Raw genomic sequence first — 72,089 nt, forward strand, 5'->3', positions numbered from 1 at the left:
TCCTCTGTGCCCTTACACACCAAAAATAAGTTATCAATATACTGATTCCAGTGCATAATATGCTCTTCCCAGTCTGCCTGATACTGAGTTCGGATCACCTGCTCCTCCCACGAGCCCATATGCAAATTAGCATAGCTGGGGGCAAAGCAGGTGCCCATTGCAGTACCACATACCTGGTGGTAAAGATCTTCATTGAATAGGAAGAAATTGCTTATTAAGCATACTTCCACCATCCTCAAGATAATTTCTGTGTGCGCCCACAATCTTATTGGTCTGGCCCCCAAGAAGTGTTTAATGGCTTTAAGACCATCTATGTGCATGATGCTGTTATATAATATGAACACATCAATTGGCATACAAAAATAGTCATCCTCCCAAGGAAGATCATAAATTCTCCTCAGAAAGTCACCTGATTCTTGTATGTATAAGGGGAGTGACTGCACAAAGATGCAGTAATCCCCCAGGGCACCCAATTATTTTGGCTATAGGCAGCGCATATGAGAATACATTAAAATATGTGGATTCGTTTTTGTGTAATTCGGTGCAGTCACTCCCCTAATACATACAAGATTCAGGTGACTTTCTGAGGAGAATTTATGATCTTCCTTGGGAGGATGACTATTTCTTGATATCCTGGTATCCTGTGATTACCTTCACATCCGTTCCACCAGGATTGTTGAAGGACACAGAAAGGCAGCACTCAAAACAGCGAACTCATGACAGGTTGTAGCTTGCAGAAGTCTGTTTTATTTTCTCATTTTCTTTTCATTGTTTTCATTTATATAAAGTGCAAAGTGCAGTCAGTGCAAATTGGAGACAAAAAACGACCTACACGTTTCGGCCAAAGGCCTTCATCGGGGTCCCGGGTGTATATATATATATATATAATTTTAAATCAAAATATGGTAGAGGTTGAATCTCGGCCATATCTTTCAGAGGCAACAATTTGCTTTGTAAAAAGGTGAACAGACACAAATAGCTAGGATTTCCACATCAATTTTAGGATCATGTCTAATTTGTCAATTGGTACCAAAGATAACATAATAAGCTGGAGCACCAATGATATGGTTTCACTGCTTTACAGCTTGAGAAGCAAAGGAAGTACCATTAATTAGGTCAAATTCAGACCTATTTCATTGCTGCCCATTCTATCAAAGATTCTGGAAAGGCACATCAACACACAATTAACCAATTTTGTGGAGAGCTCGGGATTTTTACATCCATCTCAGTCAGGTTTTAGAGCGCATCATTCGACCGAAACCACACTTCTAGGAGTTACCAAGAGTCTCCGACACAGTGTCGACCGCGGGGAAACATCCACACTTATTCTTCTTGACCTGAGCGTGGCGTTCGACACTGTGTCCCACTCCATCCTTCTTGCGACTCTCCGGTCCCTGGGTGTGGAGGGCGCTGCCCTAGCCTGGATAGCTTCCTTTTTAAGTGACCGTACTTTCCAGGTTTTTTCTACATCTGCCTCCTCTACAATCTGTTCATCTGCTCACGGTGTTCCTCAGGGGTCTATACTCAGTCCCTTACTATTTAATATCTATATAAGACCTCTGGCTACTATTGTGGAGGAGGCCGGTCTTACCTTGTACTCCTACGCCGATGATACACAAATCATCTTCTCCCTTTCCAATGAAAAATGCAAAAACACCTCTGCTTTGAAGGAAGGTTTGATTTGTGTCTCTAAGTGGATGGAGAGCAATTTCCTAAAACTTAACGGCGATAAGACCGAGGTTGTGATACTAGGTAGGGGTAAGGACCTTTGGGACCCACAACATTGGCCCAAGGACATGGGACCTACCCAGCAGCCTGCAACTGTAGTACGCAATCTCGGGTTTCTCATTGATGAGAACCTCACAATGAGACAACAGGCCGTGAAAGTGGCCTCTATCTGCTTTGCCACCCTGAGATGGCTTCAAAAAATCCTGTGGATGTTGCCCCCTTCGACTCAAAGAACGGTTGTCCAGGCGTTGGTTGTTTCCCGCCTGGACTACGGCAACGTTCTATATCTTGGAGCCGACCTGACAACCATAAAAAAACTTCAGGTTGTTCAGAACGCTGCCGCTAGGCTGCTCCGAAACGTCCCCAGGAGAACATCTGCCTCTCTAGCACTACGTGACCTTCACTGGCTCAAAATTCCAAATAGAATCAAATTTAAAGCCCTCTGCTATGTTTTTAAAATCAAGCAAGGCTCAGCCTCTAAATATCTTCAGGGCCTTATCCAGGCCTATCAGCCTAGCCGAACTCTGAGATCATCAGGGAAGGGTGATTTTTCCGTCCCCAGAATTAGGCTTGCTAAAATGGGAGGTCGTTCCTTTGCCCATTTTGGTCCCAAACTTTGGAACACTCTCCCTGTGACCCTAAAAACGGAAACAAATCTTTTTCGTTTCCGCAAGGGACTTAAAACTTGGCTCTTTCAACAGTAATTTGTAGCCTCCAGTATAATCAGCATACCTATTGTTCTCCTTCAGTCTGTCCCTGAGCGCCGGGAAACCCACTGCGGTTAGCTGTGCGCAATATACATTTTAATAAATAAAAAGAAAATTCCTTTGTTTCTTCCAGTCTTTCCTCTCTTTGCATTTTCCCCACGAAAAATAGGTACCTGTAACCCAACAAACATTTGATGGCTATTCCATTTCCCTTTTCAGCCTGGAAAGGCATGTTATCTTGCCTTTAATAAAAGTTCACATTTCCAGGGTGAGAAGGAGTCAATGAGGATTTTATGTATACCCTCTTGGTGTCCACATACATTAAAGGCAAACCACACATCACCATTGTTGTCTGTCTGATGTCACTTAGAACCCCTCAGAGTCAGAATGAGAATGTAGCACTGCTCTCATACTGCTAACAACAGACTGGGATTTACACTTTGGGATAGTGTTCACAACATTATGTTGAATGGGAGTCCAGGACTTCAACTTTAGACCACAGGCCACTTTAACTGTGTTTCAACTGTGCTGTAAATGTAATTGATTATTCACTGATTTATTTGTGTTTCAACCCCTGCGCTCCTTTGCAGCTCCTCACGTTGTTCCATGTCTAATTGGGAAGGTAGCATCAATCCACGGTACATATTTCTACCCCACCCCAGCCTTTCTAATACACTTATTAGGTGTCTCCTCCTGACAACTAACCATCTCTCTATGAACTGCGCATCATGCAATAGACGCCTCTGAGATGGTCTCTGTATTCTGATATTCTTAAGTCTCTCTTGTTTTATCATCCTCTGCTATGTGAAGCACTCTGCTACCCTGAATGATCTGAGGAAATGTCAACCCATAGCATATTGTACATGTGTGATTATATTTTTTTAAATATGATTATCAGAATCATTTATTTAAATTCCCATAAAGGTTATTCACAACAAACTGGTCAGACAGAGTAAATTATAGACATGCAGTCTTACAAAAGGATCTTTCTACAATCAGAGAATCATTTGATCATTATATTCTACAGCCAAAGTAAATCACACATACTTCTACACACTCAACAATCCCCTATGGCGACATGAACATATACATATAGACTTTTGATTGACTCAAAGATTCCCAAGCAATCTACATAGATTAACAGCTCAGGTAGACACTCACACTGAAAAATAGAAAGAAAGATAAAAATATATGTCACATAAATTACATATAGAGCAGGATCTGAAAAACAAATATCTACACACCCAAGAGCTCAACCGATTGAGTTACCTTAACACAGAAAACTTTAACACCTGTCATTCGGTCAATCAATAAGCAGGGGTATTTGATGTGGCTCAATATATATTACAGCAAATGAGCAATACAAATGTCAAAGTCTCTTACCTTAAGTATATCAGCATATTAGTTCACTTAAACTTGTTTGCATATTACAAACGTAATATAATTGAATTTTCTAAAATAACAGTTTTTACAGAAATTTGACCCACTAATATATATGATAGCAGTAGCTCAATTACTGCTGTAAATAGGCACATATTTCGTATTGGGATATGCCAGTTACTATGTATCATGAAAAACAGGGTTAGTTATATAGACATATATTTCACGAGGCATAAAGTTTCCTATTAGTGCAAAAAGTCAGACAGCGCTATTGCAGAAAATAAATGTTCTGCATTACAGTCCTAAATCACGTATTCACTATAATTTTCCAGTAAATCAAGTCACCCAGATGGCATGTGTGAAGCCAGTGTCCCCATGAGTGAAATTATGCAATTTCAATTTTCAGCTCTGCTCAATACCACACAGAAATGCTGTCATTCAACTATAATATACTTTTTGAATTTTGATGCGAGATGTATTTATGCAACACATAAACTACCATTAAACTACCAGGATTGACTTGTTGATATCTCCGACAATATTATAAACTGGATGGACTCTCCAAGGGCATTAATATTTTATTCACACTACCTTCCGTTAATGTATGCTTATCAGGCAAAGTGGGTGCTCACAGTGAATTGAAAATGACTCACCAAGTTGCATTGTTTGTATACAACCTATGCAATGTCTTGTTGCTTCTCTCTACCTGCTGATACAACTACTTTGTAACCAAAGCATATTACATTTGAAACATTTGCTATGAGAAAAATGTGTGTCTAATAAGAACATCAAGGTCCCTATTTATTGAAAGGTTGAGTTGCTTTTGCACCACCGTACGTGGTACATGGGCGATGCTACCCTTAAGGTCAATTTATCACCTTTTGTGGCTTGAAAATTCCAGAGAAACACAATGCAGTGCAAATCGCAGGGTTGCGTTACTCTGCTACAGGGAGACGTGACATGGGTGGTACGTGGGTGTTCCCACGCTATTCCCATGGATGTTGACGCATTCCCAGATTTACTATACGTGGAAGACCTGGGAATGCACCAAAACTGCTACGCCTCCCCAGGTGAGGCTTAATGAGGAAGAATATTTGTATTTCTACTCGTTGCTTACTCTTACCATGTGTGCTACATTCTGAAGCACACAAAGCTGAATGCAGCACAAATCACAGTGGTGCTTTACTCCGTCAAAGGGAGGCATTCCATTGGTGGAGCTTGGGTGTTACCACTCAACACCCATGGATTTTGATGCATTCACAGATTTACCATAAGTGGCAGACCTAGGAATGCACCCCATCGAACACATCAACTTCCAGATCCAGACCAATCCCAGAACAACGCTCCATAGAACACTCACCTACAGACCACTTGGCCCCTGCACACTGTTCACCAACATCATCGTCGACCTCATCGCACCCCAGGCACTCGCATCCTCAGACTTCCACCTGGACAACCACAGTGACCCCAACACCACTGCCCTCCCAGAGAACCTCACAAACATAGGACCCAAGCAAATTGTCTCTCCCCCCACTCACACAGCAGGGGACACACTCAACCCTTTCTTCAAAGGAGGAAAAATCTTCAGCCATCCAGTAGAACTGCTCTGGACTGACCACCACTGCATCCATTTCTCCTTTACTAAAACCATCGCACACAATCATGCACGCCGCCACCCACACAGAATCTGAAACAAAGTCTCCGAGGAACACCTCACCTCCGCCCTCACCTGCACTCAACTGCCAACTACAACAGAGCCCAACACAGCGGCAAGCAACTTCCAACAATGGATCACCAACTGCGCCAACACAATTGCCACTCTCCAGAACACCACAATATGACCAACAAGAAACCTAACTTGTTCACCAAGGCACTCCAAGAATCCAAGCATTTCTGCTGACAACTGGAAAAGATGTGGAGAAACAGCAAAACTCCAGAAGCACACTCCACCTACAAAACAGCCACAATGGCACACCACCAACTCATCAAATCCACAAAGAAAAACTTACTACAAGATTGAAGTCTTTGCCTTCATACAGGAATTTGCCAAACACAACAGCGAGACAACTGACACACTCCCTCCCAAGACCTCTGCAACAGACTCAGCTCCTTCTTTCACCTCAAGATCTTCTACCACAACTTCGAGGACCAAGACCTCTGCCCCACCCCAACCCCCACCCCCAGTGATACCACCCAACAGATCCTCCTTACCTGGACCCCATTTACAACAGAAGACAACGTAAAGACCACAAAGAGCATCCATGCCAGAGCGCCTTCTGACCCCTGCCCGCTGCACATCTTCCACAGGGCTGCCACAGCCATTGCACCTAAGCTACATCAAACCATCAACTGCTCCCTCGAGACTGCCACATTCCCTGATGACTGGAAGCATGTCTAAGTCAATCCACTCCTACAGAAGCCCTCCAAAAACTTGACTGACCTCAAGAATTCAGGCCCATCTCACTGCTACCTTTCATAGCCAAGGTCATCGAAAAGTCTGTCAACACCCAGCTAGCACACTTTATCTAAACCAACAACTTCCTAGACACCTCTCAATCCCGATTTTGCAGCAACCACAGCACCGAGACTGCCCTCCTCATCACCACAGATGACATCCATGCCCTCCTTGACCAAGGCAAAATGGCAGCCCTCATCCTCCTGGACCTATCAGCAGCCTTTGACACTTTCTTGCACCACACACTAGCCACCAGACTCCATGATGGAGGCATCCAATGAAAGGCTAGACTGGTTACGATCATTCCTCACAGGCAGAACACAGAGAATAAGACTCCCACCCTTCCTCTCAGAACCGACAGAGATTAAATGCAAAGAACCCCAAGGATCCTCCCTCAGCCACACCCTCTTCAACATCTATATGGGCCCACTCGCTACCTGCATCAGAAAACACAGGCTCAACATGCCTATGACACCCAACTTATCCTCTCCCTCACCAAGGAACCAGACATCACCAGGCACAACTTCGAAGAAGGGATGAAGGTCATCGCAACTTGGATGAAGAGCAGCTACCTGAAACTCAACTCGGAGAAACCAGAAGTTCTCATCCTTGGCTCCACCCCTCCACATAAGATGACATCTGGAGGCCCCCCCACCCTCGGAAGCCCACCTACTCCAATGGACCATGCACATAACCTTGGCATCGTACTAGACTCAACATGAATCGTCAAATCAAGGCAGTCTCCTCTGTATGCTTCAACACCCTCTGCATACTACGCAAGAGATTCAATTGGATCCCCCCAACTCCAGGAAAACAGTTACTAACGCCCTCGTCACCATCGACAAAGGTAATGCCCTCTATGCCAGAATCAACAAAAAATTCCTACGCAAACTCCAGACCGTCCAGAACACTGCAGCCAGACTAATCCTCAATATCCCACTTCACAACCACATCACCCAACACCTCCGCGACCTACTCTGGCTGCCCATCAAAAGAAGAATAACTTTCAAGCTGCTCATTCACGCCTACAAGGCCCTCCACAACACTGAACCCCAATACCTCAATGACCGCATCTCCTTCCATAACCTCAAGAAAAACCTCCACTCAGCTGACCACTCGGTAGCCACTGCTCCATGCTTCTACAGGACCAGAACAGGTGGCAGGTCCTTCTCCTATCTTATAGCCTAGACCTGGAGCAACCTCCCCCTTCACCTCCGGCGAAGCCCGACACTGCACCAATTCAGGAAGGACCTCAAGACCTAACTCTTTGAATGACCTCTAGAGTGCTCACACCCACCTCTCAGCACCGTTAGACCCTAACGGGTGAGTAGTGCCCTCTACAAAACCCTGATTGACTGATGGATAGGAATCCACCAAAACTCCTATGCCTATTTTGCCTTTGTTTTTTCCTCTTTTTGCCTCTTTCTATGTGTGCTGCATTCTAAAGCACGCATAGAAAAAGGAAAATGCCTCACAGGATTGTTTTATTGTAGGAAGCTGCTGATTCCTGCACAAAAACACTCCTTCTTACAATGCCCGGACCCCTGCACCCTGGTGGAAAAGTGCCTGCGTTGGTGCTAGGCAACACATTGTGCTCCAGCGCGGGGAAAAGGCAAGAATACATTGAATTATGTTAAATACGGTGCTTCCTGCACTTTCCCTGTGGAGCAGCCCAATGATGCTTGATTTTGAAAAAATAGGCCAGAGTTGTTGTCTTGAGGATTTGAAACAGTCTACCCTTTTCTACTAATACAAAGTTAATGCACATAGCCAAGTCAAAGCCGGCTTGTCAGAATCTGTATGCTGCTGTGCTGAAGGCGTCTTTAAAGATCTAGCGAAACTGACTAAAAAATATTAACCTTGCAAAAATCCATTCTGGGCCAAGGTAAAAACACGTAGAATCATAGGAAGTGGATGGAAGAAATAACCAACCAATGTCCTGTTAGCCCACTGAAAACTAAAGAACTCAAGACCTGAGAGTATTTGGAAGGCTAAAGAACTCAAGCCCTGATAGTATTAGTGGCCTGCAAATTGCACCTGCTCTCAGGATAAATTCCTATTCAACTGTTCTTCTTATGCTTGCTGGAGATCTGCTAGTCTGGTACTCCTATATAAATATAGAGTATTTATTTGAGGAGAAAAAGGGGAAATGGGGAACTGGCATTTGGCAATCCTGGCAGACAATACTGGGAAGAGTAACTCGAGATAATTTGCAGTGTAATTTAATACTATTATTCTGTGGGAAACTTGTTTGAAATGAGAATTCTGTATGAAAAAATTGGATTCAGTTACCTTCATCTAATCAAGACGTGGGAGTAAAACAGAACCTTGATGCTGGAAAAAGTAAAATTGAGGAAGGTCCACAAACTGGTGAAAAGAGTTTATGCATCTGCGCTGCTAAAGAAGATCTGTGCCACCCCAGTGATGGAGATGACCTATGGCTCCTGTGTCCAGGGTATTCATATTTATCTATAACCAGACAAACATCTGATTGGTTACAGGTGGATTACCCACTTGAGTTTGCTGTGGAGTATCTTTAAACACAATTGAGTTGACTTAAGTGCAAGGAATAAGAGTGCTTAATATATTCCAAATTATGAGGTAAACACAGCCCTCAAGATTCCTTTATCACGTTAAAATCTGGATATCACCACCAACAAGAGGGGGGTGAAATTGGTGAGGTTCATGACCAGATATAAGCTGTCTAAACTCCACAGCAGGTTTGGGAAAGTTTGTGGTTAAGTACCGTGCTCTAAGGAAGCACATCACTCTACAATGACTGACTACATCACAGTTGATCTTCATCTGCTTGTGTTTATCTCTCAGAAATAGTGAAAAAAGTGGAGAGCATCCATGAAGCTCCAGTTTCTACTGTTGTGTTCCCAGATCCAGTGTGCATGCTCTGACCCACTCAAAATGGCAAAAGTGGCTAATACACGATTGGAATATTTAACTTAATTGTAATGCCATAATATATGGCGCTGAAATACACCAATGGCATTGGGGATTTAAATGTTGTGCCATCCACAAGGCTGAAAAAAAACATGGCTTTGGCCTACCTGTATAGCCTCACTGCTGCAGCTTTTAAACATGCAGGCAAACCTGTAAAAATGACCCTTTTGACAGAAAGGAGACTACTTTAAATATTAAATAGGCCACCTTAATAAAGCTTTTATTTTGTTATGTTATCTAATATTTATAGAGCACACGGCTACTCCTAGGAGTGGCCGCCGCTGAGAAAACAGAGACCCCATAACATCAGACAAAGCATTCCACTACACCGAAGCTCACAACTGAAAGAGCCATGTGTTTAGACTCCTCCTAAAGGTAAGTAGGTCCGGAATCTGAAGAGGGAAAGGCAGACTGTTCCATAGCCAGGAAGCCAATGCCTGAAAAGATCTACCCCCTACCCGGGAGAGCAAGACCTTCGGGGCTGAGATCAGAAGGGAGAGGAAGATCTCAGGGTGCGCTGCAGGATATAAGGTTGAAATCTTTCCCTAAGGTAGGGAGCTCAAATCTTGTGAAATGCTTTAAAAACCAAGACCAAGGCTTTAAAATGTATTATTTTCTGCACCGGAAGCCAGTGAAGCGAGGACAGAAGCTGGGTAGTATGAGTCCTAGGCCCTGACAGAAAAATGGCCTGGGCTGCCGTATTCTGAATCACCTGTAATCGGCCCAGAAGATACTTAGGAAGGCCCAGGTACAGGAAATTAACATAGTCCAGTCTGGGCACCCACAAGGGAGGGTGGTGTCTAGTATTTAGAAGTTGTATATGCAAGAATTCTGTGTTGTCATGTGCCTACACTGACTAACTCCCAAACGCTATTTTTACTGCAAAGGGCTATAGCTCTCTCTATGTGATAAAATACTTCTGCTACCTCAGTTTTAAAAAAGGTTACAGCCATAATTTAGCCAATGTTTTTAATATTTATTAACAGGCCAATTCATTTCTGAAGTCAAATTTGGTATAAATATTTAGGAAAAGCTTTTAAAAAGTTAGACTGCATCTGCCTGAACTCCCAGTAGGTTAATTCACATCATCCTGCCGGTAGCTTGCCAGTCAATTAATTTGGTGTGAAACCTGCTCCCAGAGCCAACAGCCGAAACAATGGCTCACGTCTTCTGCAGGAAGAACTGAATTTGAGGTATCTTACTCACCTCAGCTCTAAAAGGAGATGCTGGTGAGGGCTTAGGAACTACATTAGCTTGGAAGGGAACAGGGTGAGGCTTGCCCATTTATAGTTAAGTGCAAATAGAGTTCTGGGGAATCTTTTGTGCCCTGCGCTAATTTTAGCCAGCTTGGTATTAACCCAGTGTGATGAGGACCTGGTCCCAAAACCAGGTTGGGGAAGTTGTTAAAGTGGGAGCTTCCCGCTTTTTCTTATCACAGTTCTTAAACCTGTCAGCCTTAGGGTGGTCATTCCCCAAACATTTCACCTTTATCCTCCTATTTTTCTGAATTCTTTCATGCTGACCTTAATATTTTGTGCACTTTTCCACTGTTAACCAGTGATAGAGTGCTTGTGCTCACTCCCAAATTGTGGTACAATTAGTGTACATCAGATTGACATTTTTCATTTATATATATATACTAGTAAATTGGTATATCGTATACCCAGGGCTTGTAAATTAAATGTCACTAGTGGGCCTGCAGTACTTATTGTGAAATCCATTACATAGACCCTAAATCAGTTTTTTACTGGCACAACACAGGACAAAAGGATACATAATGGGCTAGATAATATGTCCTTGTGAATTTCCATAGCAGCCCAGCTCCTGGTGTTAACCTGGCCTGCTATGGGAATTTACAAGGGCATATTATCAAGCCCATTATCGCCGTTTTAGCGGCAGTTTCCTGCAACTAAAGTGACGATATTTTTATCGCAGTTCTTGATAATATGCCCCACAGTGCGTTATTGCCTACAACCCTGTGGGCCGGCGAGTGCACAAGCAAGACATAAAAAGCAGGGTTTAGGATTCATGGAGCAATTAGACCGTTGAGGAACACAGCATGTCTCCTACAACCCATCACGGGCCGGCCGCGTACAACGTCTTGCATTAATAGATAAATGTTACATTATATGAATAGAACAATAGAAAGTTCTAATGCACCACATGTGGCCATATGACAGTGCTACTTAGGCACACCATGGCTCATGGAGAGAAATTATGTCTGCATTTTGAAACTCAAACAGGGAAAAAGAAACTAACCAAATTCAAACATATAAACCCGGTGCCGTCCCTCCCCTACCCTCTTCTCCCTCTTGGTGAGCCACACGCAAACTTGAGCCTACACCTGCATGCCTACAGTAATGGTACCAGTCCCTTGGGAGTAAAGGCGAGTAAATTAGGGGCGCTTGCCCTGATCCACTGCCGGGCTCTTGGGGATCAACTTCAGGAGTCGGAAATGGCAGGACAAGTTAGTTCCCGGAAGTTTGAGGATAAGATTGAGATGAAGGGAGCCCATAATTTAGGGTATTGGGATTTGTCCCCCATAGTGGCCATGGACAGTCGCTCCATGCCCAAAAGAGACCATAATTGGAGCAGCAAGTGAGAGTGGTCTGGGATGCTGTCAGTCTTCCAACCCGCCAAAATAACCCGGTGAGAAGCGTTCAGGTCTAGGGTGATCCCCCTTGAGTGAGCGGAAGGGGAAGGTCAAAGTGTTGGGAAGTCCTTGAATAGTGTAAGTGGGGAACCTCGGAATAACAGTGTCTAAGGCCCTGTCAATCTTGTCGAGTATTGTGTTAATTTGGGGCAATTCTATAACAAATGAAGAAGGGTACACGGACTCCCACAGCCGCGTCAGCAGAGACCATCGTTCTGTGAGTTCCACTTAGCCAGTCGGGTCGGGTTATAGTACCAATAGGATACAATTTTAAGTGCAGTTTCTGTGTGACTCATGGAATGTGCAAAATGGTGTGCTCTATAAAAAATATCCTCCACTCTTTGTCAGACAGGTTGTGACCAATTTCTGCCTCCCGCCGCTTCTGTCCCGCAGAGCAAGTCCCTTGCGCTCCAGGGGTAAGAAAGGCGTAGAGTTCAGGGATGATCCCACTTCTTGAATGGTAGCATCGGTCTGCTGACCAGAGGGCGCACAAGGGGGCTAGATGTCAAGTGCAGCATTTATGTGTAGAGAAAGAGGTCCATGCCCTCTAGATTGTAATCCTTTTGTAGTTCCTTAAAGGAAATATGGCCCCTCAGGTCAAACAACTGCCCCAGCCGTTTATACCCACCCTCCACCAGGCTCCTACACCCTTGTCCATCCCGGGAGGGAAAGCAGGGTCGAGAAAATGGGAGACATAGGGGAAAGATAAGTGGTAAGTTTTACACGTGTAGACACCTTGTCCCAAGCTAGCATGGTGGGGCGGATGACTGGCAAGGAGTAAAGACCCCATGCCCGAGCTGACCTAGGCAGCCAACACTCCCCCCAGATATGCCGTCCAGCTACTGTCTGGTCCATGAAGACCCAGTGCTTCTTGCGGTTCCATTCCACAAGATAAAGCAGAAGCGAGGCCTGATAGTAACGAGTGAGATTCGGTAAGGCCAACCCACCATCTTTCTTGGGGCGCTGTAATAGAGTATTCTGCAGTCTGGGTGAAGCAGGACCCCAAATGAAACGTTCAATCTTCATTTGAATCTGTGGGAGCGCATGCAGCGGAGGTAGCAGGGGAAGAGTCTGGAATATATTGAGAGTCAGGGGTAAGGCGTTCATTTTTATCGCAGCTAGTCTACCTAGCCAAGACAGGGTAGACGCCTCCAATGGGCGAGATCTCTCCTGATGCAAGAGAGTAATGAGGAGGAATTTGCTTTTGCAGTTTTAAGAAAGCTATTATGCAGGACCAATCCGTAATGCCCCTTGTCACCCAGTCAAAATCAAATTGGGCATGCAGTGCGTCCACAGTATCCGGTCTGCAGTGAGATTCAGCACCTGCGGTTTTTGCAAGTTTATTTTAAATCCAGAGACCTGGCTAAAGGCCTGCAAGTCTGCCACGATGGCTGGCATGGACGTTTGGGGATGTGCTATTGAGAAAATGACATTGTCAGCGTATAGGATGATAAGATGGCAATCATCACCAAATGGGATCCCCTGCACCTATGGGTTATCCCGAAGCTGTTGGGCAAAGGGCTCCATATATAAGGCAAAACGCAGTGGGGAGAGAGGACAGCCCTGCCTGGTGCCTCTCTTCACCACAAAGCCTTCCGAAAGTACGCCATTGACCCTGACCTGTGCAGAAGCACCTTGCAAGCTTTGGATAAGGAAGGGACCTGTTGCAGTTTCCCATCGAGATGAAAGATTAAGCGAAAGGGGTGGCCCCATTTGTAAGAGATGTTCTGTGAACAAAGATGGTTAGTTATGGAGAGAAAGTCTCTTTTCATCTGGAGTGTGCTGGCCACCAAGTCCTGGAAAAGCTGTGGGGTATGAAGTGGCGAGGATGCCTGGTACGAGCTGCTCTGATAATCTCCTCCTTCACTGTGTAGTTGCGGGCGCATATCAGGATGTCTGCAGGTGGGTGATTCGACTGGCGAGGGGGGCCAACTCGATGGCAGTGGTCTATCTTGACAGAGGATTCCGGCGAAGAGCCCAAGATCATGTGGGAGAGTACATGGAACGGAGTGCAGCTCATGAGGTCTTACCCCTCCATCCCCGTGGGACCCACCCGGATGTGAATATTGTTACTCAGAGACCAGTTCTCTAGGTCTTTGGAGTGTGTTTGAAGATCCAACTGTTTATCCCGCAACCTCAAGACTTCCTTCTGAAGGGCTGCGATCTCCTCATCTCTCGCAGTCGCGGAGTCCTCCAGGGCGGCTATGCGCTCTCCCATTGAATTCACATCTCTCCTGACCTCAAGAAGATCCACCTGTAGGTCAGTTTTGATGGCCAAGATGTCTTCCCTTTGCAAGGCAAATAGGGACTCCAGAAACTCCCTGGTGACTTCTCTGTCTGGACTGTCCCCTGCTGGCATTGCGCGAGAGACTGAGGCATCTCTCGTCGTCTTCAGCAGGAGGTCTCGCACAGACCTGTCTTTTTTACCCTTAGTGGCAGCCATCTTGAAGCCAGCGGGCAATGGGTGAGATAGGCAGTCACTCCCGGCCCCAAGTTGAAAGCTTCTGAGTTGAATCAGTGGATAGACCATGCCGTGCCCCAGTCACAGTCACTCTCCAGTTAACAGCGCATGCCACACGTGGCAACGGCCGTCTCTAGGCCCCTCGCTGCACTCAAGGGTGACCCACACACAAGAGGAGTACCTATAAAGTGACTCAGTCTAGGTCGTACGGCCCTGCTATGCTGTGGTTGTTTAAATCCACCCAGGTAACCCCAACAGCCAAAGGAACTGCCCACTCGGCCCGAGCCCACGCCGGACCAGCCCACAGTGATTAGGAAGGGGGCCGGTCAAGGGCAGATGGGACCAGAGGCTCTTCCGTGCAGCAGGCCTCCACCACCGTCAGATCCCACTTGGCTCCTCTAAGAACCGTGCTCTAAATCAGTAACTTTTGATCGCCTCAGCATCCATGCCGCCCGGGGCTCCCAAGACCGCCACAAAAGGTATTAATCCCCACAAATGCGACACTGCCCCCCAGTGAGAACACAGCGATACAAAAGGGGGTATACTCAGACGTGAGTCCCTTGTTCACTTGGCCACTGGATTCAAGATAGCCTGGCTGATGAGGATTATGAATCCGAAACCGGTCCCAGGATGCTTGTTTCCGGTCCAGGGAAGACATGGCTTGGCAGTTCGGGCTGGACTGTTCCCATAAGGCACAGGGTCAGACTGATTTGCATATAACCATGTCTGAAATGGGGTGGCTGAGTGGGCTAAAGAATGGTGATGGATTAAACCCAGATCAGTTGACTGGGGGTGAGTGTTTGATTTGCTCAAGCGCTCCATCCATCATCCCCTTTTGTATCGCTTTGTTTGCCCTAAGTGTGGCAGGGTATGCTCAGACGTGAGTCCCTTGCTCACTTGGCCACTGGATTCAAGATAGCCTGGCTGATGAGGATTATGAATCCGAAACCGGTCCCAGGATGCTTGTTTCCGGTCCATGGAAGACATGGCTTGGCAGTTCGGGCTGGACTGTTCCCATGAGGCACAGGGTCAGACTGATTTGCATATAACCATGTCTGAAATGGGGTGGCTGAGTGGGCTAAAGAATGGTGATAGATTAAACCCAGATCAGTTGACTGGGGGTGAGTGTTTGATTTGCTCAAGCGCTCCGTCCATCATCCCCTTTTGTATCGCCCAGTGAGAACACGGCACAAGGGGCACCTCTTCATGCTCTAGGCCGCGAGTAGTCTGCAATCAGACAACAGGCAGAGGGCCGAGAAAGCAGGGGCCCAGGAAAGCAACGCTCAGGGACAAGGGTCGTGGGGGCCTCTATGAGGCACTTGCCTGGCTCCAGGAATATGCAGGTGGGCGCCCTCATCTGCAGCTGGCCAGAGTCGACACACGCTGCAAGCCTGCCGGCTCGTGCGCACGGTTCCAGGGCTGGGTGCCTGCTACCACCTCAGTGAGGCACCAGGGACAGGGCGAAAGAGCAGAAGCAGTCCGTGGTTCCCTCAGCGGCACAGACAGCAGGGCATTCTGTGCCGGCCCTGTAGTCAGATACCAGACACCTGTAGTCAGGGCAGTGCGGCCAACTCGTGTCTCCAATATGCCCCAGAGAGCTGGGCCGACCTCTCCGTCTTCAGACACTGGAGCCATGAGCGAAGCAAGTGACACGCAGTGAGGGCTGTCACGAGCTGGCAATGCAGCCTGCTGCACTCCGATCCATGTACTGGGCAGACTTTGAGCTTCCTACCGGGGATCTGGAGCCCTGATGTGCCGTAATAAATGTTGCAGGCCTGGCGGGAGTGGAGCTCAGGGAAGACACGTCTGCTCACTCCACCATCTTGGCTGCGTCCCCTGAATGCAGTTATTTTTAAAATGCCAATTTGACTTGGCAAAATAAACTCCTTGCCATTCCTTATACTCCCCATTTATTAGATATGTCACCCTTAAGGTAGCCATAGGTAGCCCATAGGGCAGATTGCATTATAATTAAAATGTTGGACATGCACTTTTAGGGTTTACATGTCCGTGTAGTAGTAAAAGTCCTTCATTAGTTTTTCACTACTTTGAGACTTACCTCTCCCATCGGATATTATTGTGTTGCCTTATTACATTTAATAAGTGCTAACTTTTGATTGGGAACAGTTATAGATTTCATGTTTTGTTTCTGAGAATTTGTAATTTAAAATGCTCTTCAATGGTAAAGTCTGATGTTAAGTTTAAATTTTGAAAATGCCACTTTTAAATAGTTGGCATTTTCCTGCCCATGATATTTGGTGCCTGTTCCTGGGTCATATGACTTGGTGTATTTGGCAGTTGGACATTGTTTATTCCTCCCTGACAACCACACCATTGAGGGATTAGGTGTGCCTGGATGGGCCATCACTGGCTGGATGTGGGGGCTGAGCAGGGCACAGTTTCACTTTCAAATGATTAGGCTGTGCCCTGCCATAACAAAGTATTTGCCACCAATGCACTGTTCATGCAGCCAGCCTGGAGCAAGGGAAGGAAAGTCAGAAAGCTTCAATCACTTTAATGGGGTATTCTCTAGAAATGTATTGTACTTCAAAGAAGACACAAGGTATAAAATTAGGACACTCAGACCCACTCTTCAGTTCACTTTCTTGAACTGTGGAAGGACTCTAAGAAGACTGCCTTATGCTGTGGCCTTCTCTGTGCTTCAGTAGACTGTTTTGCTGCACCTGGAAGGACTGCTTTGCTGCCTAGAGTCTGACTTCATCCCTCAGATGCCTGCCCTGCTGATTGAGTCTTGTTTGATTGTTTTGACCCAGGACTACCAGAGTGACTTCAAGGGCTAGTTGGCTGGACTCCTGATCAGAGCCTTAGGGACAGAAAAGTCTTCAACCATCTTGAATCCACACCTGAACCTGGTCTGAATCCCAACTGTCACAAGTGGTACCCTTCCAGAACTAGGCCCTTGTTGGTGGTTTGCAAGGTGCCCAGATAGTCGAAATCCAAAACATGGGACTTTGAACATTTTAGGCTAAAAACTGCTCTGAGAAATGAGGGAAGAGCATGATCAACCTACTCATCCATCTGCCCAAGTTGCATTGCCGGTCAGTCTGAACTTGCAGCAGCTCCAGCTATTTTCTTCTCTCAAGCAGCAAATCACCAAAGGGGTCTTTGGACTCATGTCACTCTCATCGGCTACAGCCTCCAGCTTTGTCCTGCACAAGATTTTCAAGTTCCTAAAAAAAGAGAAAGTCGGCATGTAGAAATCTTCACTGCAATTTCATCCAGCTGCTCCCCGACGTTACTTCCTCATTGGACACCGCCTGCAGCCTTGCCTCACTGAACGCCTACCTTCCCAGAACATTTTTTTCAAATTTCTTCTATTTCGAAAAGCAAGCGCAGACCAGGACCAATCCACTTTTTGTACTCAACGCTAAACTCCTTTGTGTTCAGACATACTTTTCCACTCTCAGCCAGTTTCATGTGACTAGATGTTCATGGTTGGCGTTTTGATCTTTTATGAACGTATTTTTACCTTAAACTTTAAACATAGCAACTCCAGTTCTACTGATTGGATTTTTCGTCATTTTGGTGTCAAATAATTTATAAAAATGTAATCTATTTGGACTTTTTCTTGTGTTTTAACTTAATTAATATCTGTTTGCTGTATAAATCTTAACACCTTTGGCCTGATTCAAAAAGGTAGATTTACATGTTTGTGTAAATTTACGTTTGTTTTGAAAATCACAAAATTGCATTTTAATTCTAAGTTTATAAGCGCAGAGACTCCACAGTCAGGCCAGAGAATTCCAGAACATAAAAATATACACATGCCAACATTTTTATGAACAGAGTTCTCTGCCATCTGTGGAGTCTACGCACTCATAAACTTAGTATTAAAATACAGTTTTGTGAATTCCAGAGCAAACGTAAGCTTAAACAAACATGTAAGTTTACCTTTGTGAATAAGGCCTATTGCCTTTAAATTAAGCCGGACTACTTTTGTGCCAACCTACCATCGGAGTTAGCACGAGGTAACTTAGTGACTTTAGTGGTTCATCCTGACAGGAATTGTGAATGTTGCTTGAGAAGGCTTAACATCGCATTCAACTAATGACCCAATGTCTCACAACATCCCTATCTAGATCACCAGAAACCTCTAACGGCTGAAGCCTGTGTCCATGTTTAATTTTACTCAGAATGGTGCATTGTGGGATAGTTTACAGTAAGGCAAATTGGATGTGCTGCAAACGTGGGAAGGTCTGCCTCTTAAAGTTTGTTTCTCATTGGGTGGGTAGTGTCAAAGAGTTACCCCTATCTTCTGACTTGCGAATACTATAAAGGTGACACCTCACCCCAAGCTCATCAAAATCAATCTGAAACCAAGAAACAACAGAAGAGAACTGGGCATTCTGTCGATGATCTTTGTGAGGACCTGAGGGGTTGGACCTGCTTCCACTTGTCTCTAGGAGAGGTAGAAGCCAAGAGTCAGTTGGCTGGTTTAGGTCCTGGGAGCCTTAGCAGAGCCCAAAAGTAAATCCTCTTGAAAGACCTATGAACTGAGATGCAGCAAACTTTTTTACATGCAAACCTTCAGAGTTTCAGTGGGTCCTTGCAGCAACTGTGTCTGATTTCAAGAGCACTGACTTAGATACAGCTTCAGTCATGCTCTCCTGCAGGATTTAAATCCCAAAAAAAGAGGCTAACTTTGAAAGTAGAAATTGTGACTTAAAATATTTCAATTTGATGAGAGGACTTTTGGTGGCCGTGATTTTTGAAGTTGTTCCTCTCTAAGTATTTTTCATCATAACCAATGGCTTCAGTGGGACCTTTTCCAATGGCTATTTCATTCCGAGAGGGCCTCACCAGACACAACCTTCAACTTTGCCCCTGCAGGAGCATTTCACTTCCAATTTCTAGAACTAAGCTAGAAAGGTAAATCTTTCGCCGGATTGACCCGCTTGGTGTACCTGCCTTTCGCTCCATCCTGGATAGCTTACTATTTGCAGTTACTTCTGACTGGCTCTTTACTTTTTCTTGGTGCTTTTTACTCCAAGACTTTAACAATGTATATCTGCGGATTTCCCTTATTGACTTTTTATTTTTTGGTTCACTTTTCTTAATAAATTTTCCCAATTGTTTTGAACTCATTGTTGGATTTTATTTTTTTTACTTTGTTTCGGCTTGTATATTCTTTTAGTACTATTAAATACTTTGCAAATGTTTCCATAAGGTAAGTCTGTCTGCTCTGTGTCATAGCTAGTTGGAGTTGAGCCCTGGCCTATTTATTGAACATGAGTTGAACCTAACAGGATTTTGGACATATCATTTGGAAAAAACTCACATCCTACTGAACTAATAACCAGTGTTCTTATAGCAAGTCACATTTACCCATGCAACAGTATTTGTTAATGGGGTCCATGACATCTGCAAAGAAAGTGACAACCATAATGATGGTGAAGTCTGTGATGCAAAAGTAAAATGAAGTGAGAGTGCTAGATTCAATTTCAAGAGCCCTAGTTTAAATTCTTGATGCCCTTTCAATGTAAATCTTTGAGATGTCATCTATTTCTAGGTTTGGGGTGGCTGAACTTACTGGGAATATGAATTAGCCATAGGTATATGCAGCACAGTCCAATGATGAATAAAACACTCTCCAGTCTGATATTAATGATCAAGCTCATAACTGCCCTCATGGTAAGGCAAGGTCACCAATATTAAAAACAAAATACATTTGGATGAAAGGGAGGCACAAGAACATGTTTTAAAAATATGGAATGCAATTTGAAGCTGTGAAAATGAAGTCTAATTCAGCTTTGGGAGAAGACCCTGTAGACACAAAGTGTACCAAGATTACCCCAATTGTGCCTAGTGAATGGCTGTGAACATTTTGACAAATAGTCTTATGACAAGTTTGGTGGTGCAGGAGTGGGACGGTTCACCACTGCCAACACTGCCAAACCCACTTGCAGCCGGCCCGCCAGAGTACGATACAAATCGTTGTCTGGTGGGTGGGTAGTGTAGCAGTCCTGCAGCGGTTCAGTAAAACGGCTCAATGATCCTTTAATACTGCCCCGCTGTGGGACCGCCACAGCGCGTTCCACCACATCATAGACTGTAAAGTCCATGGCGTGCTGGAATTGGAGGGTACTTGCACACATGTTTACACCTATCTGCATGGGGCAAGATTCCTCACCGCCAGCCTTTACATGGCGGTGCTGACCACCATGTAAGGCTGGTGGTGGGGGCACTCAAAAAATGCATGGCGGTGCCGCAGCAGCACCGCCAGCATATTCTGAGCCCCTGACCACAGCACCCCAGGGAATGTGGCTCACTGGCGATTGCGGCTGTCACATGACGGTACGACTGCAAAACATTTATTATGGCAGTCAGACGGCCGGTATGGCAATGGCTGGATTGCCACCGGTGTGCCCCCTTGAGTCTGGATTCGAAATAAGACCCATAGTATTTTTTATGGTAGTGTGTTTAAAGCCCATCACACAGGGATAAAATACCCTATTCTCTATCCTACTAGAATTTGTAGGTCTTTGCAAGATCTAAACAACATAAAACACAGGGCCATGCAGATAATAACAATATTTCAGCATTGGAAAACCAATTAATCGACCAATTAGCTGTGTGTGTTCTTTGTTGTATATTACTGGAATGGTTGAAACTTTTTGAGAGATCTGTTTGGGTATGCAAACAGATGGCACACAAATAGGCAGCCTTATACATACACACAGTGTTGGCTATGGTGTTGCACCAAAATATAATGTGAAAAATATTGTGAGACACAAATATTGCTTGAAATATATAATAATGTCAAAAATAGTGTAACAGAATATAGAAGGTAAGAATATTGCTTTTGGGGTACTTTTGTACGTAACATTTTGTTTAATATAGTTGTATATAAGAATGGTTATTTAATTATTGTTCAAGTTATTATTTTTTTAATATTAAGTGTGTTTTAATGATTTTAAAAAAAATATAATCTCGCCATTTTTGTCATTTTATTCATCTTTATTGGTGGGTTGTTAATTACAGAGGGCAAACAGGTGGGAATTGTTTTAAAATTTTAATTTAAATGATTATCTTCTATGTTTATGTAAAATATTTGAGTAGTATAATATTTAATAGATATTTCTAATTAAAACTGTAATACATTTTTGCGATTGTTAATTCATTATTTAGACTTTTGATTGTGTTAATTATTTTATTTTATTTACTTGAATGTTAATTGCAATTTTTTTTATTTTGTTAGCATTATTTAATATGTGAGTTGCTATTATTTTCAACTATTATCTTATTTTTGGGTGTTTTTAGATCTTTGGGGTAGTATGTAGGAAAGTGTTTTAAATATTTATACAGTTTTTTTGCAAAGTATTGCTTAATTAATATATTAATTTTCTTTAGTAATTATTTGTTTATGCTTTGGATTGTTAAAATATTTTTTAAAATATTTGTTCAAATATATTTTACGTTAATGTTTCTGGGTATACACATTGTTTTTTTATTTTTAGAGGGGAAAACAGTAACTCTTTCTCTACTATTGTCTTTGTTGGAATAAGAATGTAAATCGTACTCCGCCAAAGTCAACGAGTTTCCCTAATATTACTCAGGCTGAAGTGGGAATACTATATTTGACCCATCTACAGTTTTCATGGAGTTGATTATGTTGCAGTGGGAATAGTACAGTTGACCCCTCCAAAGTCCAACTCTCTCCTTACTGCTCTTTATGTTGGAATGGGAATAGTAAATCTGACCCCTCCAATGCCCAAGGCTTTCCCCACTGTTGTTTACATTACATAATGTATATTTGTAAAGCACATGTTCACCCATGGGCATCTTGTTGCTGAATAACAGATTTTTATTGTTACCCAATGGTACTCAGTTTATCAACCTCAGAATGATGAAAGGATGAGTGGACCCACCTGGATTTTAACCTGTGTCCATGAGGTCAGACACAGGCCCTTACAATGGATGCATTTGTCCGCTAAGTCACCAGACTTGACTTGGAGTGAGAATAGTAAATTTGACCCCTTGAAACACATTTTTTACTGTCATATACTTTGGAATGGATACAGTCAATTTGACCCCTACATGTGTAATTTTTATGTGAATTGTATGTTTTTGATTTTTTAAGATTTATTTTTGTGATTTTATTTTAGAAGTTATTTTGATTTACTTTATGTTTTCTTCTTTGAAGTAACATTATATATTTTTTATGATTTTTTTACTCTTAATAATGTTATTGTTTATGTATTTTTTTAATATTTGATATAGTATTTTAAATATTGTTATTATTACTATTTTCCACTTTTTTGTTAATGACTATTATTTATTTTTAATTATAGAGTATATTCTCTACTTTTTTACATTTAACTTGTATTTTATGTCTGTAAGGTAATATTGTGTTATGTTTATTTAATGTCATTTTTTGCTAAATATATTTTTGAAAGATAATATATTGTGAATTATAAAAATGGTGATATACATGACTGTTGTGTGACAACATTTTGGTCTTCAGTATTTTTATAGTATATATGTTATCCTTTACATAAAAAATATAGGAAGAGAATATTTTTGTCCTCGATTTCGTTTTAGCAATATTTTTGCATTCTGCTTCTTTTGCCTCTGATATTTCATCGTATAACTGTAGAAGACGTGGATGAAGAGAATTCAAATAAAAGCCTTCTCTGTATGACTTGAGTCTATTGAACAACATCCTAGTCTAAATCAGCCTTGAACCGATCCTCCTTTTTTCCAAAGAGAACATCTTTTGTATTGATTCATTAACACCAATACAGCTTATTGAAACTTAAAAACAAAAATAAAACAAACAGCATGCGGCGACTGCCACAGAATAAGAAAAGTTGATAATGTGATCATTCAAGCCACTAAACACAAAGTAACACTTTACATTTATCAAATTAATTAGCCTTGTGTTGAGCAGTATAACATGAAGCAGAGCAACATTTGTCAATTCACATGTCCTTCTTTTTGTAAGATCGATACAAACCATATTATTCATCTTAGTAAGGAAAATAACTTGCTGTTTAACCAGGTTGCCTATAACATGTAAAATGTAGACATTTGACAATGTTATATTTCTCAAAGCTGCCAGTCTGAGTCACTGTCTTAAATGTGTCTTTCAGAAAGGTTGGACTGATGCACAATAAGGGGCCGATTCCGATTCGGTAAACCAATCGCACGACCGAATCGAATCCGTAGCCCTTTCCGTACGACTGGTACAATTCCATCCGAATCGCGTAGTATGATTCTTTTGAAATATATATGACGGGATCGTTGCGAACCGTACGAAAAGCAAGGGAAAATCCGTACGACATGGACCCTCACAGTGAACCGTACGAATCGTAAACATGCTGTACGACCCAACAAGTACGATCCGGACAGGGGAATGAGAACGCGATTCGTACGGAAAACGTTGCATATGAGCGATTCGTAAGGAGAGCCACACAATCACATACCCCTGCAATCATGGGGTGTACCCACCATACCTCTGTAATCATGGGATGTATGCACCGTACCCCTGCAATCATGGGGTGTACGCACCCTTACCCCTGCAATCATGGGGTGTACGCACTGCACCCCTACGCACCGTACCCCTGCTATCATGGGGTGTACGCACCGTACCAGGGGGGGTCCGTTTTGTACGCGGTTCGAGCCGAAATCTGCTTTTACGGATGGTTTGAGCTCCTGTAGAAAAAGAGTCATACAAAGTGTTGACGAGATTAATCATACTTGCTGGGTCGGAAAATGCTGCTTCGATCCATACGGACGTCGCGTACTGTGTGTTACGAATGCGATTTGTATGGATTTGTAAGTCGTATGGTTTTTCGTACGATTCGTATGGAGATCTGTCCTCAGGTAGGTCGCCCCCCCCAGCCGCCGCACAGTCCTCCTGTGATGCTGCCCCCGCAATCTGCTGTCGCCTTGCCCCTGCCGCTGCCTGTTGCTGCGTGAGTCTCCTCTGGTCTTGCCCCTCGTGTTTCACTTGTTGCCTTGGATTTTGTTTTTGGGATTTTGTACTCCCCACCTGACATCTACTGTGCCCTTCTGTGCCCCCTTCCCTCATAATGCCTCTGTGACCTTCTCCCGTTTTTTTTCCCCGGTTTCCTTCTGTTTCCCCGGTTTCACTTGTTGCCTTTGGATTTTGTTTCTGTATCTTGTACTCCCCATTTGACTTCTGCTGTGCCCTTTTGTACCCCCTTTCCCCCCTTTTTGCCTTCTGTGCCCCCTTTTCCCTATATTGCCTTCTGTGTCCTCTCCCCGCTTTCCCCGGTTTCCCTTTGTGCCACCTTTCCCGCCGCTGCATCTCTACGGCCCCGCCCCCCACTGTTCCCATTTGTCGCCCCACTCCTGCCTCCCAGCTGCTCCTCCCTCTCACTGCCCCTCATATGGTGGCCGAAGGTGCGCCAAAGGCAAGCCCGTCTGTGCCCGTCCACGCCTGGACCGCGCCCAGCGCCAGAACCCCTGGCCCAGGCAGGAGCCAGGGCGCACGACTAAGATATGACACCGCCACCCTCAACGCACTCAACACCGGAGGCTCACCCGCCTGCTACCGAGCCACCCCAAAACGAACGCACGGACCATTCACCTGCCAAACCTGCAAATTCACATGCCTCCGAACCTGCACCCCGCCCACCGAACAAAGCAACAACAACAACAACCTCAAGTGCATCCTCCTCAATGCCCGCTCCGTCCACAAACACGCCATCGAACTCCGGGACCTCCTCGACACTACAGCACCTGACGTCGCTTTCCTCACGGAAACCTGGATGAAGGCCTCCTCGGCCCCCGACATCGCCAAAGCCATCCTCGACAGCTACAAGATCACCAGGAAGGACCGCATCAACCAAAACGGAGGAGGGATCGCCATCATCTACAGGAACACCATCAGCGTCACAACCAACGCCGAAGACACAATCTCCGCCGCCGAACACCTATGCTTCCAGATCCAAACCAACCCCAAGACCACACTCAGAGTAATCCTCATCTACAGACCTCCGGGCCCGCGCACACAAATTCAGCAAAACCTTTGCCGACTTCATCAGCCCGCACGACCTAGCATCGCCCGAATACATCCTCCTAGGGGACCTGAACTTCCACCTGAAGAACAACAACGACAGCAACACCACCATCCTGCTCGACAACCTCGCCAACCTCGGACTCAAGCAACTGGTGAACACCCCCACCCGCTATGCCGGCCACACGCTCGACCCCATCTTCTCCGCAAGCAATCACGTCTCCTTTAGCCACACCACTGGACTACACTTGACAGACCACAGCTGCATCCACTTCACTTTCAAGAAGACTACATCCCACCACCACACGCAACAGATTCCCCGCAGATGCTGGAGCAAAGTCACCACAGACCAGCTTACCACATCGCTGAGCCAGAACCCACCAGTCGACACCCCTGACACCAACAACGCAGCCCAGAACCTCGCACAATGGATCACCAACTGCGGCAACAACCTCGCTCCTCTCAAGAACCCCCCAGGCAAGACCAGCAACAGGAAAACCACGTGGTTCACTGACGCCCTCAAAGCCTCAAAGAAATCCTGCCGAACCCTCGAAAAAACCTGGCGCCACGAACGGACAACAGAAAACATGACAGCCCTCAAGAACATCACTGGCGAGCACCACCAGCTGATCTGCACCACCAAAAGGACATCGTTCAAAGACCGGCTGGACAACAACACCCACAACAACAAGGAACTCTTCAACATCGTAAAAGAACTCTCCAACCCCAGGGTAAGCAACAATGACATCGCACCATCGCAAGACCTCTACAACTCCCTCGCCACGCTCTTCTACCGCAAGATCGCAGACATACACGACAGCTTCAGGACCCAAACTGCGTCACCAGCCACCGAACCAACAATCACACCCACCACCCTCAGCGCCTGGCCCCCCGTCAGCACTGAAGACACCACCCACGTCATGAACACCATCCACTCCGGCTCTCCCTCTGACCAATGCCCTCACGACATCTTCAACAAAGCCGATGCCATCATCGCACCCCACCTCCGGAACATCATAAACAACTCCTTCACGTCAGCCACCTTCCCAGAAAGCTGGAAGCACGCAGAGATCAAAGCCCTACTGAAGAAACCCACAGCCGACCCAAAAGACCTCAAGAACTTTCGCCCCATCTCTCTCCTTCCCTTCCCGGCTAAAGTCATCGAGAAGACCGTCAACAAACAACTGACTGCATTCCTTGAAGCAAACAACTCGCTCGACCCATCCCAGTCCGGATTCCGAGCCAACCATAGCACCGAGACCGCCCTCATCGCAGCCACCGATGACATCAGGAACCTGATGGACAACGGGGACACAACCGCTCTCATCCTCCTAGACCTCTTGGCCGCCTTCGATATCGTCTGCCACAGCACCCTAATATCCCGCCTCCACAACACTGGGATCCGAAGAAAAGCCCTGCACTGGATCACCTCGTTCCTCTCTGACAGAATCCAGAGAGCCCGCCTCCCTCACTTCCGCTCCACGGCCACCAAGATCATCTGCGGCGTACCCCAAGGCTCCTCGCTCAGCCCAACCCTCTTCAATATCTACATGAGCCCCCTTGCCACCATCGCTCGCAATCGAAACCTCAACATTATCTCCTACGCCGACGACACCCAGCTGATACTCTCCCTCACCAAAGACCCAGCCACCGCCAAAACCAACCTCCAGGTAGCAATGAAAGACGTCGCGGATTGGATGAAGCTCAGCCGTCTGAAACTCAACTCAGACAAGATGGAGGTTCTCATCCTCGGACAATCCCCATCCACCTGGGACGACTACTGGTGGCCCACGGCGCTGGGCACCGCACCGACACCCATGGACCACGCTCGCAACCTGGGATTCATCCTGGACTCCTCCCTCATGATGACCAAACAAGTCAACGCCATTTCATCTTCATGCTTTAACACCCTGCACATGCTCCGAAAGATCTTACGGTGGATCCCCACCGAAACCAGAAAGACAGTCACCCAGGCCCTCGTCACCAGCTAACTGGACTACGGGAACGACCTGTACACAGGAACCACAGCCAAACTTCAGAAACGACTTCAGCGCATACAGAACAACTCCGCACGACTCATCCTCGACATCCCTCGCCACAGCCACATAACACCCAACCTGAGAAACCTGCACTGGCTCCCCGTCAGCAAGAGGATCACGTTCAGGCTCCTCACCCACGCACACAAAGCACTCCACGACATGGGCCCAGAATACCTCAACAAATGCCTCTGTTCTACACTCCCACCCGCCAGCTCTGCTCCGCCAGCCTCGCCCTCGCCATCTTCCCACGGATCCGCAGAACCACAACCGGAGGAAGATCATTCTCCTACCTGGCTGCCAAGACATGGAACTCCCTCCCCGCACACTTACGACTGACCCAGGACCATCTCACCTTCAGGAAGCGCATCAAGACCTGGCTATTCGAGCAGTAACAGCACCCCCCTCCCTTCAGCGCCTTGAGACCCTCACGGGTGAGTAGCGCACTCTATAAATGTAATGATTGATTGATTGATCTGCTTTGGGTCCGAATCCTACTTCATCATACGTACGGGGACCTTTAAGGGTACGATTTGTACGAGAAATATGCTCCGTATGGCTATTTGTAAGGGTTTTTACCGAATCGGACTCAGCCCCTAAATGTGTCTCTTCCTTTTACCTACAAAGGCAACAACTGTGGCAGTTAAAACTGTTAAATGCCATTCCTATCCTGAATTCTGCTGTTGGATCTATAAGCAAGCAGAATAGGAGGTATTTTGTCCTATTTTATGTCTTATTGTGTCTAATACAGGGGATGTGAGGTGGCATATGTTTCCAACGTACACAGTGATTTTTTTGATGTCCGAAGTTTTACAATTATATAGTTGTCTTACTATGATCACTAGATAAATGACGTCCCAATGATCTGCAGATTCTCAGCCGCTCAGTTGTTACTAACATATACCTTGTCCAGATGCAAGGAGCTTCATTTTTCATACAAGAGAATTCTGACCAAAGCATAGGCTCTTGTGAGGCCTCTGTAGCTTATCTATAGTAAACACAACATTTAAAACACAGAGAATCAAACAAAAGAAAATACTATATACCTAATTCTAGTCTGTGATACTGCAGGGGGCATGTCCTGAGTACATTAAAGACTGAATGTAAACACTTTCCCCAAAACATATTGCACATTATGTCAAGGTAGGAACAAAGCGTTGACTACTCAGAGTGGTTAATATATTAGGCACTTGAAGATTCAGCATCAACGTCTGCAACTAGTAAAAGGTAAAGGGAGTTATACGGTTCCTACTAATCTATTAGGACTGTGTATTTAGAGCAACACAACTTCATAATACAGAGACTGAGTCTTCCTATATAATAAGCAAATTTTATTCAATCTGGCAAGCTAACAGTACCACATGCAAACTCCTAAATCTCCAGAGTTATGGATGTTGTTAGTTCCCTAGAACATCACTCTCAGATTCCCAAGGAAATCCTTGAAACAAATCTAACCCTTTTGTTTGTCGCTCATGCATAACCAATGCTACAAATATACATTTATTGAAAAGCTCTAATATTTGCAAATAAAACATGAACTGGAATTGTAAGAAGGATGAGACATATTATTGGAGTAAGGATTATTAGAATAGTGAATAATACAAACAAATCATTCATAGTAATTGTCCATAAGGTTGCTAGTGTTTCTAGTTGTATGAATGTTACTCTTTTCTATTGCTAGGCTCTATGCTAAAAAGAGCATATCGGAAGTACCATTCTGCATGGTCTATTGAAATTATCTATCCCAATAACTGAAAAATGTATATCAGGAAGCCAGGGTCACAGAAGCACCTCCGAGTGTACAGCTATCTTCCTTCTCAGGATGAAGTTCAGGGACAGCGTGCATTCATTCCCTCAGAAGGGTTCCGTGATTACTTTGGCCAAAGTGAAAAACCTCTCCCAAAGTCCTACATGGATGTGGTTTAAACAATAAAACAGCAGGCTAATCACACTGTGTCAAAGGTGTAGGACAGCATTTCAAATAGATTGAAGCTGAAGAGTCTTTTCTTTGCAGACACAGATAATAAACCACTGTCCCATGTTCTGAACTAGTGCAATCCTAGGCACTAACTGTGCAGACTACCGGGCATCAATGCCTATCTAAAAGAAATGTGTGTAAACCCATTATTGCAAAAGAAAAACACGTACAGAGCACCATTAAAAAATGAGACTAAGTTAACATGAAGATTAAAAAGAAAGGTCAATACAAACCACATAACATCCTCCCTTTGCTCAAAAAATAGACTACGTAAAGAAAAATAAACAATAATATATAAAAAAAAACTTAACACTTCCAGCAGCTAAAAGCAATACAACAGGCTGGTTAAAAATGACACAAAGTATGAAAAAAATGGAAATAAATGTTTAATAAAAAGAAAAAGCCAATCAGTCTAGGGCATTCAAATTGAAATGTGGCATCTCCAGTAAGTCCAGGAAAACCATATCTAAAATGTCATCAGGTCCCAGGAGTGAACCTGCAGCTGCAGAGACCACACCAACATAGGCTGGTTGAGCAAGATACAAATGGCAGTGAGAGTCATCTCCAGCCCAAGCAACAGAAGTCGAGGGTAACTGTGGTGCGGATGGAGCCTCCATAGAGGAACCAGGAGCCAACGGTACATCTGGCATGGGCTCGCAAATGCCATTTTGCAGCTAAGGTAGCAAACTCTCAGGACAGCACAAACGGTGGAACCACAATGGAAGCATATGTTGACCTATGTCCGGAAACTGGGACAATTGCGTGGTAAGGCATACAGACAGTGAAATACAGACTGCACTCTCTGAAACCACATGGGCTGATGGACAGACACCATTTCTCATTCAGTTCCAACAACAAGGACTATCCAAAGTATTGTATCATGCCTTCTCAATGCAGGAAGATGTGTGATACTTCCATTACCATCAGGTCTAGAAGTGGGACAGCCATTGTGGAGCAACAAAAAAAAACAAAAATAGCAACCAGAAGCAACAGCACAATTGGGATGCCTCCAAAAACGCTTGAAAATAATGAATGAATAAATGACAGAATAATTCCAAGCACAGCCTGAAATTTAGAAACAAATCCAGACCCAATCACTTTAAAAAAAACTGTACCCCTCCAGAGGTGTTTGAAGCATAAAAAATGTGGTATTTCAGGTCGCCAACATTCTGTGGCGCAGAGGTGACTTAACTTCAATCGAAGATTGGGCAACATAGACATCAAAAGTTTCTTGGGCAGATGTTAAATCCATGTCATTTTGAAACACTAAGGCTTTCAGTCTGCTTAATTTATCAAGATGAATCTGTGAAACAAGGACTGTCATCCACAATGCAAATTCCCAAAGATAATGTGAGTGAGAAAATAAGCAAGTCGTAACTTTTCAAAAAGTGACAAAATAGGGGACACCTGGTTTCAGCCCGCAGAATTTCTTATCATTTGTATCTCTGCCATTTTGAAAGTAGCAAAAATTCTGACTTTATCAAAGGCAAGAGAACACCCAAGGTTAGCCACTGAAGCATTACAGACACCATGATTACACCATGAAGTGTAATCTCCCTGCAAATGTAGGAGTGTCCTAAAGACATTCCACAGCCTTGTAGACTAGCAAATACTTCTTTTCGGATGTGTATACATGTGACATGAAATGGCAAAAACCATGCTTCATGTAGACAATATGTGCTTATTTCTTCAGTCCTGCCCACAGTTAAGTGCTTTAGACATAAAGTGAAATTAAACATTGAGATTGGTAAAGTAATGAATCCATGTATTTGCCATCTGGCTGAAGATGTTTCAGCTCCAGTAGTAGGCAATGTATCTGACCTTTCAATATAGAGCATTTTTTGGGAGCATTCCCTTTTTGCTATTCTTTTCTGAATGGATGCCAAATGATTCCGTTGCAGTTCTATACTTCAATTGTTCTCGATTTGATTTCACAACCTGCAATGTACAACTTAACTGTAAAATCGATCTTAACTGATTTTGACTACTTTGAAGCATATACATGTAATTCTGTACTACATCAAATGCAGATGAAACAATATTATTTAAAGAATAAATGCGGGAGGACAATGTAGTCATTCTATTATTATTCCATTATTGACAACTACCAATGCCTTTTCAATACTTTCCTCATCAACCTGAATCAACATTCATGACTGTAACCTTGCAAGCCTTGCTATGTACAGTGCTCTGTTGCAAGGAAAGGAATTCTCACGGTCATAAACCCAGGGTGGACTGGCCCATCGGGCAACCAGGCTGTGCCCGAAGGACTGGTCTGACAGCTCGCATGCAAGTAGTTTTTCGGACTGTGGGCCTGTTTTCTGGTCTGCTGTCCAGCTTTTACAGTTGATTTCCTCGATATAAACCACAAACATTGCCTGCAGCAAGCTCAAATCCATTCAGTGTCCAGTACCTTGCAAAACACTTAAACGGAGAGCCTTTATAAGTTCAAAACTGACTCCATGAGCAAACATGGGCTACTATTTTAGCTCTCTAATTTACCAAGGTGCCCCTTTTATTTCGGTGCCTGGGCCTTTTGTCTGCCTCAGACCGGCCCTGCATAAATGTAGCAGTGCTCTATCCTTCTCACTTCAGTCTTACAATTGAGTCAAAGTCGTGTTCCCTGTGGAGTGCTTTTGCTATGGTTGCCACTCTTATTATTTATTTATGGCAAAATAATTCGATTTTCAGAAATCACACAAATATGTCTTAGAGACGCTCTCAGTGTAATTTATTTCCGGTAGATAAATATGCATGATGAACTACAACAATATGAAAGCAGCTGTCCTATATTATTGCCACTCTCTAAGTAATGGCAATTTATTTTGTCATATCTCAATTAAACATAAATAAGAAATTCAAATCTTGGAAGCTGTTTTCACTGACAGTGTTGGAAGCATCCCTGGATAACTAACTAGTATTTTCCTTTATCAGGTTTATATGTTTTTCTTTATGAAAGGTTGAGCATGAAATATTAAACAGAACTTTGTATTCTGCACTCATTCAATGATTGCATTCACAGCCCACACAACCCGCGTTGTGAAGAAGAGGAAGCAACCAACGTGCCGCTTAGCCGAGAAAATCACAGAAACAAAATAAACACTAATGTGCGCGGGTGGGGAAGAACGCGGGGAGCTGCTGTGGACAGAAAAGCACTCCCATGTTGTTTACTGGTATGCCTTTTCGAAAGGAACGCGCATTTGCCATATTTGCTCCAGTTACTGAAATATACAATTCAGACCTGCGCGGCATATTTTTTGGAATCAAATTTCGAAAGCTGTTTTAAAAAATCATTTTTTAATTTTCTCCGAGGCCGAAAATTAAAGCTTAATTGTCTAAAATAACTCGAAACATCATAATGCCCATTCAGACTGGAGCAGCAATACTGCTTTCATTGCGGTGCTCTGTTTACTGTCATGACCCAGAAGTAGTTTCTCCTTCAGATCCTCATGCACCTTAACCCCCAGAGCATTCTGAGGCCACTGTATGGTGGTAATTGGAGTGAAAAAAACACCTCAATTGAAATAATTGAAAACATTTTAAATTAATGTGCATGAAAAATGTACTGAATTTTATTGATAAAGCTACACAAATAACGCTTGATCAGGAGACTGACTTCATCACAGTGGAACAATCAACAGCAGCAAGAGAGCCGCTACAGTGGAGCACATAACTAAAGTTGTCAATGCATGTTTTAGGGCAATGCACGCTATCCTGGAGTTCAGCAAACTGCCAGCTGATAGACCAGAACACCCAGATCTATCTGAAAGGTTTGACCTCAAGCCTGTGATTGCGTGCAGCTAAATGTCACCTTGCATAAAACAACAATGGTTTTTCAACAGAAGTGAACGTTGGCTGTTACTGTAAAGGTAGTAAGCTTATGCATAACTAGAACGTAAGAACAGGTCAGGCACCACTCAGACTTCCACAACAGGTACAATGATTTTTATAGATACCTTAAAGATCCGGTAGTGCGGCACATCCTTGTCAATTATGGTCAGACAAACTCATATGGGTAAGGTAATGATTAGTGAATGTTTGCTCAATGTGAAATTGGGGTAACATTTCAGAGAAGGCCCTAGTTTCATTGAAGGAAAACTGTTCGATAAAGACTAACATGAGTCAACCTAACAGTCTAGCTGGCAGATGCATTAACATAGCGTTTTGCTATCCCTAAATAGCGATTTTTAAGGAATCACTATTTAGGAATAGCAAACGCCTATGCATGTAGGAATCTCTAATAAAATAGTGATTCCTAAACATTCCTTAATTGCTTCCTGCAAATTGCTAGTCGCAATTAAGGAATGCTGTACCATTCATTCTTATGGGCCTACAGGCCCATAGGAATGAATTGGAGATTGCATGAGCAATTTGCGACTACCAGTAGGTACTCGCAAATTGCTCATGCAATTTCAAGGGTGCCAGGGTGTCAAAATGACACCCTGTATCACCCTTGAAATTGATCTCTGCACATATGTTGCACACACACACATGCCCTAAGAGCATGTGTGTGCGCAACATGAAACTTTGAAAAATGCACAAAAGAGCTTTTTTCAAAGTTTTAGCTAATTACCACGAAGTTCAACTTCATGGTAATTTGCTACTCCTATTTGCGAATTCGCAATTTTTTTGACTTTCATGCATTGCATTTAAGGAATCTCAATTTAGGATTCCTTAAATGCAATCGCAATTTAAGGAATCTCAATTTAGAGATTCCTTAAATTGCGATTTTTGCATTTGGAATGATGCATCCCAAATGCAAAAATACCGGTCGCAAAGGGGCAGATTCTGAGAATCTGTCCATTTGCGACCGGTATTTACTTTGATGCATATGCCTGAAAGTATATATTCTGGTCAGCATTTCCAGTACCAGCAAAGTGTTTATTTGCTCAGGAACAACAGCTGCAAACGAATAAAAGAAGTTGACAGAACACCAAACAGACCCATTAACCCCTTCGGGGCTGATGACGAGCTGGGCTCGTCATGGCGCACACCGGTCATGCGCTGATGACAAGGCCAGCTCGTCATGAGCCCCACCCTCGGGGGAAGCGCTGGCGCCCCCCCTGGAGGGTCTCCGATTGCGCTCGTTTTGCTGGGGGTGGCAGCGGAAGAGTTTCCGCTGCCGCCCCCACCCCTCCCCATGAGAATCCCTGATGACGTCAGCGCGCACAGCGCGCGCTGACATCATCAGGGATTCCCAGTGCTCGGGAAGCCATTTGCTTCCTGCGCCTCTTGGGAAAAGGTAGGTTTTGGGAGTCCAGCGGGGGTTTGGGGCCGCAAAGAGGCATCATGGGAGAGGAAAGAGATTTTCCTCTCCCCTAATGTCTCTTTGCAGGGCATTTCTGCCTCACGATCGAGCACAGCGTCGCGATCGTGCGGCGGAAATGCCCCCACTAGCACCAGGGATTCAAATTTAGTTTATAGGAAGCGACCCCTTGAGCAAGGGTCGCTTCCAGGCGGGGAGTGATTATGTTTTCGTTTTTCTGCCCCCCCCCCCTGGGGGCAAATCGGCCCGTTTTTTCGGCCGTTTTGCCCCCAGGGGGGGCAGAAAATGCCCACTAGCACCAGGGATTTTGTTTTTAGCTTTTAGGAAGCGACCCCTTGGGCAAGGGTCGCTTCCAGGTGGCCTCACATGAACTTTTTGTTTTTCTGCCCCCCCTGGGGGCAAATCGGCCTGTTTTTCCGGCCGTTTTGCAGAAATTTCCCACTAGCACCAGGGATTTTTGTTGGGGCAATGTGTTTGTTTTGGGAAGCGACCCCTTGGGTAAGGGTCGCTTCCAGGTGGCCATGATTGTGTTTTTGTTTTTCTGTCCACCCTGGGGGCAAATCGGCCCGTTTTTTTGCCGTTTTGCCCCCAGGGTGGGTAGAAAATGCCCACTAGCACCAGGGAATTTAAATTTAGTTTTTAGGAAGCGACCCCTTGGGCAAGGGTCGCTTCCTGGTGGCAAATAATTATGTTTTTGAATTTCTGACCCCCTTGGGGCAAATCGGCCCGTTTTTTTTTACGTTTTGCCTCCTGTTTTTTGGCTCACTAGGCCCTAGGATTTGAGTTTTGTTCCAATGGTGGTTATAAGTTTGGTTGTTTTTTACTGTCCGCCTCCCTTGGTGCCAGTTGGTCTTTTTTTGTCCTTACTGCCATGGCTGGCGGTGTGTGTGGAGTGGTGCTTGGCTGGCGGTGTGTGTGGAGTGGCGCAAGGCTGGTGGTGTGCGTGGAGTGGTACTTGGCTGTCTGTGCACAGAGTGGTGCTTGGCTGGCGGTGTGTGTGGAGTGGCGCTTGGCTTGCGGTGTGCGTGGAGTGGTGCTTGGCTGGCGGTGTGTGTGGAGTTGCGCTTGGCTGGATGGTGTGTGTGCAGTGGTACTTGGCTGTCTGTGCACTGAGTGCTGCTTGTCTGGCGGTGTGTGTGGAGTGGCGCTTGGCTGGATGGTGTGCGTGGAGTGGTACTTGGTTGTCTGTGCACGGAGTGGTGTTTGGCTGGTGGTGTGTGTGGGGTGGTGTTTGGCTGGCGGTGTGTGTGGAGTGGAAATTGGCTGGATGGTGTGCGTGGAGCGGTGCTTGGCTGGCGGTGAGTGGCGCTTGGCTTGCGGTGTGCGTGGAGTGGTGCTTGGCTGGCGGTGTGTGTGGAGTGGTACTTGGCTGTCGGTGTGCGCTGAGTGGTGTTTGGCTGGCGGTGTGCATGGTCTGGTGCTTGGATGGTGGTGTGGGTGGACTGGCGCTCGGCTGGCGGTGTGTGAGTAGTTACTTTCTGTTGGTCACTACACACACTCCTAGTTGAGTGACACTCTACGCAGTCCATCATTTTCTGTAGTTGCTGTGTTAGATATGTGGGCGTGTGAAAGTGATGGGCCCTTGAATGGCGCTGGCGGCTGGCGGTGTGAATGTTTTGTATGTGTCACACGTACGAAAGGTGTATGAATGTCCTTACTGCCCCTGTGTGATTGGGGTACTGGTAGGAGCAAAAGACCGACTGGCACCAAAGGGGTCAGGCAGTAAAAAAAATTAAAAAAATTAACCAGTGTCTTGATGTTAAACCTCATCTAATCCCAATTGGTCTAAGCCCTATTTGATGGCCCATCTGGGCGAATGTAAATTTGGGGGGCAAATTTGTGTGTTGTTTTTTTAATTGTTATATTGTTTGTGAAATGTGGTAGTAATTTTTTTTTTCTTCTCTATTTTTGTCTTGTTCCAGGCTTATGCTGTTTGGATTGTTGTAGGTTGCGGGTCTGTTTGCAGCTTGTGTTGCTTGTGCTTGGTAAGTGAATGTATTTTGTGCTACTTTCCCTTGATGTTTGTCTTTTTGAAAAAGGTTGTACTTATAGCAGTTTGTGTGGCTCTGTGTTTTTATTTTCAGCATTAGTGTTTGATGTGCACTTTGTTTTCTAATCTGTCATTTTTTTTTCTTTCTAGTGGGATATCATTTCTTTTTGCTGTGTCTCAGCAGAGTAGGTGCTGGTGAGTGTAGCTATATTTGGTAAGAGTGAAATTGTTTTGGATTGTATTGATCTTTTTGTGAAAGCCTTACCTTGTTTACTTCTTACTTTGCACAGTGTAGGTTGTTGTTCACTTGTGTGTGCAGTCTTCTTGCTTTGTAGGGATAATGGCTAGTCACAGGATTACTGCTCAGCAGGTTCTTGGTTTGCTTTTTGAGTCTTCCTCTGACCATGGTTCAGAGACTGAGTCCGATTCGGATCCAGAGGTAGGGGCAGAAGATTCAGGCAGTGAGTTTTCTCTTCGCATGGAATCATCATCATCGGATGATGAATCTTCTTCTAGTGCTGATGAAGGGCCTATGGTAGAGGAGGACATTGATGTGCCGGTAGTGGGCCAAGAGGCATCTGTGCTGCTGCCTAGGGCCGCAAGGTTTCCTTTCTTTTTACATCGGCAAGAGGCATGTGGGCTGCAGCCTGCGCCCAAAAGGCTTCACATTGCTGTGGTGCGCCAAGAGGCATCTGGTGCTTTTCGTCTTCCTGCTGGTGTAGTGCAGCAAGAGGCATCTGGGGCTGTTAGGCTTCCCATTGGTGTAGAGCTGCAAGAGGCATCTGGGCCTGCTTGGTGTCCCGGTGGTGTAGTGCAGCAAGAAGCATCTCAGGCTGCTAGGCTTCCCGTTTGTGTAGTGCAGGAAGAGCGCTCTGGGGATGCTATGTCTTCTGTTGGTGTTGTGCAGCCAGAAGTATCTGTGGCTGTTAGGCTTCCCGTTGGTGAACAGCAGCAAGAGGCTTCTGGGCTGCAGGCTGGGGTGGCTGCTCCCCCCGTTGATAGGGATGGCCTCTGGGTTCCCCCTGGCATGGTGCAGCCGGCATTGCCAGAGTTCACTGGTGTTCCTGGGTGTAGAGTGAATACTGAGAATTTTCTGCCAATACATTTTTTTCAGTTGTTTTTTGACAATGTGTTTTTGCAAGAGATTGTTGATCAAAGTAATTTGTATGCAGAACAATTTTTGAGGGCCAACAGTGCCAGCCTTAAGCCCCATTCTAGAGCAATCCGGTGGACTCCCACAAATGTTGAAGAGATGAAGAAGTTTTTGGGATTAACTTTTTTGATGGGCTTGCTAAGGAAGCCATCAATGTCTTCATATTGGTCCACTGGTCCCTTGATGGCAACAGCTATATTTCCAGCAGTCATAAGTCGTGATCGGTATATGCTTCTTCTTCGGATGATGCATTTTGTTGATAATGGTTTAGCGTTGCCATGCGATCACCCTGATTGTGACCGTTTGTTTAAAATTCGGCCTGTCCTTGATCACTTTGTTGATCGTTTTCCTGAGATCTTTGCCCCTGGTAAAGAAATTGCAGTGGATGAGTCTTTGCTATTGTTCAAGGGCCACTTGGTTTTTAGGCAATACATTCCTAGTAAGAGGGCACGATATGGAATCAAACTGTATATGCTGTGTGACAGTGAGACTGGATATGTCTACAATTTCAGGGTGTACACTGGTAAGGAGTCCAGCATTAACCCTCCTGGTTGTCCTTCTACTTTTGGAGTGACTGAGAAAATTGTGTGGGAACTAGGTAGAGGATTATTTAACAAAGGCCATCATTTATATGTAGATAACTTCTACACTGGTGTGCGGTTGTTCAAGGAGTTGGCCAAAGTGGGCACTGTTGCTTGTGGCACAGTGCGCAGTAACCGTAAACGTTTCCCACAGGAATTTGTTTGTAAAAGGCTTGTGCGGGGACAGTCTACTGCATTGCGATGTGGGGAGCTTCTAGCTGTGAAGTTTTCAGACAAGAGAGATGTGTACATGCTGACTACTATCCACGATGAAAGTACAGAACCTGTGCCTGTTTGGGGTCAGGGTGCTGAAGTGTGCAAACCTGTGTGCATTTTAGCTTACAATAAGTTCATGGGTGGTGTTGACAGAGTAGATCAGAGGTTGGAACCTTATGCTGCTCTTCGAAAGGCTTACGTTTGATACAAGAATTTGGCTATCCATCTGTTCCACTTGGCATCCTTTAATGCTTTCGTTGTGTACCAGAAGTCTTGTCCTGAGAAGAAGATGTCTTTTGTTAAGTTTCAGGAGTCTATAATAGGCAGCCTTGTACTTGTGGAGCAGGCAAGTGTTCCTAGATTTGGAGTGGTGGAGGAAGTGGCTAGATTGAAAGATCGCCACTTTCCTGAATCTATTCCTTCCACTACCGCAAGAGACTTTTCGACTAGAAGATACTTCATTTGTCAATCCTGAATGCTCCAATTTCTTAAAAATATATTTTTGGCCTGTTCTGCTTTGGCCCACCCACACAAGTGAGGTATCATTTTCCTCTGGAGAACAAGGGGAACCCTGGGCAGTAGGACATTTTTGCCGGCACGGTGATCACATGCAAAAATGTATGGAAAACTGTTTTTTTAAACCTAATTTTAAGGTTTGCAGGGAATACTGGGTAGGAAAACGTTGGGTGACCCACGCATGCCATTCCTCCCTGGACTCCCCCGGGTGTCTAGTTTTCAGAACTGTTTGGGTTTGGAAGATTCCAAAGATGCCGAGCCCCGGGCCAAAAACTCATGGGAACCCCCTTGCAAAACCAAATTAGGTAGTTTTCCTACAGGTTATTTTTAAGTCTCCACCATACGATTTGGGCCTTTTCCTGTTGCAGCCACTATGCCTACCCACGCAAGTGAGGTACCATTTTTATCGGGAGACCTGGGGGAATGCTGAGTGGGTGGAAATTTGTTGATCCACGCAGATTCAAGAACTTTCCACCACAGAAATGTGAGGAAAATGCATTTTTTTGTCAATTTTTTAGCTTTGCAAGGGATTCTGGGTAACAGAACCTGGTGGGAGGCAGTTAAGTCATCCCATCCTGAATTCCCCTGGGTGTCTAGTTTTCAAAAATGTATAGGTTTACTAGGTTTCCCTAGGTGCCGGCAGAGCTAGGGTTCAAAAACGAAAGGTAGGCACATTGCCAAAAAAAGGTCAGTTTTCACTGCCAAATTGCGGTGCGAACACGTTGTGTTTTGCGCTGTTTCCTGTCGCAGGCACTAGGCAGACCCAGGCAAGTGAGTACCATTTTTTCAGGAGACCTGGGGGAACGCGGGGTGGGTGGAAATTTGTTGATCCACGCAGATTCCAGAACTTTCCACCACAGAAATGTGAGGAAAATTTGTTTTTTTGACACATTCTTAGCTTTGCAAGGGATTCTGGGTACCAAAACCTGGTGGTAGGCAGTCGAGTCACCCCATCCTGAATTTCCCTGGGTGTCTACTTTTCAAACATGTATAGGTTTACTAGGTTTCCCTAGTGGCTGGCAGAGCTAGGGCTCAAAAACAAAAGGTAGTCTCTTTGTCCAAAAAGGGCTAGATTTCACTGGGAAATTGAGGTGCGACCAAGTTGCGTTTTGTGCTGTTTCATGTCGCAGCCACTATGCCTACCCACGAAAGTGAGGTACCATTGTTTTCGGGAGTCCTGGAGGAACACTGGGTGGGTGGACATTTGTTGATCCATGCAGATTCCAGGACTTTCCACCACAGAAATGTGAGGAAAATGTGTTTTTTTGTCAAATTCTTAGCTTTGCAAGGGATTCTGGGTAGCAAAACCTGGTGGTAGGAAGTCGAGTTACCCCATCCTGAATTCCCCTGGGTGTCTAGTTTTCATAAATGTATAGGTTTGCTAGGTTTCCCTAGGTGCTGGCAGAGTTAGGGCTCAAAAACAAAAGGTAGTCTCTTTGTCCAAAAAGCGCAAGATTTCACTGGAAAATTGAGGTGCGACCACGTTGCGTTTTGCACTGTTTTGTGTCGCAGCCACTATGCCTACCCACGCAAGTGAGGTACCATTTTTTTCTGGAGACCTGGGGGAACGCTGGGTGGGTGGAAATTTGTTGATCCACGCAGATTCCAGAACTTTCTACCACAGAAATGTGTGGAAAATGTGTTTTTTTTGTCAAATTCCTAGCTTTGCAAGGGATTCTGGGTAACAAAACCTGGTGGTAGGCAGTAGAGTCACCCCATCCTGAATTCTCCTGCATGTCTACTTTTCAAAAATGTATAGGTTTGCTAGGTTTCCCTAGTTGCTGGCAGAGCTAGGGCTCAAAAACAAAAGGTAGTCTCTTTGTCCAAAAAGCGCAAGATTTCACTTGGAAATTGAGGTGCGACCAGGTTGCGTTTTGCGCTGTTTCATGTCGCAGCCACTATGCCTACCCACGCAAGTGAGGTACCATTTTTTTCGGGAGACCTGGGGGAACGCTGGGTGGGTAGAAATTTGTTAATCCACGCAGATTCCAGAACTTTTCAACACAGAAATGTGAGGAAAATGTGTTTTTTTGTCAAATTCTTAGCTTTGCAAGGGATTCTGGGTAACAAAACCTGGTGGTAGGCAGTCGAGTCAACCCCTCCTGAATTCCCCTGGGTGTCTACTTTTCACAAATGTATAGGTTTGCTAGGTTTCCCTAGGTGCTGGCAGAGCTAGGGCTCAAAAACAAAAGGTAGTCTCTTTGTCCAAAAAGCGCAAGATTTCACTGGGAAATTGAGGTGCGACCACGTTGCGTTTTGTGCTGTTTGTGTCGCAGCCACTATGCCTACCCACGCAAGTGAGGTACCATTTTTTTTAGGAGACCTGGGGGAACGCTGGGTGGGTGGAAATTTATTGATCCATGCAGATTCCAGAACTTTCAACCACAGAAATGTGAGGAAAATGTGTTTTTTTTGTCAAATTCTTAGCTTTGCAAGGAATTCTGGGTAACAAAAGCTGGTGTTAGGCAGTCAAGTCTCCCCATCCTGAATTCCCCTGCGTGTCTAGTTTTCAAAAATGTATAGGTTTGCTAGGTTTCCCTAAGTGCTGGCAGAGCTAGGGCTCAAAAACAAAAGGTAGTCTCTTTGTCCAAAAAGGGCAAGATTTCACTGGGAACATGAGGTGCGACCGCGTTGCATTTTGCGCTGTTTCATGTCCCAGCCACTATGCCTACCCATATAAGTGAGGTACCATTTTTTTCGGGAGACCTGGGGGAACGCTGGGTGGGTGGAAATTTGTTGATCCACGCAGATTCCAGAACTTTCCACCACAGAAATGTGAGGAAAATGTGTTTTTTTTGTCAAATTCTTAGCTTTGCAAGGGATTCTGGGTAACAAAACCTGGTGGTAGGCAGTCGAGTCACCCCATCCTGAATTCCCCTGTGTCTACTTTTCAAAAATGTATAGGTTTGCTAGGTTTCCCTAGGTGCTGGCAGAGCTAGGGCTCAAAAACAAAAGGTAGTGTCTTTGTCCAAAAAGCGCAAGATTTCACTGGGAAATTGAGGTGCGACCACGTTGCGTTTTGCGCTGTTTCGTGTTGCAGCCACTATGCCTACCCACGCAAGTGAGGTACCATTTTTTTCGGGAGACCTGGGGGAACGCTTGGTGGGTGGAAATTTGTTGATCCACGCAGATTCCGGAACTGTCCACCACAGAAATGTGTGGAAAATGTGTTTTTTTGTCAAATTCTTAGCTTTGCAAGGGATTCTGGGTAACACAACCTGGTGGTAGGCAGTCGAGTCACCCCATCCTGAATTCCCCTGGGTGTCTACTTTTCAAAAATGTATAGGTTTGCTAGGTTTCCCTAGGTGCTGGCAGAGCTAGTTACTGCAAACACAACAATGATGGACAGAATGTGGATCAATGTCACACATTCACCCCAGTCAAAAGATCTGGGCCCAAATCCATCGTTTTTCCACTCCACACCACCCTGGGTTAGACAATGGCGATATGCAAATCAGCGCTGACCCTGTTGCCCCATGGGAACAGTCCAGTCCGAACTACAAAAGCCATGTCCTTCCCAGAACGGAAACAAGCATCCGAGAACCGGCCCGGTTTCGAGGTAACACCTCTCATCAGCCCGGCTAGCTTGCTTCCAGTGGTGTGGAGTGTCTGGGACTCACGTCTGAGCATCCCCAGTACACTTAGAGCGGTTACTGCAAACACAACAATGATGGACAGAATGTGGATCAATGTCACACATTCACCCCAGTCAAAAGATCTGGGCCCAAATCCATCGTTTTTCCACTCCACACCACCCTGGGTTAGACAATGGCGATATGCAAATCAGCGCTGACCCTGTTGCCCCATGGGAACAGTCCAGTCCGAACTACAAAAGCCATGTCCTTCCCAGAACGGAAACAAGCATCCGAGGACCGGCCCGGTTTCGAGGTAACACCTCTCATCAGCCCGGCTAGCTTGCTTCCAGTGGTGTGGAGTGTCTGGGACTCACGTCTGAGCATCCCCAGTACACTTAGAGCGGTTACTGCAAACACAACAATGATGGACAGAATGTGGATCAATGTCACACATTCACCCCAGTCAAAAGATCTGGGCCCAAATCCATCGTTTTTCCACTCCACACCACCCTGGGTTAGACAATGGCGATATGCAAATCAGCGCTGACCCTGTTGCCCCATGGGAACAGTCCAGTCCGAACTACAAAAGCCATGTCCTTCCCAGAACGGAAACAAGCATCCGAGGACCGGCCCGGTTTCGAGGTAACACCTCTCATCAGCCCGGCTAGCTTGCTTCCAGTGGTGTGGAGTGTCTGGGACTCACGTCTGAGCATCCCCAGTACACTTAGAGCGGTTACTGCAAACACAACAATGATGGACAGAATGTGGATCAATGTCACACATTCACCCCAGTCAAAAGATCTGGGCCCAAATCCATCGTTTTTCCACTCCACACCACCCTGGGTTAGACAATGGCGATATGCAAATCAGCGCTGACCCTGTTGCCCCATGGGAACAGTCCAGTCCGAACTACAAAAGCCATGTCCTTCCCAGAACGGAAACAAGCATCCGAGGACCGTCCCGGTTTCGAGGTAACACCTCTCATCAGCCCGGCTAGCTTGCTTCCAGTGGTGTGGAGTGTCTGGGACTCACGTCTGAGCATCCCCAGTACACTTAGAGCGGTTACTGCAAACACAACAATGATGGACAGAATGTGGATCAATGTCACACATTCACCCCAGTCAAAAGATCTGGGCCCAAATCCATCGTTTTTCCACTCCACACCACCCTGGGTTAGACAATGGCGATATGCAAATCAGCGCTGACCCTGTTGCCCCATGGGAACAGTCCAGTCCGAACTACAAAAGCCATGTCCTTCCCAGAACGGAAACAAGCATCCGAGGACCGGCCCGGTTTCGAGGTAACACCTCTCATCAGCCCGGCTAGCTTGCTTCCAGTGGTGTGGAGTGTCTGGGACTCACGTCTGAGCATCCCCAGTACACTTAGAGCGGTTACTGCAAACACAACAATGATGGACAGAATGTGGATCAATGTCACACATTCACCCCAGTCAAAAGATCTGGGCCCAAATCCATCGTTTTTCCACTCCACACCACCCTGGGTTAGACAATGGCGATATGCAAATCAGCGCTGACCCTGTTGCCCCATGGGAACAGTCCAGTCCGAACTACAAAAGCCATGTCCTTCCCAGAACGGAAACAAGCATCCGAGGACCGGCCCGGTTTCGAGGTAACACCTCTCATCAGCCCGGCTAGCTTGCTTCCAGTGGTGTGGAGTGTCTACTTTTCAAAAATGTATAGGTTTGCTAGGTTTCCCTAGGTGCTGGCAGAGCTAGGGCTCAAAAACAAAAGGTAGTCTCTTTGTCCAAAAAGCGCAAGATTTCACTGGGAAATTGAGGTGCGACCACGTTGCGTTTTGCGCTGTTTCGTGTCGCAGCCACTATGCCTACCCATGCAAGTGAGGTACCATTTTTTTCGGGAGACCTGGGGGGACGCTGGGTGGGGGGAAATTTGTTGATCCACGCAGATTCCAGAACTTTCCACCACATAAATGTGAGGAAAATGTGGTTTTTTTGTCAAATTCTTAGCTTTGCAAGGGATTCTGGGTAACAAAACCTGGTGGTAGGCAGTCGAGTCACCCCATCCTGAATTTCCATGGGTGTCTACTTTTAGAAAAGGTATAGGTTTGCTAGGTTTCCCTAGGTGCCGGCAGAGCTAGGGTGCAAAAACTACAGGTAGGCACTTTGCCATAAAAGGGTCAATTTGTAACTGCAAAATTGAGGTGTGACCATGTTGCGTTTTGCGCCGTTTCCTATAGCAGGCACAAGGCCGACCCACACAAGTGAGGTACCGTTTTTATCGCGAGACTTGGGGTAATTCAAATTTGTAAATCAACTGTTATTACCAATTGAGCTTTCATGCATTTCTCCCTTTCAATGAAAGAGATTGTGTAAAAAAAAAATCTTTTTGAAAAATGACCAATAATTCTCATGCTAGTATGAGTATTCCCAATTTTAGAAATGTGCAATTATATACTGTTTATGAACTCTATAATTTGTACCCAATTCACAAATACATAGGTGTCTTTCATACAGATTTTTCCATGTATACATTTTCCAAGAGAAAGTGCTCTATACCCAGAAAATGAAAAAATACCATTGCAAGTTGCTGCTCAGTTTTTGGATCTGGGTTCGTCGGGTTCTTGGTGAAACTACAAGTCCTATATATCCCCACAACCAGGAAGGTCTACCGGATGTAACCGTATATTGCTTTCCAAGAGCTGTCAAAATTAAAAAAAGTTATAGGTGAAAACGTTGAGACAAAAGGCTGTTTTTTTCAACAAATTTTCAATTATTCCAATATTTAACTGTTAGTTTCTATAAAGAAACCTTCATGGATTTAGACAAATGACCCTTTTCTGAATTTAGAAGTTTGTCTACTTTTCGAAAATGTACAGCTTTCCAGGATCCATTATTGCTTTCAAACTCATTTCTACCATTAACTGGAAGGAGGTGGAAAGCTCTAAAAATAGCAAAAATAGGCTATGCCTCAGAAAAATGCCAAAACTGTGTGAAAAATGTCGGTTCTCTGACAAAAGACTGTCATTCCCTAAAAGCTGAGAAAATTGAGATTTCAGCCCCACAAACCATTTTTTGATAAATTTTTCAGGGAAAACTCCAGAGGCTTTCATTTGCAGCCCGTTTTTCCCATTTTTCTGACAAAAAACAAAAATCTCACTATATTTTGATTAATTTCTGGGACCCCTCCAAGGGAATCCACAAACCCTGGGCGCCTTTAGAATCCACATGATGTTGGAAGAAAAGGACGCAAATTTGGCGTGGATATCTTATGTGGTCAAAAAGTTACAGGGGCCTAAGCGTGCACTACCCCAAAACGCCAAAAAAAGGCTTAGCACAGGAGGGGAAAAGGCCTAGCAGCGAAGGGGTTAACTATATTCAAGGAGCTAATGCCGACACTGAAAATGAGTTTTTGCTGTGTATCCTGAGAGTATCCAGCATTAGGAGTTTTTAAAGTAGACTGATGCTGGCAAAATACCTATAAGTTTCACAGCATACAAACACCCATGCACCTCTATATGTAACACAAAAAAGGCAATGCTCGCCATTTGGACCATACACTTACATAACACACTACGTTAGACACACAATGTGTGAGGGTGCATTGGGCCACTTGAAATGCAAGAGGCACACAACCTACATGTAACATTATTTAGAATGTTCATCATCTATCTGGTATGTTTATCATTAGGAGTGCCCATAGGTTTTGTAAAGGCAGTGGCACACTGTTGGTGTTGGTTCTCTTTGCAGGGTCACCGACAAACGTTTCACCATCAGCCCTCTTATTTTTCTTAAGTCAATTTTGCTGACCTGAGGACTAGTCAGTGCTAACCAGTGCTAAAGTGCTTGTGCTCACTCCCTAATAAATGCTAAAATTAGCCTGCACCTGATTGGTATATTAAATTTACGTATAAGTCCCTAGGGAAGTAATATTCCATACACCCAGGGCCAGTAAATTAAATGTTACTAGTGGGCATGCAGCAGTTATTTTACTACCTATTTAAGTAGCCCTTTGGACATGTACGTTTAAGTTTTACATGGTAGTGAAAAACATACAAATGAATTTTTTCACTACTGTGAGGCCTACCTCTCCCATAGGATAGAATTGGGTTGCCTAATAAGTGCCAACTTATTAGGCAATCCCAACTTACTTTGGGAGCAATTGTAATTTAAAATCCTCCTGGTAAAATCAGATTTTAAGTCACAATTTTGAAAATGCCACTATTAGAAAAGTTACACAAACATACAATCCCAAAATTGACTAATCTTTTATAATTTCAGTTAATCCACAACTGCTATACTCACTAAAAGTGATCACCATTTATTATTTTATTTTACCAATCCACATCTTGTATCCAACCCGAGCTCCATCACGATTGGCCATATTTTTCCACTTTGACCCAGTCTCGTGTTACTAGATGTCTGCAGTTAGGTCTTTGATCTTTTAGGGACTAGTTTTTACCTTACAATTTAAAAATGAGTAATTCCAATACTACTGAGGGTGATTTTTATCATTTTGGTGTAAAATAATTTATTAAAATGTACTCTATTTTTTTTAATTGGTGTGGGATTTGTCTTGTGTTTTCACCCTGTTACTGCTTGTTTGCTGCATAAATATTTTACCACTAAGTTAAGACTGACTGCTTTTTTGTCAAGCTACCAGATGATTAAATACAAGTTAGTTTAGTGACTTTAGTGGTTTACTCTAACAGGGACTGTGGCTGTTGCTTGAGCAGGTTTTCCATCCCACTCAACCAACTACCCAATTTCTCACACACACAAACTAATACCTGGGATATGCCTGAAACGAGATTTGACAGCAAAAGCATGGCCACGCTCTTTATTAAAACTAGAGATCCCTAAAGTGCACAGAAGAGGAAAGGAGTGAGAAGTGAACTGTGGGCTGGCAAATCCAGTTATTTATGGCAAGATGACCAGAGTTCCAAAAAGAAGGATGTTGAAATTCCAATGTGAATTATAAATGAATGAAGGAACTGATGTAAAGTATCTCTGATGCCCACTCTTGAAAGTATGAGAAATGCAAAAATAACAAGGTGATGGATGGAATGCTTGGATTATTCTCAGCTTCAGGCCATTGCTCAGGTATGCATTCCAATCTACTGTTTTTTGCCCACTATGTCACCTCAGTTTGGACCCAGCCATATGCAAATCAGTCTTAACCCTGCTCCCTATTGCTATACTTTAATTTGACATCATAAGTGGGCTGGGTATGTCTAGAAGGGTATCTGTGCACACTGTCTCAGTGGAATCAAACTTAACTCACTGATGAGACCAAAACTATGGGAAAACTAGTCCTGGGGTGCTTGTTTTGTGCTTAAGAGAGGACCTGGTGTGATATTTCGGGCTGGAATGTTCCAAATGCTGCGCCGCCTCTCCTGCTGACTGCTGTCTCTCCCCTGGTGCCCGCTCCGTGACCTGTCTCCTTGTTTTCTGCTTTGTGTCCCCCTGTTCATCGCTGTATCCTCTGTTGCCCCTCTGTGCCTTCTTGCCCTGTAACTGTTGGCCGCTGTTCTCCCTTGCTGTGACCCCGCCGCGTTTCCCGCCACCTCCCCGCTGCCCCCCTGCGGCCCCGCCCCCTTACACCTGAGAGCCTTCCCATTCGCCAGCCCCGCTCCCGCCTCCCAGCGGCTCCTCTCTCGCTCCACCCCCCCACTCTCCTCATATGGCAGAGTGGCAAACGCGCAGCGTTGACGCGCAGCGGGCGCGCCGATTGAGCGCCGAAGGCGCGCCAAAGGTAAGCCCGTCTGCGCCCGTCCGCACCTGGCCCGCGCACAGAGCCAGGACCCCTGGCCCCCACCGACAGAAGCCGACCCGACGGACCTACGACACCACCGAACTCATCGCTCTCAACACCGGCCGAACCCCGGGCTGCTACCGAGCCACACCGAGACGCACCCATGGACCCTTCAGCTGCCACGCCTGCAAGTACACCTGCAACCGGACCCAAGCCACACCAGCACCCACCAAGCCGAACACCAACAGCACCCACCTGAAGTGCATCCTGCTCAACACCCGCTCCGTCCACAGACACGCCGTAGAACTCTGGAACCTGCTCGACACCACAGCCCCAGACGTCGCCTTCCTCTCAGAAACCTGGATGAACGCCTCCTCAGCACCCGACATCGCCATCGCCATCCCGGACGGCTACAAGATCATCTGGAGGGACCGCGTCAACCAGACAGGAGGAGGCATCGCCATCATCCACAGGAACAGCATCCGCATCACGACCAACGCCGACGACACCCTCGCACCCGCGGAACACCTGCACTTCCAGATCCACATCAACCCCAAGACAACCCTCAGAGGCACCCTCATCTACAGACCCCCGGGACCACGCACACAATTCAGCGAAGACATCGCCGACTTCATCAGCCCGCACGCCCTCCTCTCCGCTGACTACATCCTCCTCGGGGACCTCAACTTCCACCTGGAGAACAACAACGACCGCAACACCACCACCCTGCTGGACAACCTCGCCAACCTCGGACTCAAGCAACTGGTGACCTCCCCCACCCACTATGACGGTCACACACTCGACCCGATCTTCTCCTCCAGCAAGGACATCGCCTTCAGCCATGCCACGGGACTCCACTGGACGGACCACAGCTGCGTCCACTTCAGCTTCAAAAGGACCACGCTCCACCATCACCAGCAACAGGTTCCCCGCAGAAGCTGGAACAAAATCACAGCCGACCAGCTCGCGTCTTCCCTGAGCAAGAAGCCTCCCACCAGCACAACGAACCCCAGCCAAGCGGCCACCAACCTCACGAAATGGATCAGCGACTGCGCAGACGACCTCGCCCCCCATGAAGACCCCACCGAGCAGACCCGGCAGCAAGAAAGCCCCATGGTTTAACGACGAACTCAAGAGCTCCAAGAAGAACTGCAGAGCACTCGAGAAAACCTGGCGCAGAGACTCAACACCGGACAACATGACTGCCCTCAAGCTCGCCACCCGAAAACACCACCAACTGATCCACGCCACCAAGAAAACCGCATTCAAGGAATGACTGGACAACAACGCACACAACAGCAAGGAACTCTTCAACATCGTGAAAGAGCTCTCCAACCCCAACGCCGGAAACAACAACATCACCCCTTTGCAAGACCTCTGCAACTCCCTCGCCTCCTACTTCCACAACAAGATCGCGGACATCCACAACAGCTTCAGCACTCAACCGACGCACGCCACGACCGAACCACCGCCCCCCACCACCACCCTCCGCGCCTGGACTCCGATCAGCACCGAAGACACCATCCGCACGATGAACTCCATCCACTCCGGATCTCCGACAGACCCCTGCCCTCACCACGTCTTCAACAAGGCCGACACTGTCATCGCACCCCACCTGCGGGACATCATCAACACCTCATTCGACACCGCCACCTTCCCGGAGAGCTGGAAGCATGCCGAACTCAGCGCTCTACTCAAGAAACCATCAGCCGACCCCACCGACCTCAAGAACTACCGCCCCATCTCGCTGCTCCCGTTTCCGGCTAAAGTCATCGAGAAGACTGTCAACAAACAACTGGCCGCCTTCCTCGAGACGAACGGCTCCCTCGACCTCTCGCAGTCTGGCTTCCGGGCCAACCACAGCACCGAGACCGCCCTGATCGCAGCTACCGATGACATCCGAGCCCTGCTTGACAACGGAGAAACGGCGGCCCTCATCCTCCTGGACCTCTCCGCGGCCTTCGACACCGTCTGCCACCGTACCCTAGTACAGCGCCTCAGCAACGTTGGAATCCAGGAGAAGGCACTGGAGTGGATCATCTCCTTCCTCGCCGGAAGGACACAGAGAGTCCGCCTCCCCCCGTTCAGATCGAAGGCCACCGAAGTCATCTGCGGCGTTCCTCAAGGCTCCTCGCTCAGCCCAACACTCTTCAACGTCTACATGAGCCCCCTCGCAGCCATCGCATGCCAGCACAACCTCAACATCATCTCCTACGCCGACGACACCCAGCTGATCCTCTCCCTCACCAACGACCCCATCACCGCCAGAGCCAACCTGCACGAAGGGATGACAGACGTGGCCAAATGGATGTCGAACAGCCGCCTGAAACTGAACTCAGACAAGATGGAAGTCCTCATCCTAGGATCCTCACCCTCTGCCTGGGACGACTCCTGGTGGCCCCCCGCCCTGGGCAGCGCACCCAAACCAACAGACCACGCACGCAACCTGGGCTTCATCCTGGACTCCTCCCTCTCCATGACCAGACAAGTCAACGCCGTCTCCTTGTCGTGCTTCAACATCCTGCGCATGCTACGCAAGATCTTCCGATGGATCCCTTCCGAGACCAGGAAGACGGTCACCCAGGCCCTCGTCACCAGCCGTCTGGACTACGGCAACTCCCTCTACGCCGGAACCACCGCCAAACTCCAGAAGAGACTCCAGCGGATCCAGAACACCTCAGCACGACTCATCCTGGACATCCCCCGCCGCAGCCACATCTCCGGACACCTGAGAGACCTGCACTGGCTCCCGGTCAACAAGAGAATCACCTTCCGGCTCCTCACCCACGCACACAAAGCCCTACACAACCAAGGCCCAGGATACCTCAACAGCCGCCTCAACTTCTACGCTCCCAAACGCCAGCTTCGATCGTCCAGCCACGCCCTCGCCGCCATCCCCCGCATCCGAAGATCCAACACAGGAGGAAGGTCCTTTTCCTACCTGGCCGCCAAGACTTGGAACTCCCTTCCGACCCGCCTCCGCCTGACCCAAGACCACCTCGCCTTCAGGAAGCAGCTCAAGACCTGGCTGTTCGAGCAGTAGCGGACCCCCCCTCCCCCCCAGCGCCTTGAGACCCTCCGGGTGAGTAGCACGCTATATAAATGCTTTGATTGATTGATTGATTGATTGATTGGTCAAGAATGATTTGCATATGGCTGGGTCCAAACGGAGGTGACATCCTCATGTGCAAATTTATGATGGATTGGTATGCGGCCTGAGTAATTAGCAGTGGCTCAGATTAATTCAGGAATTCCATCTAACATTTTTTTTATAGTCTTGAAAGTGTAACGGAGAAGAGGAAGGGGAAGTGCCCATGGGTAACAAGCTTGACTTTATGCAAAGGAGGTAGTCAAGGTCACATAGGTACAGCATATATGTAAATGTGTGTAAATGTAAATGTAAATGTGTGTATACTTGTAAAGCGCACTATCACCTGAAAGGTATCTTGGCGCTGTATACCGCTGTGGAACCCTTCCTGGCTTTCCCTGTGAGATGCCCCCTTACTGGGCACCTCCAAGGTGAGGCCAGGCATCCTAGCGCTTTCGGGGCCGCTGTGGAGATTAAGCAAGCTATTGCCCAGAGTTGCAGAGTGGGATCCATGATTAGAGTAGGCACCTAGGCGAGAATTATCGAGTCCGTGGACATTTTTTGTCACATTGAGCCCAAGACCCTGCCGCGTCGGGAATTGAACCCTGGTCCCGCGCCAGACCTCTGTCTCAGGGTCTGCCGCTCTAATAGGTGAGCCACACAGAAATTGAGTCACCACAATAAACTGCACCATGGTAGAATCAACTTAGCATTGAACATAGATGGGAAAGGCATCATGGTTCAGGCATTCTATGAGTTGACCTATGGCACACCCTGGAAATTCAGATGTTCTCGGAGACAGAATACATACACAATATTGGCTCCTTAGCAGGTAAGGAACCAAAAAAAGTAGATTATGTACACATGTGCACAAAAATCCTGAATTGGACATGTTGATTTTACTGGTATAAATGTGTCAAGTCTGCACTGAACACAGCGGAGTGGCCAAGCAGCTCAAGATGGCGGAGACAAGTTCCTAACACTCTGGGGAGGGGGCCTGGAATGCTTCTCCATCTAAGCAACTCAAGATGTTAAACAACTGCCGGAAGCAGTAGCGGGCCCCTGTGGTTGATACTAGGCCACAGGAGGCCCAGAGGGACCTACACTACTGGCCCGTTGAACTGAACTGCACCTTGGGTGTTGGAGGTCCACACGGTGGCAGCCACTGCCACCAGACTGATTGAGGAGCCTCCCTGGGGTTTGCAGTCCGTCAAGGGGCATATCAAGACTCTGTCCCCTTTGCTAAGGTGCACAGTAGGACTTTCGGTGCCCATGCACGCGGGAGACACTCAAGACGTTTGGACCGCATTGGGATCTGCTGTGAGCAGAATAAAGGGCTATGCCAATGGTCAGTAATATGACAGCCTGACAGGGCACCACCACATATGAAAGATGCTGTGCATGAGCAGCAGGTAATGGAGCTCCAAATCCAAGCTGTTTCTTGATGAATCTCCCTGCTACCAGTGCTAATGTCTTTATTATCAGCTTCCAAGTGCAGAGGAGACTCAGGCGCTGAAGGACACAGTCTCCTCTCATATCACATCATCAGCTTGTGCTGAAGGATTACTCCCAGGCCAAGATGGTGCTGCTTCTCCCCTCATGGAGACACACACAATGATTCATAAATGTTATAATGGTAAACTCTGCTCCAAGGATGGAGTTTGTGGAGTTTTTGCCTAAGTCTGCATTCCAAGAAGAGCGCGGAGTTAGCAAAACTCCCCAAGCTCCGCCGGTGGAGTGGAGTTTACTGCCCATGCCTATATGAATCACACCTTGCCAAGGGGGAGAATATCTCTCTCCAGAAGCACTAGAGGGGCCAGTGTTCAGAAACTGGATCCCCAGGTTATGCTAGAGGAGCAGTTATCTGAATCCGACTGGCTATTCCATTTTGACCAATCACCATAGAAACTGATCTCAAGGGGTGAGAAGCACTAGTTGAAGAGATACTGGATGGTACTGATATATTGTTGGGTGTATTTACACACCAAACCCTGGACATTCAACTTTCTTTGCCTCCCTTTCAGCCCAGTTGACACGCTGGGTTCACATGACCTGGATAACTGGGGTTGATTTTAACTGTATCCTCGACCCTATATTAGGCCACCCGTACCACCCCCACCTCCCACACTCCCCTACAACCCATACTGCAGTGTACTTGTCACAATGGCCCACACAATGGTCCTTAGTTGATAGTAGGAAAACTTTACAACCTGATACCAGATGATATTCCTTTTACTGGATCCCTGATCAAATATCGATAACAAAAACACCGACCAACAAAAACATCGCCACAAAAGTATCGAACACAAAAATATCGTCACCATATACCTAAACAAGGATTTACACAAATATCGATATTTTATTATCGACTACAAAATTATCGTTTTGAATTATATCTACTGCAAACATATCGACTACATAATTATCAAAAATACTTTAAATAATATGAAACACTACAAAAATATCGACACCACTATTATCGACTTACATACAGCCTATTAACGAATACAATAAATATCGACAATTTTATTTAACATCAAATACACACTCCTCTCAACAACATAAAAATTTAATTCATAATAACTTTAAAATAAATATTAAATAAACATATATGAATATAGTATATATTTAAAATACGTGTAAAATATTTATTAATACACCAATAAATATAAACATAATTATTAATTCAAATATACTCAATAAAAAATATTTATTAACACACATGACATATATAAACATTTTTTAAATTAAAACCAAACGTATACATTTAAATATAAAATACATACAAAACAAATTTAATTATATACTACTACTAAATAACAAATAAAGTACCCTCTTTAAAAAATAACGGATACCAAATTCAAAGAAAACTTCTCAACCAATAAATTTTAAATAAATCTCCATCAACCAATCAAAATGCAGAAGTACTTAACTAACTACTATAAAAACAATTACATAATTAACTAAAATTACCATTTTTGGAACAAACACAAAAGAAAACAGGTTACTTTGCTGAAGAGTAAAAGAAAACTACCCTAGAACAACTACTACAACAGATTATACAACAACACAAGTAAGTAAATTCCCATTTTATGTACCATTAAAGACTCAAGAAACTAAGCTAAACTCACTAAAATATATAAATGCTTACTAATTAAACCTAGAAATTGAAATACATTTATTGCATATTTACTAAAAACACATATATATGTCTTCAGAGATATACCCTACAAATGGCAGAAGGAGCTACTTTTATAACATCTCAAAAAGGAAAAATAATGCTCAGCTACATGGGTTATACCTAAACCCAAGAAAAAGTAAAAGATAACAAAACACATTGGAAATGTAGCAAATACTATTCAACTGCATGCTATGGTAGAGCTACAACTGTGGATAACAATGTTGTAAATGTACGAGAGCATAACCACCCACCCAATGTGACCGAAGTAGAAGTAAGGGAAGCATTAGAAACACGTAGAGAAGCAAGTACAGGCTCCCAACAAACAAGCACTGCAATTTTGAAAAATTTATTGACCAAAGTACCAGAACACGTAACAGGACAGTTACCCTCAATCCCCAATTTAAAACGATTAATAGCTAAAACTAAAAGAGCATCTGATCCAACTCCACCTCCACCCCAAACGTTTCAAAAAATTAAAATACATCTTGAATATACTATTACCCATAAAGAAGACAAATTCCTGATGTATGATAATGAAAGCCATGATAAAAGAATTCTACTTTTTGCAACAAATAACGACTTGCAAAAACTAAAAAATTGGGAAACATGGATGATGGACGGAACTTTTAAAGTGTGTCCAAAACCTTTTTATCAACTGTATACCATCCATGGTGAATACCAGGAAACTAATATCCCCTTAATTTATACATTGATGCCAAATAAAACAAATGCAACCTACATAGAAATATTAACAACAATCAAAGAATTAACAGATAATTACTTTCCACAAAGAATCATAATAGACTTTGAAATAGCTATGATACAAGCTATACTAAAAATATACCCGAACACTGCCATACAAGGGTGTTATTATCACTACAATCAAAGTATATGGAGACACTTACAAAAATCTACCTTAAGTATAACTACTCTGTCAACAGCAACTTTGCTTACCAGATCAAAAAATTAATAGCACTAGCATACGTCCCAACAACAGAAGTGGCAAATTACTACCATTTATTAATTGACAGTCCTTTCTACCGCACTAATGAAAAAAATGAACTCCCTTGTTAGACTATTTCGAAGACACCTGGGTAGGAAGATTACATCGTTCAGGTCATCGCAGACAACCTAAATTCCAAATTCGCTGGTGGAATGTCTACGCTAGCCCTATAGCACAAAAAGACAAAACAAATAACGCAGTAGAAGGATGGCATAATGCCTTCCAAGCCACAATAGGGAGAGGACAACCAACACTTCACAAACTCATCCAATGCATCAACATAAAACAAAGCTACCAAGAGCTGAGAATAGAACAATCTTTATCAAAAATCGGACCAAAACTAAGCAAACAAACAATAAATATGTACGAATACCTCCAACAAAAAACAAGAATGAACCCAAGTATCCAAGGTCTAGAATATATAGACCTAATAGCAAAATCCATCCTTTAATAAAATACAAATAGCAAACCATAAAAACATATATAAGGCAGATCAATTTTTTTTATATTAGTTAAATTATGTCATGTAATGTAAAATAGAAATTAATATCACAAGACATAATATAACTAATAAAAATACAAATCCACAAATAAACATGACCCCCGCAAAAAAATAATAAATAATAACTTACGGTTCTGTAGCTGTAGAATATGTCCGAAATAGATGCTTTAAAAACTAATCCAGGCAAAAAACAATCCACAAAGTGTTGACAAACCCCAAGAAATTTAAAAATACAACTGTATAAAAGGAATCCAATGTAGAAATCCTCTCGATAACAAAACCATAAAAACCTGAAAATAATTTACTATAAAAAACGCACCAAAATCCCGAAAAACAAGGAAATGTATGTAAACTAGTAAAAAACACTAGTAACAACAATTTCCTTGATTTAAAAAAAAAAAGCGAGAGCAATTCCGTCCGTTCAACAAAACCGGCACCTGTAAATAAAGTACATACAAAACCCACCCATAACAAATAATAAACCCACAAATCGAATAAACAACATATAAAACGTATTAATATACATAAAGTAATGATTAAATACAAAACATTAACATTACATTAATATTAGATAGTAAACAAACTACGCTATCACTAACGTACTTAAATAACACATACATTTTACATAAACAGTTAATTAACACACATAGCAACGGTTGTATGTCACTACAACGCACACTTTTACAACGCATACCTTTACAACGCATTTTTTACAACACAACATCCATTACAACGCATTCCATTACAACGCATACCATTACAACTAAAATTAAAAAACTACATTTACAACTCATTCCATTACAACGCATAATACCTTTACAACGCATACCATTACAACGCATAACATTACATTGCATGTTTAGGTAAGTATTGGATAGTGTAGGGGTAAAATGTACTATTCTAACTCCAGGGGGTGCAACAGTAGGGTAAGTGTTGGATAGTGTAGGGGTAAAAATTTCTATTCTAACTCCACGGGGTGCAACATTAGGGTAGGTGTTGGATAGTTTAGGGGTAAAAATTACTATTCTAACTCCAGGGCGTGCAACAGTAGGGTAAGTGTTGGATGGTAATGTTATGCGTTGTAATGGTATGCATTGTAATGACTGCGTTGTAAAGACATGTGTTGTAGTGGTGTGCGTTGTAGTGTCATGCGTTGTAATGGTTGCGTTGTAATGGCATGCGTTGAAATGGATATTGCGTTGTAAAAGTTTTGTTGTAATGGTAGTGCGTTGTAAAAGTTGCGTTGTAAAGGTTGTTTCCCCATTGCAACACATATATACTACTACTAACTAAAATATACCTTAAAACTAACTTAAAAGTAATTAAAATGAAACTTACATTAAGAAACACGAAGCAGCTACCAACCGCGAGGTTCCGTCTTCACAAATGACCCAAACAACGATGTAGATAGTCTAAAAAGTAAACTAAGAAAAACAAACATGGCGGCATAATTAAAACAAAAATAGGACTAAATCCCCATAGTAATGAATAGAAACAAATTTAAAATTGTTTAAATATTTTATTAAAAATTGTTATTATTTTTAAAAAGTGTAAAATAAACATATTAATATTGTAAAATATACATTACTTACTTTATGTTAAAATATAAATAATAAAAAAAGTAATGTATATTAAAAATATGTTTATAACATTAACTCTTTATTTAGTTATAATAAACAAATGTTAAAAATGTATGTATATACTTTTGTAAATGCAAATTATTTGTAAATTATTTAACACATTACATTTTATTTAAATAAAATAAAATTTAATATGCTAATTATTAGAACATTATATTTAAAATGTACAATGTATATATATTACAAATACTGCAATGTTATACATCATTAAATAATTAAATACAAATGTTATTTTTTTTTAAATGTATGAATGTTTTCATTTACAAACAGAAACAACACAATAAAAACTGTTTATTCTAGACAAAATGTTACTATGTTACTTTATAATGATACATGTATGTGAAATAAATAATAACATGTTACAAAAATGTGTAATTCATTTTTATACATACGTTATTAAATATAATCTATTAAATACTTCAAAATACATTACAGAATATTGAAAGAAAAGAATTAAAACAATAATAATTTGTATTTATTTATAATATTATAATTAAAAAATTATTCATGAAACATAATTCAGTATTATAATTCCAAATACAATTAAAGTAAAAGAAAACACTATATAGTAAATCAAAAAAAATACTATTCTAATTCCAAACTCTACATAAATCACTGCGAATGCTGGACAATTAACCATAATAATTTACTATTCTAACTTCAAATCTAAAATAACTCAGGGAAAGTGCTGGACAGTAAACCATAATAATTTACTATTCTAACTCTAAATCCAACATAACTCAGGGAAAGTGCTGGACAGTAAACCATAATAATTTACTATTCTAACTCCAAGTCTAACATAACTAAGGGAAAGTGCTGGACAGTAAACCATAATAATGTACTATTCTAACTCCAAATCTAACATAACTCAGGGAAAGTGCTGGACAGTAAACCATAATAATTTACTGTTCTAACTCCAAATCTAACATAACTCAGGGAAAGTGCTGGACAGTAAACCATAATAATGTACTATTCTAACTCCAAGTCCAACATAACTCAGGGAAAGTGCTGGACAGTAAACCATAATCATTTACTATTCTAATTCCAATTCTAACATTACCCAGGGAAAGTGCTGGACAGTAAACCATAATAATTTACTATTCTAACTCCAAATCTAACATAACTCAGGGAAAATTATGGACAGTAAACCATAATAATTTACTATTCTAAGTCCAACATAATTCAGGGAAAATGCTGGACAGTAAAAATATCCGAAAATATAAATTAAATTAAATTCTAATTTTCAAAATGTATATAAAATTATTCTGAATGTTTTTTAAATTATTACCCACCCTTATCCCCATAAATACAATAATCCACTCCCTAAATATATATACAATATTTAATAATATATACCATATTTTCATTAAAATAACATTTTAATTTTCCAATTTTTACATTTCCAAATTTTGTAATGTTTTACTCCCCAAAATTTTTTTTCTAAATTTCTCTAAACAACATTTGTAAATTGCTATTTCAACATCTAAAATATATGTCCTACTAATTTTTAATTATTGTAAAATATTCACACAACTTTTTAATTTACTACCCACCCTTATCCCCTATAAACCCAACAACCCGCTCCTAAAATATTTATACATTTTATAATATATAAAAATTAAAAATATATTAAAAAACTTCTTCTTTCAAATTTAAAATTTCAAAATTAGAAATTTATTTCCTTCAAATGTCAAATTTTTAACACATTTTTACACACATTTTTTATATTACTACCCACCCTTATCCCCTATAAACCCAACAACCCGCTCCTAAAATATTTACACATTTCATAATATATAAACATTAAAAATATAATAAAACATTTCTAGTTTCAGATTTAAAATTTCAAAATTCAAAATGTATTTTCTTCAAATTTTAAATTTTTAAAAAATGTTCACACACATTTTTTAAATTACTACCCACCCTTATCCCCTATAAACCCAACAAACCGCTCGTAAAATATTTACACATTTCATAAAATATAAAAATTAAAAATATAATAAAACATTTCTTACTTTCAAATTAAAAATTTCGAAACTAAAAATTTCTTTTCTTCAAGTTTGAAAGTTTTCAAAAATTTTCACGCACATTTTTTAAATTACTACCCACCCTTATCCCCTATAAACCCAACAACCCGCTCCTAAAATATTTACTAAAAAAAGTAAAAAATATTATAAAATTACATTTATCATTCACATAAAAACATTAAAATTATAAAAAAAATAACAACTATTAAACAAGTAAACAAATTATACCATTAAAAACCTACTGTCGATATTATTTACATCGATATTTATTTCAACTATATTTACTACAACGATATTTAACAATGTTGATACTTCTGTAGTACTAAAAAACGATATTTACTACATAGATATTTATTACATCGATATTTCACACAGACGATATTCTTACCTCGATATTTCTGCTTGTCGATATTTCCCCGTTGATATTCCTGCTGTATACACCTTTTACTCCCCTTACATGACCTACAATTTAGATTAGACAAATTCCTCTGTCCCACAGATACACACCTGCTAGCAACATGAAATGAATACTTGGATAAAAGCCTTTCCAATCATAACCCCCTACTTCTCCTCCTCATTTGGGGTGTGCTATACGCCTCCAGTGCCCACATGGACATGACAACCTTCAGTATTGGAAGACCAAGTTTTCTGAGCAGCCACCTTCAACATCCTCAATAAATTCTTAAATAAAAACACCAACACTGCCGCAACACAACTAATTGAGTAGGATGCACTGAAAACAGTGATCCAGGGGCATTGCATTTGTTGCTCATTGCACCATCAGGATTCAAGCAAGCCGGGCCGAAGACGGCTGTAATGCCAGAAACCGGTCCCCGGAAGCTTGTTTCCTTTCCAGTAAAGAATTGGCTTGGTAGTTTGGTCTGCCCTGTTCCCATGATGCACTGGGCCAGGGTCAGACTAATTTGCATGTAGCCAGGTTCTGAGCTGGGATGGTGCAGTGAGCTAAAAAAACGGTGATGGATCAAGCCCTGATCTTTTGACTGGGTAGGAGTGTTCTGCTTAATTCAGATACTCTGTCCATCACCACCCCCTTTATGAATCGTTTTGGCCACCACAAGTGTGGAAGGGTATGCTCAGATGTGAGTCCCTTGCTCATTACACCATCAGGATTCAAGCAAGCCGGGCCGAAGACGGCTGTAATGCCAGAAACCGGTCCCCGGAAGCTTGTTTCCTTTCCAGTAAAGAATTGGCTTGGTAGTTTGGTCTGCCCTGTTCCCATGATGCACTGGGCCAGGGTCAGACTAATTTGCAAGTAGCCAGGTTCTGAGCTGGGATGGTGCAGTGAGCTAAAAAACGGTGATGGATCAAGCCCTGATCTTTTGACTGGGTAGGAGTGTTCTGCTTAATTCAGATACTCTGTCCATCACCACCCCCTTTATGAATCGTTTTGGCCACCACAAGTGTGGAAGGGTATGCTCAGATGTGAGTCCCTTGCTCATTGCACCATCAGGATTCAAGCAAGCCGGGCCGAAGACGGCTGTAATGCCAGAAACCGGTCCCCGGAAGCTTGTTTCCTTTCCAGTAAAGAATTGGCTTGGTAGTTTGGTCTGCCCTGTTCCCATGATGCAGTGGGCCAGGGTCAGACTAATTTGCATGTAGCCAGGTTCTGAGCTGGGATGGTGCAGTGAGCTAAAAAACGGTGATGGATCAAGCCCTGATCTTTTGACTGAGTAGGAGTGTTCTGCTTAATTCAGATACTCTGTCCATCACCACCCCCTTTATGGATCATAAGTGCAAGGTGCACACTGATTCGCAGGTTTGATCAACTTGAGCTCTCCTTGCAGGGCCTTGAAAGTGCTGCCAGGGAAACAGGCACAGGTCAAGCTTCTCTATCCAAAGACCGCCCCTGCGAATCTCTAATATGCTTACATTACAAATCTAAATCTTGTGCAGAAAGAGACAAGCTGGTTCATTTCTTTGCTTGGTTTCTAAAAAGCGAATTAGCTACTAAACCAGTGACCACAATAGCAGTGGTACTACCTCTGTTGCATGCTCTCAGGAAGACATTCTCAGGATGTTTTACATGAATTACCGAGCCTTTTCTAGGTCTAGACATGCCCCGTGCCATCCTGAGAAAGAAGTGTTCCTCTCTACTGTCACGCTGCTTAGAGTGTCAGCAGAGCAAAACCAGGACCCGATCACTGAACAAGAGATCAAATGTGCCATGTATTATATATGTATATGAATATAAATATATACAAAATATTTGTATATTACAGTTATTTATATTGCTCCCCGAGGAAGTAGCATTTCGGCACAGTAGCATACCGACTACAGGCAGCAGTCACAGAATATTCTTTAAAACTATTCAGTTTTAAGTATCTTCCTGAATTTGAGATGACCAAGGCAAAGACACATTTGAACCAGAAGGGTATTCCAATAAAAGGGGGCCAGATAAGAAAACACTCTACCCCTTGACTGAGACTTTTTAATCCAGGAGACTGTAAGCAACATTTTATCTCGTGATCATAAAGCTTTTCCAGGGCTACAAAGGGTGAGCTTTGAAGCTAGATAACGAGTCACTTTCCCCATAATGACTTGGTGGGTGAAACAATTTTTTTTTTAAATAATGCTCTTGCGAATAGGTAGCCAGTGTAAGGAGTGTAGAAGGGGAGCAGATGAAGACCTCGCAGTAGCATTACAATAAGGCATGCTGCCATATTTTTCACCACCTGTAGTCTTAAGAAGGTCTCGTTATTGGAAGCAAATAGAGCATTGCCATAATTCAAGTGACTCACAACTAAGGCATGGACTAATGTTTTCCTTGTTGAATGAGGAAGAAGCGGAAAAACCTATGTGAACAGTCTTAACAGATGGAAACAAAGGTCAGCAGTGTTACGGACCTGTCCTTTCATAAAAAGAGATTGGTCTATGTACACTCCAAGATTCTTAACAACCATTTTTAGGTCCAGCCCTGCAAGACCTGTTTTAATCTGTTCTGTAGGCTTTCGGCACACACACCAATTGCCATTGGTTGTTATCTGTGGCATTCATAAATACTGCCTTGTTAATGGTGATTGTTCGTGTTAGTCCCTCCGTTCTGTGTGTGTTCCAACCCCTTGGTGATTAACTAACAGCTTAATTTGATTGGCTGCAATGATCCTTCCTAGGGGGAAAAGGCCCCTCCTCTTGTCTGGGCATTGCAGCCTACTTATGATCGGTCACATTATGCATGGGGTTGCTCACCGGCCCTGCAGATGCACCCTGCTCATTAAGTTTCCAGGTACAGATCTCAGCTTCAACGAAGAGCTCCACTTATCAACCCCTGATCAAACTCCATGTTCTCCCTTCTCTTGGCATAGCCCCTCCTCCGGTCTAGTGCAAAACAAAAGTATTGGAGGCTTTACATGAGCATCAGTTACATTACACAAGGACGCATTCACTTTTTCGGAGGCACAGTCAGGAAGATTAAGTGATTCGACAAGAATCACAGGATGCAGAGCCGAAGTCGAAATTCAAATCCGGTTACCTAGCTCCAGAGTCGACAGCTCTGGTCCTTACACCACATCATCTCAGGTCGAGGCAGGGGTGGGATAGGGAGGTTTATCGCTGTATTTAAAAAGTTTTTACAGATGTATTTAATATGCTATTGTTTATTGTTTTGGAAGTGTCTGCCTGTAAACGTGTTTTATGGGCAGAGACAAATTCTGCAACACCCTCCTCTTTAATTGAGCCACTTGTTAAAATTGCCTTGAAAACAGTCTGACCTTTGGGCGACATTCGTTATCCAAACTGTATCGCATCCTATCACCAGTAAGTAGCTAAGGAAAGTCTGATCTACAACATATGTCTATTGTATTTGTATCACCTGCTTGTGATATACTGAAGTGTATTGAGGTAAAGAAAAATAATAATACAGAAAATATGATAACAATAAAAAATTACATACAATAAAGCAATTTAGTTTTGATAAACACACAGGATAAGAGTGTAAGCCAGTTAAACATATCATATATAGGAGAATGACAAGGACGTATAAGTAGTCGGTGAACAAATGATAATTACAATCTATGTTAAGATGCGTAATGTAAAGTGAAATACAATTAAACAATATATTATCAATGTGAAGGAAGTCATGGAGGTTTAGTCAATTCTTGTTGGAGGGGAATCAAAGACAGAGAACATCGGACACTAGCATCAATAAACAATGTAACAGGTGACTTTTGATCTGAACGTTTTGATGCCATATGTATCGGGTATAAAAAGGTTGTGTCCAGTCTATGATTGTAACTAACATCATACCACCATGCTTGATATGACAATTTGGTACAGTCTTTGCAGTTCTTAGTTATTTGCTGAAAGGCAACTGCTAACAATAAATCTATTATCTTTACATTAGTATCACAATTCAAGCAAATAAGGGTTAAACTTCCTAAAAAGACATGTGAAACAGAGAAAGGGTAATAGGAGCCAAAGATCAAATTGATTTGAGACCATACCTCTTTCCAAAAACTGTGAACAGGTGTGCATGCAAAGAGTAAGCATGGGCGTAAAATCCGTTACGCTCGCGGATTTTTCGTATTTTCGCAGAATCCGCAATCCGCGAACTCTCGCGGATGTGGCGAGAATACGCAAATCCGCGCGAAGCGGATTTTTTGCTTGTGTTCGCACTGCTCGCGGTCCGCGGCGCGGGCAGCAACAATCTCGCACTCGCGAAAGTACAAAAATTACAAGGGGAGGGGTAAAGGAAGTGGCCCAGTCTCCAACTCCCTGTTCCTGTCCAGCAAGCTCCTCCCATAGGGGTGGGTGAAGGAAGTGCCCCAGTCTCCACCTTCCTGTTCCTGTCCAGCAAGCTCCTCCCATTGCTTATTCCATTTCCTGGCCACTTTGATTTCGATCTTGACTGGGAAGGATTACTTTTTGTGGTTGCTGCTGGATATTTGGATTTGAGGCCTTTTGGATTACTTTTGGATTCGAAATTTGATTTGACAAAGAAGTAAGTTGATGTTGTTTGTTTGTGGTGATTTTTGTGTGTGTTGCTTTTTTTTCGACTTTTTTGGGGGGAAAATCTGCAAGTTCGCGAGCTGAGGATGTTTTTGCTTGTGTTCGCACTGCTCGTGTCCCGCGCAGCAACAATCTCGCACTCGCGAAATTGTAAAAATTACAATTCTGCACATGAATTGAAAACCACCAGGCTTAGTTATGGGTGCATGCATGATACAACTGTTTTGTTGAATTTTTTTTTTAACATGATTCTGGCCAGGGCATGGATGGCATTGGATTGGGGTGATTTTTGTGTGTTTTACAACTTTTTGAGGTGGTGTTGGGGGCTTGCTATGTGGGTGGGGGCCATTTTATTGCCTGGTCCCGTGTGGGTGGGGGTCTAGGGGCCATTTTTAAGCCAGTTTGTGTGCTTTGTGCCATAGGCCTGCACCCAGTGTGCTCTGATGTCATCCATTATGCCCAGGGGGCCCAGAATCTGTCTGTTCGCGGATTTTGCTGGTTTTTCGCCACGTTCGCGCCGTGAAACAACAATCTCGCACTCGCGAAATTGTAAAAATTGCAATTTTGCACCGGAAAACCACCAGCAGGCAGCATAAGCCTTCTGAAACTTGATGGATGGCATTGGATTGTGGTGATTTGATTTGTGTTGTGTTTTTTGACTTTTTGGAGTAGGGGTTGGGGGCTGGCTATGTTGGTGGTGGCCATTTTGAGGCATGGTCCTGGCCATGTGGATGGGGGTCAAGCGGCCATTTTGAAGGCAGGCAGTGAGCTTTGAGACATAGGCCTGCACCCATTGTGCCTTGCTTTCACCCATTGTGCCCAGGCGGAGTCAGGGGTACATGAAAGTACAACCCTCTCTGTGTGTGCTCTCTTGGATCAATGTTAAATTCCTGTTTCCCAAAAATTTAGCAAATCCTAATTTTGAAATTTCCATATTGTGTGGTGTGCACTGTGCACGTGTGTATTCATAAATGCCTACTTGCAAACTGTTTATTGAAGCGCTACATAAGCAACATATATTTACTGATGTTCCTCTATCTTCGTTTGCTTTTAGGTGCACAAAACTCTGCATCATCGTTGAGCATCAGTGCCAGGAAGAAGTCCTGCTGCGGCCTGTTGTTCCGACATCTGAAGAAGATGGCTCCAAAATGAGGTGCCCGTAGGTCCTCTTGCAAGAAAGATGTCTCTACTAAGGAGAAGAAGAAGCAAGTGGCACCACTTACCAAGGAGACTGGTGGCTCAACCAATACATTTTTTGGGGAAAAACAACAAAAAAAACAAAGGCCCACCATGAGTGCTGCACAGGTAGCCTGTTTAGTTGTTGAATCACCAACGACCAGTGATGTTGGTTCATCGCAAGAAAGTAGCAGCACACCATCAACACAGGTTGTAACTCATCTCACAAGTACTATTCAACAACCAAAGCCGCAACAACAACTGCATGGGCTACTAGTACAAGCAGAAGTACATGCGCAAGGAGCTGTCCGAGAAGGAGCTGTCCGAGAAGGAGCTGTCCGAGAAGGAGCTGGCTGTGAAGGAGCTGGCTGTGAAGGAGCTGGCTGTGAAGGAGCTGGCTGTGAAGGAGCTGGCCGAGAAGGAGCTGGCCGAGAAGGAGAAGGCCGAGAAGGAGAAGGCCGAGAAGGAGAAGGAGAAGGCCGAGAAGGAGAAGGAGAAGGCCGAGAAGGAGAAGGCCGAGAAGGAGAAGGCCGAGAAGGAGAAGGCCGAGAAGGAGAAGACCGAGAAAGAGAGGTCCATGGAGACTTGCAAGTAGAGGTCAGTGAAGATGCCCATGTAGCGGCGCATGGAGCGGTGCAAGTGCCCACAATGGTTGTTCTTCCAGAAGTAGGGGCACAGGAGGAAATTGACTTTGGAGCCGGGGTATCATGTCAGGAAGACGAAGCCACTCCTCCTGATGATTCATTTTCTCCCAGCTCCCCAGCAAGGAAAAGATCAAGGAGGGTGTGTAGAAGTTCCTCTTCAAGCCCCGCTCCATCAGATGATGATCTGGATCTAGATTGGCAACCATCTCCGACGTCTGAGAGGGAGGCACACCATGAGCTGCAAAAGGTATCAAATGTTAAAAGGAAGGGCCCCGGAAAGCTCATACTTATGGATCCGAACGTCGGACTTGATGAAGTGGTTCATTCTGATGTTGATGAACAGGATGACAGCAATGACCTAGTCATCACACACGTCATTCCAGCCACACCGGCCATGCAGCAGACAGACATTTATACCCTATCCCGACGTCATGCTGAGCGTGACCCTGGCGACGTGGCACTGGTAGCACCACCAACGCAGTCAAGTAGTACAACAAGTTCAACAAAACCTACAGCTCCCATATTTTCTCCCCAGAGGGGGACTTCATCCAGCTCGACTCCCTCAAGTAAGGTTTCTGCAATAATTGCACAACCCAGTAGATGTCTGCAAGGCTCATCCACCACTGCTTCATCTGGCATTGGCAGCAGTATCACCTCGTGCGGCAAAACCAGAAGTTTCCAGTCCCCAGTTTGGAACTTTTTTAGTGTCCATGAAAAGTATGATAACATAGCCGTTTGTTGCATTTGTAAGACTAGCGTTAGCCGTGGTAAGACTGGTACCAACTATGGAACCGGAGGCCAGATAGGTCATCTTGAAAGAAAGCACGCTGTCGAATGGTTTCCGCACCTAGCAAACGTCAAGGGAAAGCGATCCCAAAGGGCAAGTGGCCAAAATATACCCATACTAGGTGTTTCATCTGAAGATGACTGGGAGGTAGAAGAAGCGTCAGACATGTGTCCGGTTGCACCCAGTACCCCTGGCAGCACCACACCCTCCGGAACACATAGGAGGCACACTGAGAGTCTGGGAGACACACCAATGCGGAAAATGTCAACACTGATCAGAAGTGGGTCGAAGAAGGCATCAGCATCATCCCGTAAATTTGTCCAGCGCACCATTTCAGGCATGTTCTCCTCAGATGTGCAATTTCAACGCAACCACCCAACTGTACGCCTGTATAACACTAAGCTGGCTAAAATGGACCTTCTCCCTTTTTCGTTTGTCGAAGGTGTGGGTTTCCTTGAACTCGTGGCAACACTGGCCCCTAAATGGAAGGTTCCTAGCCGGTTCTATTTTGCCAGGGTTGCTGTTCCAGCACTACATAAAGAGGTGCTTGAGTTGGTGGGGGCAGCTTTGCAGAAGAGTGCTGTTCACACTATACACCTGACAACAGTCATGTGGACCAGTTGCCAATCCCTTGATTACATGTGCATCACTGCACACTGGGTCTCTTTTTCAGGAGTCATAAAACAGATAAATGCAGGTGGTGACTTGGTCGAGATTTTTAAGGGTGCTCGTAAACATGCAACATTAGCCATGTTTGGCATGGAGAAAAGTCATACTGCAGTCAACATTTTGGCTGACTTTAACAAAAAGGTCTCGCAATGGCTGCCCCCAAGACATTGCAAGGTTGGTTATGTTTCTACAGATAATGGCAGCAATGTAGTTAGGGCCATGGAGGACGGTTTCTATTTCAGAGTGCCGTGTTTGGCGCACTGTATCAACCTTGTTGTGCAAAATTTTTTGAAAAAAGAACGTGCAGTCGACAAAACACTGACCATCTGCAGAAGAATATGCACACATTTCAACCATTCTTTTAAGGCCCGGATGGAGCTGAGGCGCAAGCAAAATGAACGTAGAATGCCAGTGAAAGCACTTATCCAGGAGGTGGCAACACGTTGGAACTCAACCTTCTACATGCTTGAGCATCTGCATGAGCTGTTTCCAGTAGTCAATGAGTATTTCTACAACCTGGGTGGTGATACCACAGAAATGATGCTAGCGGTGGAGCAATGGCAGCTAGTTAAAAGCCTGACAGACATGCTTCGTCCTTTTGAGGTCTTCACGCGTGACGTCAGCAGGGAGGACTGTTCTTTGAGCAAAGCTATCCCATTGTTGCTGAAGCTCGAGCACCAAGTCAAGGTGGTGTCTTCACAATTAAAGGACGTTGGAAAGAACGAAGCACATGAGTTGGCGCAGAGATTATTACAACGCCTAGTTAGCAATGAACGGCCTGTAAAAATCAAGAAACAACAGCACTACATTTGTGCTACTATTCTGGATCCACGTTACAAAAAGCCATTGTTTGGCAAAGTAATAATTCCTTTTGAAACATCGGATGTTACAGAGTACAAAGGTTGGCTAGCTCAGTCAGCCATTCGTTTTGAAAGAGAGCGGAAGGAAACTGTAGGAGAAGACAGTTCTACTAGTGAATCAGCAGGCCATCAGGCGTCCCAAAAAAGCACTTCTGCATCTGTGCCTGTGGCAGAAGTGAGTGTCTTTTCCTCTGAGCCGTTAACCACACCAGCAACCGTATCATCTGCACCAGGCCCAGGCGATATGTCTGAAGCGGGTTGGCTAACTCAGCTAGGGTTTCCTTGTCCTAGAAAGGACACAGAAGTGCAAAGTACAGGAATCCGGGAGGACATTCTTTCAATGGTGCAGGCCTATCTGGATGACTCAACAGAGGTCAATATTACTGAGGATCCATTGGCGTATTGGCATGGGAAAAGAAAAATATGGCGAGAGCTCACCAACCTGGCTATCAATTACTTGTCTTGCCCCCTCGCAAGCGTGTCCTCAGAACGTGTTTTTAGTTCTGCTGGTGGCATTGTGACTTCCAAAAGGTCCCGCCTCTTGCCCGCAAATGTGGAGCGGCTCACCTTGATAAAGATGAACCAGCACTTCATACCACCAGATTACAGAGTACGAGAATCCACACAGGAAGAAGAGGACACCGACCTACCTGAGGAAAGTTCTCCTCAGTTACTAGAAGTAACCCCGACTGATGATTTAGCAGAGTATGAGGACGAGTTCTGCTTCCCTGACAGCGAGTTCTGAAAATGAGTCAATCATTCATTAATTTTAAATTTAGTCCTCCTTATTCACTTTTATTCCTGTGTGTCTGTCTTTCTTTAGCAAGTGCTTCATCACATTCCCAACAAAACTGTAATCAACCAATAAAACAACAAGCCCATCAACAGAACTGTCTTGATTTTGATGCCGCAGCATTCCTCAGGTTAACAACAGTTAGTTGACAAGAACTCAGTCCTGGTCGTCTATCCTGAGTCCTCCTCCTCCAGACTCACCCTATCCATTACCCATAATGCTGATGCCTGGATTCTGCACAATGAAGAAACTTACGTTGACGAGTCCCCTAACGCCTTAGGACACTGTGAATTCCAGGTGGAGCCAGCCCTCAAACACAAATTACAGGTAAGATAAGCGTTTGGATGGGAGGTAGTATAATGGAGTGTTCGGAGAGGCGAGAGAGTGACAGTGGTACTCGCAGTAAAGTCCTAGGGCTCTTGAATTAACAAACTCTGTGACAGGCATTTACTTTGGAAAACATTTGGCCTATTACACGTGAACGTTTAGGCGTTATTATTGCTCGCTTGCCTGTCTCAGGGGTGCTGTCTGTGGGGCTTCTAGGTTTTTGGGTTGTGTGAGCACCGCTGCCACATTTCTAATGTTGATTGCTTTTGTTTTGCAGAAAATCCACGCCGGGAAACTCCAGTTGGGGCCCTGCTGCAGAACGCCTTAGGACACTGTGAATTCCAGGTGGAGCCAGCCCTCAAACACAAATTACAGGTAAGATAAGCGTTTGGATGGGAGGTAGTATAATGGAGTGTTCGGAGAGGCGAGAGAGTGACAGTGGTACTCGCAGTAAAGTCCTAGGGCTCTTGAATTAACAAACTCTGTGACAGGCATTTACTTTGGAAAACATTTGGCCTATTACACGTGAACGTTTAGGCGTTATTATTGCTCGCTTGCCTGTCTCAGGGGTGCTGTCTGTGGGGCTTCTATGTTTTTGGGTTGTGTGAGCACCGCTGCCACATTTCTAATGTTGATTGCTTTTGTTTTGCAGAAAATCCACGCCGGGAAACTCCAGTTGGGGCCCTGCTGCAGAACGCTTTAGGACACTGTGAATTCCAGGTGGAGCCAGCCCTCAAACACAAATTACAGGTAAGATAAGCGTTTGGATGGGAGGTAGTATAATGGAGTGTTCGGAGAGGCGAGAGAGTATCAGTGGTACTCGCAGTAAAGTCCTAGGGCTCTTGAATTAACAAACTCTGTGACAGGCATTTACTTTGGAAAACATTTGGCCTATTACACGTGAACCAACACGATGACAGTGTTCAGTAAAACGAACTTACTGCAAAACCACCACCCACCAGGCTCAAAAGTAGTAAAAAACAGGTATGCTCAGATAAAGCTTGAAAAAGTATATTTATATCCCTAACAAAATAATCTCCCGCAAGACCCTCCCTAACCCCAACAAAAAAATAGTCCATCAAAAGTCCCCAAAAAACCCAACTCCCAATTCCCACCCCCCAAAAGTCTCTAAAAAAGGGCCAAGGGACACTCTACGGATGCAGGTTGTTCACTTTGGCCTCCAGGGCATCATGCCTTAGGGCCAGGGCATCGTACTCCTCCCGGAGTATGGCGTGATCTAAGCGGAGGCCCTCCATCACCTTTTTGTACTCCTCCCATTTCTTGACCTCCGCCTCCAGGTTGGACACTCTGCGGAGTGCACGGCGCAAGCGTGCCTTTACAGTACTGTGAGGAGGTGCAGCCTTTGCTGCTCGGCGGTGGCGTCTTCCAGCACGGCTCTGGTTGGCTGGAGCACTGCGCTTACCGGCAGAACGTGGGTTCACGGAGGAGGATGCAGTAGATGTAACATTTGATGCACTTGAGTGCGTGTCGTCCCCCTCCATTTCCACCAGCCGGCGATATTGCGCAACAGTGGCATCCAGCCTCCGTTGCCGGGCCAGTACAGCCAGCATACTCCTGCTCGGTTTTGCAGTTTTAGTATTACCAACTATAGAAGAAAGAAAGACATAATCTGTAACGAATGCTCTTTAAAAATATGATTAACACAAAATGATTCAGCAGGAAGTTGTGTCACAGTACAACTAGCAACTAGCCAGCGCAGTACAAATCTATTCAGGCCAGTATCATGGGCGTCTGCATGGAGGGGCAAGGTGGGGCGCTTATGGTTTGGTGCTCTTTCATATGAAAGAGATCTGGCAGAAGTGAGTGACTTTTCCTCTGAGCTGTTAACCACACCAGCAACCGTATCATCTGCACCAGGCCCAGGCGATATGTCTGTTTCCCTCCCTCTCTCTCTCTCTCTCTGTCTCCCTCTTTCTGTCTCCCTGTTTCTCCCTCTACCTCGCTGTCTCTCTCTCTCTGTCTCCCTCCCTCACCCTCCCTCTGACTCCCTCCCTCTCTCTCTCTCTCCTTCTGTCTTCTTCT

Source organism: Lissotriton helveticus, chromosome 4_1 (assembly GCF_964261635.1).
Source record: "Lissotriton helveticus chromosome 4_1, aLisHel1.1, whole genome shotgun sequence".
Taxonomy (NCBI): domain Eukaryota; kingdom Metazoa; phylum Chordata; class Amphibia; order Caudata; family Salamandridae; genus Lissotriton; species Lissotriton helveticus.